Source organism: Salmo trutta, unplaced genomic scaffold, assembly GCF_901001165.1.
Source record: "Salmo trutta unplaced genomic scaffold, fSalTru1.1, whole genome shotgun sequence".
Classification (NCBI taxonomy): Eukaryota; Metazoa; Chordata; class Actinopteri; order Salmoniformes; family Salmonidae; genus Salmo; species Salmo trutta.
In genome coordinates, this window is record NW_021822351.1 from 434,006 (window position 1) to 506,094 (window position 72,089).

Genomic DNA, 72,089 nt, shown 5'->3' on the forward strand with positions numbered 1-72,089 from the left:
GGAAAGAAATTCCACAAATTAACTTTTAACAAGGCACACCTGTTAATTGAAATGTATTCCAGGTGACTACCTCATGAAGCTTGTTGAGAGAATGCCAAGCGTGTGTAACGCTGTCATCAAGGCGAAGGGTGGCTACTTTGAAGAATCTCAAACATAAAATATATTTTGATTTGTTTAACACTTTTTTGGTTACTACAATTTGTGTTATTTCATAGTTTTGATGTCTTCACTATTATTCTACAATGTATAAAAAATTTAAAATAAAGAAAAACCCTGGAATGAGTAGGTGTGTCCAACTTGTTGACTGGTACTGTATATAAATATAGACTGAAGGAGCCAAGATGTGTGGGGATTATCACTTTGATGGAGACGGTGTAGCAGAAGAGTGTCATGAAGTGGCCCTTTTTGGGTATAGGTAGTGGCTTCCCCCTCTCTCTCTCTTTCTCTCTCTCCTACACCCAGGTTCTGTTATCTCAGGTCGTAAATTCCTGAAGGAGACGCTCTTCCCCTGGCCATGCAGAAAAAGACACATAGAGAGAACAAAGAATTTCATATGGCTAACCCCTAAATCCCCAAAATAGGGATTTGATACAAAATGTCCACTTGTGGGAATGGTCCGTTGGACACTTAAGGGACGGGTATGACGAGTGTGTTTCATTTGGTGACCTCAGAGAGGACAGGAAACACACATGACTATATCTCTGAATGTGTACATTTCTCAATTACACGGTTTGCATCTAATTGTTGTATAAAATGAATAAGTAAAGATGAAACTATTTGTGAAATGATGTAAGGTGATGTTAAACTTTTAATGAAAGAGAATTGTATTCCCTTTAAAGTTTAACCAAGTCATTGGCCCGCCCCCATGAACACAGACTGGAACAGCCCTTTTCTACTGTTACGAATAAAAACCCCTCCTGAGGAAATCATCTTCAGACCATGCCTACCTCGGTCAGCTAAGGGGGTAAAGATTTGAGTTTAGACCACAAAAACCTCAGTATAACTTAAGGTTGTAACGGTTGTTGAATTCCTAACCATACCACGTGGAGCATTGGCTACACGGTGTAACGGTCGTCGTACGTAGTGGACCAAGGCACAGCGGGTTGAGTGCTCATAGTGAATTTTATTGAACACAAAGAAAACAAAACGATCGAATGAACAGGATTGCAGGCTAAACACACAACTACGCAACCACAACTTCCCACAAAGGGACAGGTGAAAACAGGCTACCTAAGTATGACTCTCAATCAGCAACAACGATGTACAGCTGTTCCTGATTGAGAGCCATACCAGGCCAACAAAGAAATACACAACATAGACAGAACATAGAAATAAAAAATAAAGAACATAACCCAAAAACCCCAGAATACTCTAACCAAACACCCCTCTACATAAACACATATACTAACAAACCCCGAACCACATAAAACAAATACCCCCCTGCCACGTCCTGACCAAACTACAATAACAAATAACCCCTTTACTGGTCAGAATGTGACACACGGGTGGAAATGGTTCAACTCTGAGACTATTGATCCCAACAGAATAAGAGCAAATCTTAGATACTAATTACTAGTCTGTAGCTAGAAATTATGTCAACGTGGGATGTGAAGACCGACAACCGCCGAAACAGCTATTCTATGAAAAAATTTCTGAATGGTACTCTGAAAAATCCATTCTAACCATGGAAGACATGATCTTCAGGGAGGCAGAGAGACGATGATGAACTGACTCTCCAACAGAAGGACTGACGATTCCAACAGAGATCACGACGACACATGGGCGTAAATATATATTGATTGCAATTATTCCCGAATGAGTGAGTGTTCATGTGCAAAGGATTAGCATTTCAATTAATATAATTATAGTAGTGTGTAGCGACTCCCTTTTCTCTTTCCCGCTCTCTCTCAGTCCACACCCACTTCCCTTTGTCCACCAAGCCGTCATATCGGCTTAGCCCACTAGGGAATCTTCCCTATCATTTGTTAGTAACAGATCTACTGTTTGTGTCTTTATGCATTTCTGTGATTATTTAGTTAGTTAGTAAATAAATTATTAAGACAATTGGTGTATGGATGATTTATAGTAAAGGCTGGGTTCGTGCAGATAACCAACAATTTACGACGTTTGAAATGAGACTAATGTGAGGTAAAGAATAATTCATGATTTAGAAGAATAATTGATGAGATATTAAAATATCTGAAGAGTTATATTAGGAAAATTATAACTTTGTAATCTGAAGATTTTCCTTGGTGCCCCAACTTCCTAGTTAATTACATTTACATGATTAGTTTAATCACGTAATAATAATTACAGAGAATTGTTTTGATAAAATAACAGTCTTTAATGATGCCAAAGACATGACAAAAGAATTGCAAAGGAATAGAGTGTTGAAACTGTGGATGAGAACACGACGCAACATCCTTGGAAGGCCCAAATAGGGTGAAAGAGATGGAGGTCAAAATCAGAGCAGTCTGTATGTGGAGGAAGTAAAAAGGGTAGAAAGAGTGGAAGTCCCGATGGTGAATAAGAGGGGATCTATACAGCAACATGAGGCCTGAGGGTCTCCAGCAAGACCCAGACATGCTTCAAGTCCCTAGTGAATAAGAGGAGAGATATACAGCAACATGAGGCCTGAGGGTCTCCAGCAGAACGTAGACTTTGTGTCTGTTATAGCAATGGTGTTAAATGACAAATTGAAAAAAAGTCAAGAAAGATTGACATCATTGAGTACGGATACATACACACAATAATGTTATTATTGTGGATAATCAGATTCATATAATAGCTTGATTAAAACGTTAACATTGCTTTGCAAGAAGAACAATTGCCCTAATAACACTTTTTACATGGACACATCTGAAATCAGGCTACCTGATGGCACTCTGATATCCTGTTTCCATGGACACATCTGAAATCAGGCCACCTGATGGCACTCTGATGTCCTGTTTCCATGGACAAGTCTGAAATCAGGCTACCTGATGGCACTCTGATAAATGTAGAAAATCACCAATCAAAATAAACATTCTACCAAAGGGACCATGTTATTTTTGGAAGAATATTTTAATCTGATTTCGGACATATAAAGTTTGTATGTGAAAACTACCTCTAAGACGGATACATTGTTCTTCTGAACTCACTCGGGCTAAAGAGGGAGGCTCGCTCGGCTGGTGATAGCACATGAGCAGATCAAATACACAGCTGGAACGCACATGAACAGATCAAATACACAGCTGGAACGCACATGAGCAGATCAAACACACAGCTGGAACACACATGAACAGATCAAATACACAGCTGGAACGCACACGAACAGATCAAACACACAGCTGGAACACACATGAGCAGATCAAATACACAGCTGGAACGCACATGAACAGATCAAATACACAGCTGGAACGCACATGAACAGATCAAATACACAGCTGGAACACACATGAACAGATCAAATACACAGCTGGAACGCACACGAACAGATCAAACACACAGCTGGAACACACATGAGCAGATCAAATACACAGCTGGAACGCACATGAACAGATCAAATACACAGCTGGAACGCACATGAACAGATCAAATACACAGCTGGAACGCACACGAACAGATCAAATACACAGCTGGAACACACATGAACAGATCAAATACACAGCTGGAACGCACATGAACAGATCAAATACACAGCTGGAACGCACATGAACAGATCAAATACACAGCTGGAACGCACATGAACAGATCAAATACACAGCTGGAATGCAAATGAAGGTGTTTACATGTCTTAATACTTCAAAAATTAATATTTTTTTTACCCACTTTTTTCCCCCCAATTTCAATCTTATCTCATCACTGCAACTCCCCAACGGGCTCAGGAGAGGTGAAGGTGGTGTCATGCGTCCTCTGAAACATGACTCACCTCACTCCTTAACACCCGCCAGCTTAACCCGGAAGCCAGCCGCACCAATGTGTCAGAGGAAACACCATTCAACTGGCAACCGTGATCAGCCTGCAGGCACCTGGCACCCCACAAGGAGTCACAAGAGCGCGATGAGCCAAGTAATATATATATATATATATATATATATATATATATATATATATATATATATACGTTTTTATTATTATTTTATTTTTGTTCACTCACCTTTTGAGTTCGCCAAAAAACCCAAAGAAGAAGAAGTCAGCAACCTATCGGAGGTGTTCGGTGAGAGAAAGTTAGGTTGAGGTTGCCAGGGTTACAGCAGGACAGAAAGTGTTGTATGCCGAAGCAGTGAAGAGAGTGGTAGAGGAAGATCGGTGAGGGATCCTGAGAGGATTCCTGTGAATAGGCAGAGACCAAGGGAGAGTGCAGAACAGTTGCAGGTGGTGTTGAGTGGTAGTGTTCTGTCCTCCCAGACTGTTGGCCTGGAGTAGGATTAAATAGGGTTGAATAATGGAATGGGTTAATAGTTGCCAGGGAAACGGCACTTTTCCACAATTTGTATTACCAAATCAAAAATTTAATGTAGGTAGGCTGTGAATGGCCTCACACACCAGTACAGCAGGTGGCGGTATATGCACCTTAAACCCGGATGAGCTCCGCCAACCAAATCCTAAAGAAGAAGAAGTCGGCCACCTCGGTAGCTTGCTTGGCAACATAGCTGAAACATTGGCGCTCTTCAGACGCTTTCGGTGATTATTAGCCACTGTGTTTTAAACTAATTTCTGTCGTCTAGCTAGTTACTACACCTTTTGTTTAATTTTTCTGTTGTTAGTCATCTAGCTAGCTGGTTAAGTTAGTAGTAGTATTATACTAGTTGCTAATGCTAACTAGCTAGCAAGCTAACATCCCCGACCATGAGCTCACTAAACTACTCCACCCAAGAGGAGGTCTGCTGGACGGAGAAAGAAACTCTCGTGAAAGAGGAGAAGGAAGAAGAGGATGTCACAATAAAAAAAGAAGTAGAGAGTGAGGCTGTTACAGTGAAAGAAGAAGAGAAAGACGTTTCAGTGAAAATAGAGGCGTGCAGAGTGAAAGAGGAGGAGGATGTTACTGAAGAGCTGGAGAATGCCGTTTTTGGAATGAAGGAGGATGAGGGGGAGATGACTGTTACTGTGAAGGAAGAGGAGGAAGACTATGCCGTTTTTGGAATGAAGGAGGAGGAGGGGGAGGTGACTGTTGCAGCAAAAGAAGAGGAAGAAGCTTTCAGAGTGAAAGAGGAGGAGGATGTTACTCTGAAGGAAGCTTTCAGTGTGAAAGAGGAGGAGGATGTTACTCTGAAGGAAGAGGAGGAAGCTTTCAGTGTGAAAGAGGAGGCGGATGTTACTCTGAAGGAAGAGGAGGAAGCTTTCAGAGTGAAAGAGGAGGATGTTACTCTGAAGGAAGAGAAAGAGGAGAATGCCGTTTTTGGAATGAAAGAGGAGGGGGAGGTGACTGTCTCATTGGAGGAGGAAGAAGACGAAGAAGAGACAACAGGAGATCTGATTAACAGTAAGTACTGTCTTAAAAACAGGCAAATACTCGGCAGTTGTTGAACTATATGTGTGGTTAGGAATTGTTAAAGCTACAGATTGTCATCAACCAACAAAATGTTAATGGATAAAATGCTTCCCGTTTAAAAAATAAAACAAAAAATAAAAATCCCAACATTTTTAATCATCACTGAATATCTCTTTCTGTAGTGCTTTGCTCATTCTCTATACTCGGCATCCCATGAGAGCAAGGTTATTATTTTGTATTTATTATAGTTATTATCAATGGTAGTATTATTAGGTCCTTGGTTGTTTAGTTATAAGATAAAAGGCAGATCTGATCTGATTTGCAAAAAATTATTTTACCTTTATTTAACTAGGCAAGTCAGTTAAGAACAAATTCTTATTTACAATGACGGCCTACCCCGGCCAAACCCTAACCCAGACGACGCTGGGCCAATTATGCGCAGCCCTATGGGACTCCCAATCACGGCCGGTTGTGATACAGCCTGGAATCAAACCAGGGTCTGTAGTGACACCTCTAGCACTGAGATGCAGTGCCTTAGACTGCTTCGCCACTCTGGAGCCAGAATGAGTACATTAATGAGTACATTCGTTTTATTTCATCCTTCTATGACTGGTGTTGATTTATTATCTGATAAAGAAACCAACATACGCCCAGCCAACATGTCTCCTCCCCCAACCTACCATCCTGATCCCCCAACCCCACCCAGCCAACATGTCTCCTCCCCCAACCTACCATCCTGTTCCCCCAACCCCACCCAGCCAACATGTCTCCTCCCCCAACCTACCATCCTGATCCCCCAACCCCACCCAGCCAACATGTCTCCTCCCCCAACCTACCATCCTGATCCCCCAACCCCACCCAGCCAACATGTCTCCTCCCCCAACCTACCATCCTGTTCCCCCAACCCCACCCAGCCAACATGTCTCCTCCCCCAACCTACCATCCTGTTCCCCCAACCCCACCCAGCCAACATGTCTCCTCCCCCAACCTACCATCCCCCCAACCCCACCCAGCCAACATGTCTCCTCCCCCAACCTACCATCCTGTTCCCCCAACCCCACCCAGCCAACATGTCTCCTCCCCCAACCTACCATCCTGATCCCCCAACCCCACCCAGCCAACATGTCTCCTCCCCCAACCTACCATCCTGTTCCCCCAACCCCACCCAGCCAACATGTCTCCTCCCCCAACCTACCATCCCCCCAACCCCACCCAGCCAACATGTCTCCTCCCCCAACCTACCATCCTGTTCCCCCAACCCCACCCAGCCAACATGTCTCCTCCCCCAACCTACCATCCTGTTCCCCCAACCCCACCCAGCCAACATGTCTCCTCCCCCAACCTACCATCCTGTTCCCCCAACCCCACCCAGCCAACATGTCTCCTCCCCCAACCTACCATCCCGTCCCCCAACCCCACCCAGCCAACATGTCTCCTCCCCAACCTACCATCCCGTCCCCCAACCCCACCCAGCCAACATGTCTCCTCCCCAACCCACCGTCCCGTCCCCCCAACCCCACCCAGCCAACATGTCTCCTCCCCAACCCACCGTCCCGTCCCCCCAACCCCACCCAGCCAACATGTCTCCTCCCCAACCCACCGTCCTGTTCCCCCAACCCCACCCAGCCAACATGTCTCCTCCCCAACCTACCATCCTGTTCCCCCAACCCCACCCAGCCAACATGTCTCCTCCCCCAACCTACCATCCTGTTCCCCCAACCCCACCCAGCCAACATGTCTCCTCCCCAACCTACCGTCCTGTTCCCCCAACCCCACCCAGCCAACATGTCTCCTCCCCAACCCACCATCCCCCAACCCCACCCAGCCAACATGTCTCCTCCCCCAACCTACCATCCCGTCCCCCAACCCCACCCAGCCAACATGTCTCCTCCCCCAACCTACCATCCCGTCCCCCAACCCCACCCAGCCAACATGTCTCCTCCCCCAACCTACCATCCCGTCCCCCCAACCCCACCCAGCCAACATGTCTCCTCCCCAACCCACCGTCCTGTTCCCCCAACCCCACCCAGCCAACATGTCTCCTCCCCAACCTACCATCCTGTTCCCCCAACCCCACCCAGCCAACATGTCTCCTCCCCCAACCTACCATCCTGTTCCCCCAACCCCACCCAGCCAACATGTCTCCTCCCCAACCTACCGTCCTGTTCCCCCAACCCCACCCAGCCAACATGTCTCCTCCCCAACCCACCATCCCCCAACCCCACCCAGCCAACATGTCTCCTCCCCCAACCTACCATCCCGTCCCCCAACCCCACCCAGCCAACATGTCTCCTCCCCCAACCTACCATCCCGTCCCCCAACCCCACCCAGCCAACATGTCTCCTCCCCCAACCTACCATCCTGTTCCCCCAACCCCACCCAGCCAACATGTCTCCTCCCCCAACCTACCATCCCCCCAACCCCACCCAGCCAACATGTCTCCTCCCCAACCTACCGTCCCGTTCCCCCAACCCCACCCAGCCAACATGTCTCCTCCCCAACCCAACCCACCGTCCCCCCAACCCCACCCAGCCAACATGTCTCCTCCCCCAACCTACCATCCTGTTCCCCCAACCCCACCCAGCCAACATGTCTCCTCCACCAACCTACCATCCTGTTCCCCCAACCCCACCCAGCCAACATGTCTCCTCCCCCAACCTACCATCCTGATCCCCCAACCCCACCCAGCCAACATGTCTCCTCCCCAACCTACCATCCTGATCCCCCAACCCCACCCAGCCAACATGTCTCCTCCCCCACCCTACCATCCTGTTCCCCCAACCCCACCCAGCCAACATGTCTCCTCCCCAACCTACCATCCCCCCAACCCCACCCAGCCAACATGTCTCCTCCCCCAACCTACCATCCCGTCCCCCCATTGTGTTCCAACAATGAGGACAGGCTGATCACATTCTAAATGGACTGGTTGACTGAAGTAGTGTTGTATGTGTTCCAACAATGAGGACAGGTTGATCACATTCTAAATGGACTGGTTGACTGAAGGAGTGTTGTATGTGTTCCAACAATGAGGACAGGTTGATCACATTCTAAATGGACTGGTTGACTGAAGTAGTGTTGTATGTGTTCCAACAATGATCTGCAGTTGGGCAATAATTGCATTCTTTTCAGTTTATAGGCTACTTTGCGGTTTTCACTAGTTACCACAGCCACAAAGTAAAAATAGGCTTTTTGGTCTTAATTTAAGGTTAGGCATAAGGTTAACAGTGCGGTTAAGGATTGGGTTTAAAGTCATATTTTAAGAAGCGAAATTGTAGAAACTGGCACGGTTTTTGACTTTGTGACTGTGGTAACTAACGTTAGTGACGACCCTACTTTGCGTACTGCTAGAGGCATTTAGAATTGGTTAGCTTAGGCTATAACCCCCCCCCTAAATATAGACAGGTTCCACTCTGAACGTATGTAAAAAAAACAAAAAAACATTCGTTTGATAAAGACAGAGAGTATTTTCATCAGGATCCTTAAACCTAGACCTAGTCACCAAGCAGATGTCCTGGCCATAATTCATCACCAAGCAGATGTCCTGGCCATAGTTCATCACCAAGCAGATGTCCTGGCCATCGTTCATCACCAAGCAGATGTCCTGGCCATCGTTCATCACCAAGCAGATGTCCTGGCCATAGTTCATCACCAAGCAGATGTCCTGGCCATAGTTCATCACCAAGTAGATGTCCTGGCCATAGTTCATCACCAAGCAGATGTCCTGGCCATAGTTCATCACCAAGCAGATGTCCTGGCCATAGTTCATCACCAAGCAGATGTCCTGGCCATAGTTCATCACCAAGCAGATGTCCTGGCCATAGGCTTCTACAGGCAAGTGCCACACTGCTGAGGTTAGTACCTTTCTGAAGAGTGTGTTCTACGATATAATATTAACCAGCTGATATTACAGTTAAAATAAATGAATGTTAAATGGCATTTTACAGAATATGAGGCGATTTAACAGTTAGGATTTGTTATCTGTAATGGTTATGATAAATTAGGCATCGTTGCTCACTGTTGGCATATACTGAACAAAAAATATGAAAAAAAAAATGCACCAATTTCAAAGATTTTACTGAGTCACTGTTCATATGAGGAAATCAGTCAATTGAAATAAATTCATTAGGCCCTAATCTATGGATTTCACATGACTGGGCAGGGGCGCAGCCATGGGTGGGCCTGGGAGGGCATAGGACCACCCACTGGGGAGCCAGGAACTGCCAAACATAATGAGTTTTTCCCCTACAAAAGGGCTTACTCATCAGTTTCATCAGCTGTCTGGGTGGCTGGTCTCAGACAATCCCGCAGGTGAAGAAGCCGGATGTGAATGCCCTGGGCTGGCGTGGTTACACGTGGTCTGTGGTTGTGAGGCCGGTTGAGTGTATTGCCAAATTCTCTAAGATGACACTGTTACTCCAGCTGCTCTCTCTTCATCTGACTACGTTTCCTCTGAGTCCGAGAGCATCTGGTTGTCGCGGTGATGGAACAGGGCTACTAATTTCTCTGGAGATGTTCTATTTTCTCCCTCTCTCTTCTCTCTCTCTCCCCTGTCCATCTCCTCATTGTAATTGTCCACTCAAGCTTAATATTGTCACCCACCAGGTGCCCTTGGAGAGTTCCTCAATGAGCTTGACACCTTGAAGAGCTCATGTCCTGACGATTGACTCACTGCTCTTCTTACTGAGCGACTTCAACCTCCTGACGTCTGCATTCGATTCATTTCTTTCCAACTCTCTCTTTCCCCTCCTTGACTCTTTTGACCTCACCTCACCCCTTCCCAATCCCCCTCCCACTCACAAGGCAGGCAATATGCTTGACCTCATATTTACTAGAGGCTGTTGGCCTACTAATCTCACTGTGTATCATCTATATACTGGGTGGTGGTGATGGTGTGTAGCATCTATATACTGGGTGGTGGTGGTGGTGTGTAGCATCTATATACTGGGTGGTGGTGGTGGTGTGTAGCATCTATATACTGGGTGGTGGTGGTGGTGGTGTTGTGTAGCATCTATACACTGGGTGGTGGTGGTGGTGGTGTTGTGTAGCATCTATATACTGGGTGGTGGTGGTGTTGTGTAGCATCTATACACTGGGTGGTGGTGGTGGTGGTGTGTAGCATCTATATACTGGGTGGTGGTGGTGTGTAGCATCTATATACTGGGTGGTGGTGGTGGTGTGTAGCATCTATATACTGGGTGGTGGTGGTGGTGTGTAGCATCTATATACTGGGTGGTGGTGGTGGGTGGTGTGTAGCATCTATATACTGGGTGGTGGTGGGTTGTGTATCTATATACTGGGTGGTGGTGGTGGTGTGTAGCATCTATATACTGGGTGGTGGTGGTTGGTGTGTAGCATCTATATACTGGGTGGTGGTGGTGATGGTGTGTAGCATCTATATACTGGGTGGTGGTGGTGGTGTGTAGCATCTATATACTGGGTGGTGGTGGTGGTGTAGCATCTATATACTGGGTGGTGGTGGTGGTGTGTAGCATCTATACACTGGGTGGTGGTGGTGGTGTTGTGTAGCATCTATATACTGGGTGGTGGTGGTGTTGTGTAGCATCTATACACTGGGTGGTGGTGGTGGTGGTGTGTAGCATCTATATACTGGGTGGTGGTGGTGGTGTGTAGCATCTATATACTGGGTGGTGGTGGTGGTGTGTAGCATCTATATACTGGGTGGTGGTGGTGGTGTGTAGCATCTATATACTGGGTGGTGGTGGTGGTGGTGTGTAGCATCTATATACTGGGTGGTGGTGGTGGTGTGTAGCATCTATATACTGGGTGGTGGTGGTGTGGTGTGTAGCATCTATATACTGGGTGTGTGGTGGTGGTGTGTAGCATCTATATACTGGGTGGTGGTGGTGGTGTGTAGCATCTATATACTGGGTGGTGGTGGTGGTGGTGTGTAGCATCTATATACTGGGTGGTGGTGGTGGTGGGTGGTGTGTAGCATCTATATACTGGGTGGTGGTGGTGGTGGTGGTGGTGGTGTGTAGCATCTATATACTGGGTGGTGGTGGTGGTGGTGTGTAGCATCTATATACTGGGTGGTGGTGGTGGTGGTGTGTAGCATCTATATACTGGGTGGTGGTGGTGGTGTGTAGCATCTATATACTGGGTGGTGGTGGTGGTGGTGTGTAGCATCTATATACTGGGTGGTGGTGGTGGTGTGTAGCATCTATATACTGGGTGGTGGTGGTGGTGTGTAGCATCTATATACTGGGTGGTGGTGGTGGTGTGTAGCATCTATACTGGGTGGTGGTGGTGGTGTGTAGCATCTATATACTGGGTGGTGGTGGTGGTGGTGTAGCATCTATATACTGGGTGGTGGTGGTGGTGGTGTGTAGCATCTATATACTGGGTGGTGGTGGTGGTGGTGTGTAGCATCTATATACTGGGTGGTGGTGTTGGTGTGTATCATCTATATACTGGGTGGTGGTGGTGGTGGTGTGTAGCATCTATATACTGGGTGGTGGTGGTGGTGTGTAGCATCTATATACTGGGTGGTGGTGTGTAGCATCTATATACTGGGTGGTGGTGGTGGTGTGTAGCATCTATATACTGGGTGGTGGTGGTGTGTAGCATCTATATACTGGGTGGGTGGTGTGTAGCATCTATATACTGGGTGGTGGTGGTGGTGTGTAGCATCTATATACTGGGTGGTGGTGGTGGTGTGTAGCATCTATATACTGGGTGGTGGTGGTGTGTAGCATCTATATACTGGGTGGTGGTGGTGGTGTGTAGCATCTATATACTGGGTGGTGGTGGTGTGTAGCATCTATATACTGGGTGGTGGTGGTGGTGTGTAGCATCTATATACTGGGTGGTGGTGGTGGTGTGTAGCATCTATATACTGGGTGGTGGTGGTGGTGTGTAGCATCTATATACTGGGTGGTGGTGGTGGTGTGTAGCATCTATATACTGTGGTGGTGGTGGTGGTGTGTAGCATCTATATACTGGGTGGTGGTGGTGGTGTGTAGCATCTATATACTGGGTGGTGGTTGGTGTGTAGCATCTATATACTGGGTGGTGGTGGTGGTGTGTAGCATCTATATACTGGGTGGTGGTGGTGGTGGTGTGTAGCATCTATATACTGGGTGGTGGTGGTGGGTAGCATCTATATACTGGGTGGTGGTGGTGGTGTGAGGCATCTATATACTGGGTGGTGGTGGTGGTGGTGTGTAGCATCTATATACTGGGTGGTGGTGGTGGTGGTGTGTAGCATCTATATACTGGGTGGTGGTGGTGGTGGTGTGGGTGGTGGTGGTGGTGGTGTAGCATCTATATACTGGGTGGTGGTGGTGGTGGTGTGTAGCATCTATATACTGGGTGGTGGTGGTGTGTAGCATCTATATACTGGGTGGTGGTGGTGGTGGTAGCATCTATATACTGGGTGGTGGTGGTGGTGTGTAGCATCTATATACTGGTGGTGGTGGTGGTGTGTAGCATCTATATACTGGGTGGTGGTGGTGTGTAGCATCTATATACTGGGTGGTGGTGGTGGTGTGTAGCATCTATATACTGGGTGGTGGTGGTGGTGGTAGCATCTATATACTGGGTGGTGGTGGTGGTGTGTAGCATCTATATACTGGGTGGTGGTGGTGGTGTGTAGCATCTATATACTGGGTGGTGGTGGTGGTGTGTAGCATCTATATACTGGGTGGTGGTGGTGGTGTGTGTAGCATCTATATACTGGGTGGTGGTGGTGGTGTGTAGCATCTATATACTGGGTGGTGGTGGTGGTGTGTAGCATCTATATACTGGGTGGTGGTGGTGGTGTGTAGCATCTATATACTGGGTGGTGGTGGTGGTGTGTAGCATCTATATACTGGGTGGTGGTGGTGGTGTGTAGCATCTATATACTGGGTGGTGGTGGTGGTGTGTAGCATCTATATACTGGGTGGTGGTGGTGGTGTGTAGCATCTATATACTGGGTGGTGGTGGTGGTGTGTAGCATCTATATACTGGGTGGTGGTGGTGGTGTGTAGCATCTATATACTGGGTGGTGGTGGTGGTGTGTAGCATCTATATACTGGGTGGTGGTGGTGGTGTGTAGCATCTATATACTGGGTGGTGGTGGTGGTGTGTAGCATCTATATACTGGGTGGTGGTGGTGGTGTGTAGCATCTATATACTGGGTGGTGGTGGTGGTGTGTAGCATCTATATACTGGGTGGTGGTGGTGGTGTGTAGCATCTATATACTGGGTGGTGGTGGTGGTGGTAGCATCTATATACTGGGTGGTGGTGGTGTGTAGCATCTATATACTGGGTGGTGGTGGTGGTGTGTAGCATCTATATACTGGGTGGTGGTGGTGGTGTGTAGCATCTATATTCTGGGTGGTGGTGGTGTGTAGCATCTATATACTGGGTGGTGGTGGTGGTGTGTAGCATCTATATACTGGGTGGTGGTGGTATGTAGCATTTTCACTTTATAGCCTTTATTGGTTTTTACTGTCATAAAACAATTGTCAGAGATTTGAGGGCTGTCGGTGTCCACTGTATGATGTTAATAGGAGTCCACGGTATTTTTAATAGGAGTCCACGGTATGACGTTAATAGGAGTCCACGGTATGACGTTAATAGGAGTCCACGGTATGACGTTAATAGGAGTTCACGGTATGACGTTAATAGGACTCCACGGTATGACGTTAATAGGAGTCCACGGTATGACGTTAATAGGAGTCCACGGTATGACGTTAATAGGAGTCCACGGTATGACGTTAATAGGAGTCCACGGTATGACGTGAATAGGAGTCCACGGTATGACGTTAATAGGAGTCCACGGTATGACGTTAATAGGAGTCCACGGTATGATGTTAATAGGGTATGATGTTAACAACCCATCCTGGTCATGTTAACAACCCATCCTGGTCATGTTAACAACCCATCCTGGTCATGTTAACAACCCATCCTGGTCATGTTAAAACCTGTTGAGGATAGACGTTCCGCCATCGGGACCCCTCGCCAACAGCCAATGGAATAGCAGGGTGCGAAATACATTACAGAGGGAAAAAGAAGGAACGGCGCGCCTGCGTGACCGCGCAGTAAAATACTCATTGGCCTTGTTGAGTCCCCTCTTATTCTCTCCCCATTCACAGTAGACGCATGAAACAAGGTTCTAAAGACTGTTGACATCTAGTGGAAGCCTTAGGAAGTGCAAAATTACCCCACAGACACTGTAGTTTGGATAGGCAATCACTTGAAAAATTACAAACCTCAGATTTTCCACTTCCTAGTTGGATTTTTCTCAGGTTTTTGCCTGCCATATGAGTTCTGTTATACTCACAGACATCATTCAAACAGTTTTAGAAACTTCAGAGTGTTTTCTATCCAAATCTACTAATAATATGCAAATATTTGACTCTGGGCCCGAGTAGCAGGCAGTTTACTCTGGGCACGCTTTTCATCCGAACGTGAAAATACTGCCCCCTGTCCCAAATAGGTTCAACCCATCCTGGTCATGTTAGCAACCCATCCTTGTCATGTTAGCAACCCATCCTTGTCATGCGTCCTTCACTCATGCTGCCAAACATACCCTCGTAAAACTGACCATCCTACCGATCCTCGACTTCGGCGATGTCATTTACAAAATAGCCTCCGACACTCTACTCAACAAATTGGATGCAGTCTATCACAGTGCCATCCGTTTTGTCACCAAAGCCCCATACACTACCCACCACTGCGACCTGTATGATCTCGTTGGCTGGCCCTCACTTCATACTCATCACCAAACCCACTGGCTCCAGGTCATCTACAAGTCTCTGCTATGTAAAGCCCCGCCTTATCTCAGCTCACTGGTCACCATAGCAGCACCCACCCGTAGCACGCGCTCCAGCAAGTATATCTCTCTGGTCACCCCCAAAGCCAATTCTTCCTTTGGCCGCCTCTCCTTCCAGTTCTCTGCTGCCAATGACTGGAATGAACTGCAAACATCTCTGAAGCTGGAGACTCTTACCTCCCTCGCTAGCTTTAAGCACCAGCTGTCAGAGCAGCTCACAGATCACTGCACCTGTACATAGCTCATCTGTAAATAGCCCATCCAACTACCTCATCCCCATACTGTATTTATTTATTTATCTTGCTCCTTTGCACCCCAGTTTCTCTACTTGCACGTTCATCTTCTGCCCATCCTACCATCCCAGTGTTTAATTGTTAAATTGTAATTACTTTGCCACCATGGCCTATTTATTGCTTTACCTCTTATCCTCCCTCACTTACACATGCTGTATATAGATTTTTCTACTATATTATTGACTGTATGTTTGTTTATTCCATGTGTAACTCTGTGTTGTTGTATGTGTCGAACTGCTTTGCTTTATTTTGGCCAGGTCGCAGTTGCAAATGAGAACTTGTTCTCAACTAGCCTACCTGGTTAAATAAAGGTGAAATAAATGTAAAAAAATTGTTAGTAACCCATCCTGGTAATGTTAGTAACCCATCCTGGTCATGTTAGTAACCCATCCTGGTCATGTTAGCATCCCAACCTAGTTGTTACTATTAGATTCCCCCTCTTTCTAAGTTTCTAGAGGAGATTTTCATCTTTGTCACATATTGAAATGCTCACAGAAAGTACCACAGTATGAGTCATAATACCCATAAAACCTAGCGGTCAAACAGGGGGAATGATTCCAGTCGTTTTTCCCATAAGGGATTTTAGAAACTTAAAATAAGGGCTGTGTTTATGTAGGCTTATCCTGGCGTGACGTTCTGATAACTGTGTACATTTCTCTTGGACAAGGTAAGGGGTGTGTGTGTGTGTGTGTGCGTGTGTGTGTGTGCGTGTGTGTGTGTGTGTGTGTGTGTGTGTGAGAACTCAACAACAAAAAAGAACCGTCCTCTCACTGTCAACTGTTTTATTTTCAGCAAACTTAACAGGTGTAAATATTTGTATGAACCTAAGATTCAACAACTGAGACATAAACTGAACAAGTTCCACAGACATGTGACTAATAAAAATTGAATAATGTGTCCCTGAACAAAAGGGGGGGGGGTCAAAATCAAAAGTAACAGTCAGTATCTGGTGTGGCCACCAGCTGCATTAAGTCCTGCAGTCCATCTCCTCATGGACTGCACCAGATTTGCCAGTTCTTGCTGTGAGATGTTACCCCACTCTTCCACCAAGGCACCTGCAAGTTCCCAGACATTTCTGGGGGGAATGGCCCTAGCCCTCATCCTCCAATCCAACAACGCCCCAGACCATGACGGACCCTCCAAATCGATCCCGCTCCAGAGTACAGGCCTCGGGGTAACGCTCATTCCTTCGACAATAAACGCGAATCCGACCATCACCCCTGGTGAGACGAAACTGCTCCTCGTCAGTGAAGAGCACTTTTTGCCAGTCCTGTCTGGTCCAGTGACAGTGGGTTTGTGCCTATCGGCGACGTTGTTGCCAGTGATGTCTGGTGAGGTCCTGCCTTACAACAGGCCTACAAGCCCTCAGTCCAGCCTCTCTCAGCCTATTGCGGACAATCTGAGCACTGATGGAGGGATTGTGCATTCCTGGTGTAACTCAGGCAGTTGTTGTTACCATCCTGTACCTGTCCCGCAGGTGTGATGTTCGAATGTACCGATCCTGTGCAGGTGTTGTTACACGTGGCCTGCCACTGCGAAGACAATCAGCTGTCCGTCCTGTCTCCCTGTAGCGCTGTCTTAGGCGTCTCACAGTACGGACATTGCAATTTATTGCCCTGGCCACATCTGCAGTCCTCATGCCTCCTTGCAGCATGCATAAGGCACGCTCACGCAGATGAGCAGGGCCCCTGGGCGTCTTTCTTTTTGTGTTTTTCAGAGTCAGTAGTAAGGCCTCTTTAGTGTCCTAAGTTTTCATAACTGTGGCCTCAATTGCCAACCTTCTGTAAGCTGTTAGTGTCTTAACGACCGTTCCACAGGTGCATGTTCATTAATTGTTTATGGTTCATTGAACAAGCATGGGAAACAGTGTTTAACCTCTCTTGGGCAGCACGGTTCACACTATTCAACAGCCAGTGAAAAATCAGAGCGCCACATTTAAAACCACAAATGTCATAATTCAAAGTTCTCAAACAAAGGACTTTTTACACCATTTTAAAGGTACACGTCTCCTTAATGTAACCACATTGTCCGATTTCAAAAAGGCTTTACGGCGAAAGCATAAAGTTAGATTATGTTAGGACAGTTCCAACACAAGAAAAAGCACCCAGCCATTTTCCTAGAAAGGACAGGCGTCACAAAAACCAGAAAACCAGCTAAAATTATGCACTAACCTTTGACGATCTTCATCAGATGACACTCCTAGGACATCATGTTACACAATACATGCATTTTTTGTTCGATCAAGTTCATATTTATATCCATAAACCCCATTTTTACATTGGCGCGTGATGTTCAGAAAATATTTTACCTCCAATACTGCCGGTGAATCAGCACAACAATTTACAAAAATACTCACCATAAACGTTGATAAAATATTAAACTGTTATTCAAAGAATTATAGATGAACATCTCCTTTATGCAAACGCTGTGACAGATTTCAAAAAAGCTTCACGAGGAAAGCACACTTTGCAATAATCTGAGTATTGCGCTCAGAAAAATACACTAGGCAATACAGATACCCGCCATTTTGGAGTCATCTAAAATCATACATAGCATTAGAAATATTCACTTACCTTTGATGATCTTCATCAGAAGGCACTTCCAGGAATCCCAGGTCCACAATAAATGTTGTTTTGTTCGATAAAGTCCATAATTTATGTCCAAATAGCTCCTTGTTGTTAGCGCGTTCAGTTAGCTACTCCAAGTGTAGGAAGCGCGCGGAAAATGTCACGACGAAAGTTAAAAAAAGTTATATTTACGTTTGTTCAAACATGTCAAACGTTGTATAGCATCAATCTTTAGGGCCTTTATCACTTAGAACTTCAATAATATTCCAACCGGACGATTCCATTGTCTTGAAAAACGTTTTGGAACACAGCTAACTCTTATGTCAATGCGCGCCAATGAACGCCAGTACCTTCCTGAGTCAACAACTTCCAACTTCCTCTGTTCGCTCTCTGTTCATCATAGACACCTCAAACAACTTTCTAACGACTGTTGACATCTAGTGGAAGCCTTAGGAAGTGACAAATGAACCCTAAGTCACTGTGTGTTCGATAGGCAATTACTTGAAAAGACTACAAGCACCAGAATTCTCACTTCCTGGTTAGATTTTTCTCAGGTTTTTGCCTGCCATATGAGTTCTGTTATACTCACAGACATCATTCAAACAGTTTTAGAAACTTCAGAGTGTTTTCTATCCAAATATACTAATAATATGCATATTCTAGTTCCTGGGCCCGAGTAGTAGGCCATTTAATTTGGGTACGTTTTTCATCCTGCCGTGAAAATACTGCCCCCTACCCTAGAGAGGTTAAACCCTTTACAATGAACATTTGTGAAGTTATTTCGATTTTTATGAATTGTCTGTCATAGACAGGTTCCTGAAAAAGGGACGTTTTCTTTTTTTGCTGAGTTTATGTATGTGTATACAGTACCAGTCAAAAGTTTGGACACACCTACTCATTCAACGGTTTTTCTTTATTTTTACTATTTTCTACATTGTAGAATAATAGTGAAGACATCAAAACTATGAAAATAACACATGGAATCATGTAGTAACGAAAAAGTGTTACAGAAAATAATATAAAATAATATTTTAGGTTCTCTGAAGTAGCCACACTTTGCCTTGATGACAGCTTTGCACACTCTTGGCATTCTCTCAACCAGCTTCACCTGGAATGCTCTTCCAACAGTCTTGAAGGAGTTCCTACACATGCTGAGCACTTGTTGGCTGCTTTTCCTTCACTCTGCAGTCCAACTCATCCTAAACCATCTCACTCGGGTTGAGGTCGGGTGATTGCGGAAACCAGGTCATCTGATGCAGCTCTCATCACTCTGTAGTAAAACAAGCCTGTAATGAGTAGGTGTGTCCAAACTTTTGACTGGTCCTGTATATACAAAACCAACTCTTTCCAGGGTTTTTCTTTATTTTGACTATTTTCTACATTGTAGAATAACGTTGAGGACATTGGTGTTTACATGTCCTAATAATTATGTACCGTTCTAGTAACAACCCAACAATTGGCCACTATCTGTCTTTATAGCAAGTAAAGGGAGATTACATTTGAATAAATACATATTTTCATACATTTCTATTGAATAATACATCTCAAGTTCTATACATATTTTCTGTACAAAAAGAATGCAAAGGTTAGATAGAAAGGTTTAGAACAAGCCCCTTCTGTTACAAACCAAATGCTGGACTAGAAGCATGGGGTAATAATGTTGAGTTTTTTCCAGTGGAGATTAGTTTATGAATTGCCTGGCTGGGCTGTGGGACAGTGGAGATTAGTTGATGAATTTCCTGGCTGGGCTGTGGGACAGTGGATGTGTAGGAATGATTCAAATTGACCTGATAACAGCCATTTCCCAGGTAGTATTGTGAATAACTAATGGCTATTAACCTGTTAGGGTATAGGGGGCAGTATTTTCACGGCTGGATAAAAAAATGTACCCGATTTAATCTGGTTACTAATCCTACCCAGTAACTACAATATGCATATACTTATTATATATGGATAGAAAACACCCTAAAGTTTCAAAAACTGTTTGAATGGTGTCTGTGAGTATAACAGAACTCATTTGGCAGGCAAAACCCTGAGACAGATTCTGACAGGAAGTGGATACCTGATGTGTTGAATTGACTTTAAGCCTATACCATTGAAAAACAAAGGGGGTGAGGAATGTTTTGGCACTTCCTATTGCTTCCAGAAGATGTTCCCAGCCTTTACAAAGTGTTTTGAGTCTTCTACAGTGAGATCTGACTGAAGAAGAGCTTTGGAACGGCGATGGCCCATTAGACACCTGGCGTGCGAGTTGATGGTGGGTACTCTCATTCCGAAACATTTTAAAAGAGAACCCAATGGTCCGCCTTGAATTTTATTCATGTTCTGGTTAAAAAAGGCCCTAATGATTTATGCGATACAACGTTTGACATGTTTGAACGAACGGAAATATATTTTTTCCGTTCGTGATGTGAAGTGAAGTCCGGCTGGCTTAGATCATGTGCTACAACACGGAGGTTTTTGGACATAAATGATGAGCTTTTTTGAACAAAACTACATTCGTTATGGACCTGGGATTCTTTGGAAGTGACATCTGATGAAGAGAATCAATGGTAATGGATTATTTACATAGTATTTTCGATTTTAGATCTCTCCAACATGGCGCTTAGTCTGTATCGCAATGCGTATTTTTCTGGCGCAGTGCTCAGATTATTGCAAAGTGTGATTTCCCAATAAGGTAATTCTATTATTAATTAATTATTTTGTTGTCATGACTTGACTGCCGGTATTGGAGGGAAACGATTTCCTGAACATCAACGCCATAGTAAAACGCTGTTTTTAGATATAAATATGAACTTGATAGAACTAAAAATGCATGCATTGTCTAACATAATGTCCTAGGAGTGTCATCTGATGGAGATTGTAAAAGGTTAGTGCATAATTTTAGCTGATGTTATGGTTTTGGTGACGCCTGTCTTTGAATCGACAATACACTACACACAGCTATTGTCAATGTACTCTCCTAACATAACCTAACTTTATGCTTTCCCCGTAAAACCTTTTTGAAATCGGAAAACGTGGTTAGATTAAGGAGATGTTTATCTTTCAAAGGCTGTAAGTTAGTTGTATGTTTGAGAAATTTGAATTTTGACATTTATTTGGTTTCAAATTTGCCGCTCTTGAAATGCACCTGCTGTTGATAGGATGCGCCACGGGTGTCACGCTAACGTCCCACATAGCCCCAAGAAGTTAACCAATCGGCATCCAGGATCCAAATGTACGGTTTTATAATGAGGGATCTAGTCTAGATTAAATCTCATAGGAAGGACGTTTTATCATGTGGAGGTTTCATTCAGGTCTCTCTGTTTAACCGAATGCTCTGTCTTTGGCAGGAGAGAGACCAGACTCTCACTCTGACAGCAGTAAGAGTCCTTCAGAGGAACCAGACCCAGAGACTCCCAAACCAGTGAGACGACTCAACTGCTCTCAGTGTAATAAGAGTTTCAAGTTGTCATGGAACCTAAAAGAGCATGAGAGGGCACACACGGGAGAAAAGCCTTTCCACTGCTCCCAGTGTGGAAAGAGGTTTCCACGATCACAGAACCTAAAAATACATCAGAGGACACACACAGGGGAGAAACCTTTTCTCTGCTCCCAGTGTGGAAAGTGTTTTACCCAATTATGGAGCCTGAACAAACATAATAGAATACACACAGGAGAAAAACCTTACCACTGTTCCCACTGTGGAAAGAATTTTAGGTTGTTGGATAAGCTGAAGGAGCATGAGAGGACACACACAGGGGAGAAACCTTACCATTGCTCTTTGTGTGAAAAGAGTTTTACCCAATTAGCTTACCGAAAAGAGCATGAAAGGAAACACACTGAAGAAAAGACTTACCAATGTTCCCAGTGTGGAAAGAGATTTTCACGATCACAGGAACTAAATTCACATGAGAGGACACACACAGGGGAGAAACTTCACCACTGCTCCCATTGTAAAAAGTGTTTTATGCACTTAGGGAGCCTGAACAAACATAATAGAATACACACAGGAGAAAAGCCTTACCCCTGTGCCCATTGTGGAAAGAGATTTTCTAGGTCACAGGACCAAAAATCACATGAGAGGACACACACAGGGGAGAAACCTTACCATTGCTCCCTATGCGAAAAGGATTTTACCCATTTAGGGAGCCTGAACAAACATAAGAAGAGAATACACTCTGGAGTGAGGCCTTACTCATGTTCCCATTGCCTAATGAATTTCAGGTTGTTAAATAACCTTAAGGAGCATGAGAGGACACACACATCTTACCATGGTCCCAGTGGAAAATATTTGACCAATTTAGGGAAACAATAAGATCATGAGAGGACACACGGGAGAAATCACGCAGTTGTTCCCAGTGTGGAAAGAGTTTTACCCAGTTAGGGAGCCTGAAAAGGCATGAGAACACACACACACACACAGGGGAGGATAAGCTCACAGCTTGGAAAGAGTTCTAGTTAGGGAACCTAATTGTGGGAAGACATTTTCCTAGACGGAGGACCTGAATTCACATGACAGAATAGACAGGCTGTGTTCTGACTTATAATGATTGTTGTTTTATGCCACATTAAATCATATTGTTTATATGAAATATTAATCAAGAATAGGCCTGTTTTAGTATTTTTTTCCTCTGGAGACATGATTATGTCTAAAATCAGATAATTTTAAAATGTATTTTGTTTTGATTCTAGACTTTGATAGATTGGATACATGTAAGAACCCTTAGATGTTCATGACATGATTTGGATATGTTAAAATGTAAATTATTAATTGGATGAATATAGTGTGTATTTCTTGATTCTAACCTTGAAACCTCAGGAAATGTATTTGTTTTGTTTCATTTAGTTCATTTGTGTTCTAGTCTCCAAGCTAAAGATGTATGAAAATGTCTTCAAAAAGAAAGGAGGACCAAGGCACTCTTCATATAATTAATTAAAATGCCTTTATTAATATGGCATGTTCAATAGAAACAATGTTTTTAAAAAACCGACGCTTTTCGGCTGCATGGCCTTCATCAGGGTGTACAAAGAAATAATACAATGTTCTCTGTTTAACAGCTTTTCCAATTAACCCTAATTAGAAGGGGGAGTGGTTAAAATTGATTGGAAAAGCTGTTAAACAGAGCACTCTGTAGGGTAGCACCATGGTGTAGCGTGCTCTCTCGTAGAGGGGGAATTTCATGACTCTCCTGTGAAGATCAAAAGGATTAGGTTACATAGGGTCCTCTACAGCATGCTCTCTCTCGTAGAGGGGGGGAGAGCGAGAAGTCGACTGTTTTATGGTCGGTCATAAAATACACTGCCCCTATGCTCTGTAGTGTTCGAGATTGGAATGTAAACTGTGTAACACGGAGAGACCCTTGGACAATAATTAAACAATATTTATATTTTTGAGAATATGGGAGTGGTCCGTGGACACTTAAGGGTCAGTCATGACGAGTGTGCTTTATTTAGTGATCTCATGAAGGACAGGAAACACTTGCAAATTGTTGAATTTCTAAGACCAGAAAATAAGAAGCGGTAGCTACAAGTTCAAATGGTTGCACTACAACTCTACCAAAGGACAAGACTATACAGCGTGGAGCATTGGCTACACGGCTGGAAATGGTTCAACTCTGAGACTATCGATTCACTACAGAAGTAAGAAGTCCTAGGCTGTCAACCTACCAGTCTGCAGCCAGAAATGTACGAAGCCTAGGACAAGAATACCGACAACCGCCGAAACATCTACAGTATTCTATGCGACAACCATGCCTGACGTATCCATTATGAACACAACCAGAGACTTTGTCGATTGACTCTCCAGCAGATGGACCGGCGACCACAGAGAGAGACAACAAGACAGTCATAAATATGTCAATTTAATTTATTTTCAAATGGGCGGTAGTTCATGTTAACTTATTTTGGCTCAAATCCCGTTAACGGGATCGATTTGACAACAGCCAGTGAAATTGCAGGGCGCCAAATTCAAACAACAGAAATCTCATAGTTAAAATTCCTCAAACATACAAGTATTATACACCATTTTAAAGATAAACTTCTTGTTAATTATATGCAACGCAGGACACGTTAGATAAACAAACTAGTAATATCATCAACCATGTGTAGTTAACTAGTGATTATGTTAAGATTGATAGTTTTTTATAAGATAAGTTTAATGCTAGCTAGCAACTTACCTTGGCTTCTTGCTGTCCTCGCGTAACAGGTAGTCAGCCTGCCATGCAGGCTCCTCGTGGATTGCAATGTAAGGCAGGTGGTTAGAGCGTTGGACTAGTAACCGGAAGGTTGTAAAAACGAATCCCCGAATCCCCCCTTAACAAGGCAGTTAACCCACGTTCCTAGGCCGTCATTGAAAATAAGAATGTGTTCTTAATCTGACTTGCCTAGTTAAATAAAGGTGTAAAAAAAAAAATGTAAAAAATATATATAAATCGGTGGCCAAAAATACCGATTACCGATTGTTATGAAAACTTGAAATCGGCCCTAATTAATCGGCCATTCCGATTAATCGGTCGACCTCTAGTCTACACCCCCTTTCCTTTGACTACCAAGCCGTCATATCAGTTTCGTCCACTAGGGACTTTTTCTTTGTATCATGTAATACCCCATGTATGAACTAATTGTGTGTGTTTTCATGTATTTCTGTGACTTGATTAGTTAGTTAGTAAATAAATAATTTTAACCAATTTGTATATAGCTGATTCATAATTTATGCTAGGGTTCATGCAGATATCCAAGGGTTTGCGACGTTCAGTAATCAGAACTGATGAGGTACAATTCATTAATAAGTGACTCTTTTGATAAGATATGAAAAGAGTTGATTTGGGAAATAGAGACTCTATAAACATTTTCTCGTGGTGCCCCGACTTCCTAGTTAATTAAAGTTTAAATGATTCGTATAATCACGTAATAATAATTACACAGAAAATTGATTTGATAAAATAACAGTCTTCACATTTTTAATGATAGTCACGGAATGACACTACCATGACATTTTGTCTTCTACAGTGGTCCTCCTTTATGGGATAAACCAGTCCTTTATGGTTATGGGTTCAGCTGTATAGGATAAACCAGTCCTTTATGGTTATGGGTTCAGCTGTATAGGATAAACCAGTCCTTTATGGTTATGGGTTCAGCTGTATAGGATAATCCAGTCCTTTATGGTTATGGGTTCAACTGTATAGGATAAACCAGTCCTTTATGGTTATGGGTTCAGCTGTATAGGATAAACCAGTCCTTTATGGTTATGGGTTCAGCTGTATAGGATAAACCAGTCCTTTATGGTTATGGGTTCAGCTGTATAGGATAAACCAGTCCTTTATGGTTATGGGTTCAACTGTATAGGATAAACCAGTCCTTTATGGGTATGGGTTCAGCTGTATAGAATAAACCAGTCCTTTATGGTTATGGGTTCAGCTGTATAGGATAAACCAGTCCTTTATGGGTATGGGTTCAGCTGTATAGGATAAACCAGTCCTTTATGGGTATGGGTTCAGCTGTATAGGATAAACCAGTTCTTTATGGTTATGGATTCAGCTGTATAGGATAATCCAGTCCTTTATGGTTATGGGTTCAGCTGTATAGGATAAACCAGTCCTTTATGGTTATGGGTTCAGCTGTATAGGATAAACCAGTTCTTTATCAAATCAAATCAAATCAAATTTATTTATATAGCCCTTCGTACATCAGCTGAAATCTCAAAGTGCTGTACAGAAACCCAGCCTAAAACCCCAAACAGCAAGCAATGCATGTGAAAGAAGCACGGTGGCTGGGAAAAACTCCCTAGGAAAAACTCCTGAGAAAGGCCAAAAACCTAGGAAGAAACCAAGAGAGGAACCAGGCTATGAGGGGTGGCTAGTCCTCTTCTGGCTGTGCCGGGTGGATATTATAACAGAACATGGTCAAGATGTTAAAATGTTCGTAAATGACCAGCATGGTCAAATAATAATAATCATAGTAATTGTCGAGGTTGCAACAAGCACGTCCGGTGAACAGGTCAGGGTTCCGTAGCCGCAGGCAGAACAGTTGAAACTGGAGCAGCAGCTTGGCCAGGTGGACTGGGGACAGCAAGGAGTCATCATGCCAGGTAGTCCTGAGGCATGGTCCTAGGGCTCAGGTCCTACGAGCGAAAGAAAGAAAGAGAGAAAGAGAGAATTAGAGAGAGCATATTTACATTCACACAGGACACCGGATAAGACAAGAGAATACTCCAGATGTAACAGACTGACCCTAGCCCCCCGACACAAACTACTGCAGCATAAATACTGGAGGCTGAGACAGGAGGGATCAGAAGACACTGTGGCCCCATCCGATGATACCCCCGGACAGGGCCAAACAGGCAGGATATAACCCCACCCACTTTGCCAAAGCACAGCCCCCACACCACTAGAGGGATATCTACAACCACCAACTTACCGTCCGAAGACAAGGCCGAGTATAGCCCACAAAGATCTCCGCCACGGCACAACCCAAGGGGGGGCGCCAACCCAGACAGGAAGACCACGTCAGTGGCTCAACCTACTCAAGTGACGCACCCCTCCCATGGACGGCATGGAAGAACACCAGTAAGTCAGTGACTCAGCCCCTGTAAAAGGGTTAGAGGCAGAGAATCCCAGTGGGAAGAGGGGAACCGACAAGGCAGAGACAGCAAGGGCGGTTCGTTGCTCCAGCCTTTCCGTTCACCTTCACACTCCTGGGCCAGACTATACTTAATCATAGGACCTACTGAAGAGATAAGTCTTCAGTAAAGACTTAAAGGTTGAGACTGAGTCTGCGTCTCTCACATGGGTAGGCAGACCATTCCATAAAAATGGAGCTCTATAGGAGAAAGCCCTACCTCCAGCCGTTTGCTTAGAAATTCTAGGGACAATTAGGAGGCCTGCGTCTTGTGACCGTAGCGTACGTGTAGGTATGTACGGCAGGACCAAATCGGAAAGATAGGTAGGAGCAAGCCCATGTAATGCTTTGTAGGTTAGCAGTAAAACCTTGAAATCAGCCCTTGCCTTAACAGGAAGCCAGTGTAGGGAGGCTAGCACTGGAGTAATATGATCAAATTTTTTGGTTCTAGTCAGGATTCTAGCAGCCGTATTTAGCACTAACTGAAGTTTGTTTAGTGCTTTATCCGGGTAGCCGGAAAGTAGAGCATTGCAGTAGTCGAGCCTAGAAGTAACAAAAGCATGGATTAATTTTTCTGCGTCATTTTTGGACAGAAAGTTTCTGATTTTTGCAATGTTACGTAGATGGAAAAAAGCTGTCCTTGAAGCAGTCTTGATATGTTCTTCAAAATTAGGAGGCCTTTATGGTTATGGATTCAGCTGTATAGGATAATCCAGTCCTTTATGGGTATGGGTTCAGCTGTATAGGATAAACCAGTCCTTTATGGTTATGGATTCAGCTGTATAGGATAATCCAGTCCTTTATGGTTATGGGTTCAGCTGTATAGGATAAATCAGTCCTTTATGGGTATGGGTTCAGCTGTATAGGATAAACCAGTCCTTTATGGTTATGGGTTCAGCTGTATAGGATAAACCAGTTCTTTATGGTTATGGATTCAGCTGTATAGGATAAACCAGTCCTTTATGGTTATGGGTTCAGCTGTATAGGATAAAATAGTCCTTTATGGTTATGGGTTCAGCTGTATAGGATAAACCAGTCCTTTATGGTTATGGGTTCAGCTGTATAGGATAAACCAGTCCTTTATGGGTAAGGGTTCAGCTGTATAGGATAAACCAGTCCTTTATGGTTGTGGGTTCAGCTGTATAGGATAAACCAGTCCTTTATGGGTATGGGTTCAGCTGTATAGGATAAACCAGTCCTTTATGGGTATGGGTTCAGCTGTATAGGATAAACCAGTCCTTTATGGTTATGGGTTCACCTGTATAGGATAAACCAGTCCTTTATGGTTATGGGTTCAGCTGTATAGGATAAACCAGTTCTTTATGGTTATGGATTCAGCTGTATAGGATAAACCAGTCCTTTATGGTTATGGGTTCAGCTGTATAGGATAAAATAGTCCTTTATGGTTATGGGTTCAGCTGTATAGGATAAACCAGTCCTTTATGGTTATGGGTTCAGCTGTATAGGATAAACCAGTCCTTTATGGTTATGGGTTCAGCTGTATAGGATAAAATAGTCCTTTATGGTTATGGGTTCAGCTGTATAGGATAAACCAGTCCTTTATGGGTATGGGTTCAGCTGTATAGGATAAACCAGTCCTTTATGGGTATGGGTTCAGCTGTATAGGATAAACCAGTCCTTTATGGTTATGGGTTCAGCTGTATAGGATAAACCAGTCCTTTATGGTTATGGGTTCAGCTGTATAGGATAAACCAGTCCTTTATGGGTATGGGTTCAGCTGTATAGGATAAACCAGTCCTTTATGGTTGTGGGTTCAGCTGTATAGGATAAACCAATCCTTTATGGGTATGGGTTCAGCTGTATAGGATAAACCAGTCCTTTATGGGTATGGGTTCAGCTGTATAGGATAAACCAGTCCTTTATGGTTATGGGTTCAGCTGTATAGGATAAGCCAGTCCTTTATGGGTATGGGTTCAGTTGTATAGGATAAACCAGTCCTTTATGGTTGTGGGTTCAGCTGTTTAGGATAAACCAGTCCTTTATGGGTATGGGTTCAGCTGTATAGGATAAACCAGTCCTTTATGGTTATGGGTTCAGCTGTATAGGATAAACCAGTCCTTTATGAGTATGGGTTCAGCTGTATAGGATAAACCAGTCCTTTATGGGTATGGGTTCAGCTGTATAGGATAAACCAGTCCTTTATGGTTATGGGTTCAGCTGTATAGGATAATACGTGTTGACTCACCCCGTCGGCATCTCCGAGTTCCATCGGTCACTCACAGAGGCTTCGGTATGAAACCGCTACCCAGCTTACCAGCTTCACTTGCAGTCAGATCACTTCTTCCTGTGGAGAACACAATGTTCAGGACTTCAAACAAATGTCTATAGAGCTCAGCCTCCGGCATCTAGCCAGGAGCCCCCCCCCGTACTGAACTAAAACATCCCCTTAAATTTCCCAGGTGTGTTGCAGCCGAACGAGGCTGAGTGGCCTTAGGTGTGGGCGTTCTATAGTTTCTATAGTCTATAGTTTCTAGCCAATCACACTGGTTGTTCATTCTATATTTTCTAGCTAATCACACTGGTTGTTCATTCTATAGTTTCTAGCCAATCACACTGGTTGTTCATTCTATAGTTTCTAGCCAATCACACTGGTTGTTCATTCTATAGTTTCTAGCCAATCACACTGGTTGTTCATTCTATAGTTTCTAGCTAATCGCACTGGTTGTTCATTCTATAGTTTTTCACCAATCACACTGGTTGTTCATTCAATAGTTTCTAGCCAATCACACTGGTTGTTCATTCTATAGTTTCTAGCCAATCACACTGGTTGTTCATTCTATAGTTTCTAGCCAATCACACTGGTTGTTCATTCTATAGTTTCTAGCTAATCACACTGGTTGTTCATTCTATAGTTTCTAGCTAATCGCACTGGTTGTTCATTCTATAGTTTTTCACCAATCACACTGGTTGTTCATTCAATAGTTTCTAGCCAATCACACTGGTTGTTCATTCTATATTTTCTAGCCAATCACACTGGTTGTTCATTCTATAGTTTTTCACCAATCACACTGGTTGTTCATTCTAAACAGAAATGGTTGCTATGCAGGCTGACGAACATTCTTCTCCCTGCTAGCTAGCCAACTAAAGCTAATAGTCATATCAACCTCTGCAGCTGGAATGAAACTAAACAAACTAGATGTATTATTTTAGACTGTTTTTCTATTGATATTTCTTTGTATAAGATAATAATATATTCCTAATAGTGCTGATGCTTGATTTCACCAGGCTGGTTTAGAAAAGTTTGTCTCATCTGGTCACATTCATTCCCTATGGCAGGGCAGAGATCACATTCGTTCCCTATGGCAGGGCAGAGATCACATTCGTTCCCTATGGCAGGGCAGAGATCACATTCGTTCCCTATGGCAGGGCAGAGATTACATTCGTTCCCTATGGCAGGGCAGAGATTACATTCGTTCCCTATGGCAGGGCAGAGATCACGTTCATTCCCTATGGCAGGGCAGAGATCAAATCAAAATCAAATCAAATTTATTTACATAGCCCTTCGTATATCAGCTGAAATCTCAAAGTGCTGTACAGAAACCCAGCCTAAAACCCCAAACAGCAAGCAATGCATGTGAAAGAGGCACGGTGGCTAGGAAAAACTCCCTAGGAAAAACTCCCTAGAAAGGCGAAAAACCTAGGAAGAAACCTAGAGAGGAACCAGGCTATGAGGGGTGGCCAGTCCTCTTCTGGCTGTGCCGGGTGGATATTATAACAGAACATGGTCAAGATGTTAAAATGTTCATAAATGACCAGCATGGTCAAATAATAATAATCATTGTAGTTGTCGAGGGTGCAACAAGCACGTCCGGTGAACAGGTCAGGGTTCCGTAGCCGCAGGCAGAACAGTTGAAACTGGAGCAGCAGCATGGCCAGGTGGACTGGGGACAGCAAGGAGTCATCATGCCAGGTAGTCCCGAGGCATGGTCCTAGGGCTCAGGTCCTCCGAGAGAAAGAAAGAAAGAGAGAAAGAGAGAATTAGAGAGAGCATATTTAAATTCACACAGGACACCGGATAAGACAAGAGAATACTCCAGATGAAACAGACTGACCCTAGCCCCCCGGCACATAAACTACTGCAGCATAAATACTGGAGGCTGAGACAGGAGGGATAAGAAGACACTGTGGCCCCATCCGATGATACCCCCGGACACGGCCAAACAGGCAGGATATAACCCCACCCACTTTGCCAAAGCACAGCCCCCACACCCTAGAGGGATGTCTACAACCACCAACTTACCGTCCTAAGACAAGGCCGAGTATAGCCCACAAAAATCTCCGCCATGGCACAACCCAAGGGGGGGGCGCCAACCCAGACAGGAAGACCACGTCAGTGACTCAACACACTCAAGTGACGCACCCCTCCCATGGACGGAGATCACATTCGTTCCCTTTGGCAGGGCAGAGATCACGTTTGTTCCCTATGGCAGGGCAGAGATCACGTTCGTTCCCTATGGCAGGGCAGAGATCACGTTTCAAAATGTCAACATTGTTTCTGTAGTGGCTTCAAACAACGTCCCAATATTCTAATTAGCCTCTTCCTTTAGACCTTTACAAGGATGTTTTAGCACGTCTCCATGTGTCCAAGAAAATGTCTAAGATAACAAAATCACATTCATTATACTTAAGGGTTTGTCACAGTTATTTTGTTGTTGAATGGTAAAGAAAACAATTTGTCCAGGTAAACATAGACCGGTCCCAGTTGGTAATGATGGTAAACACAGACCGGTTCCAGTTGATAATGATGGTAAACACAGACCGGTTCCAGTTGATAATGATGGTAAACACAGACCGGTCCCAGTTGATAATGATGGTAAACACAGACCGGTTCCAGTTGATAATGATGGTAAACACAGACCGGTTCCAGTTGATAATGATGGTAAACACAGACCGGTCCCAGTTGATAATGATGGTAAACACAGACCGATCCCAGTTGATAATGATGGTAAACACAGACCGGTTCCAGTTGATAATGATGGTAAACACAGACCAGTTCCAGTTGATAATGATGGTAAACACAGACCGGTCCCAGTTGATAATGATGGTAAACACAGACCGGTTCCAGTTGATAATGATGGTAAACACAGACCGGTCCCAGTTGATAATGATGGTAAACACAGACCGGTTCCAGTTGATAATGATGGTAAACAGAGACCGGTTCCAGTTGATAATGATGGTAAACACAGACCGGTTCCAGTTGATAATGATGGTAAACACAGACCGGTTCCAGTTGATAATGATGGTAAACACAGACCGGTTCCAGTTGATAATGATGGTAAACACAGACCGGTCCCAGTTGATAATGATGGTAAACACAGACCGGTCCCAGATGATAAAACAGGTCGTAATTGATATTGATGGTAAAACAGGTTGTAATTGATGTTGATGGTAAAACAGGTTGTAATTGATGGTAAAACAGGTTGTAATTGATTTTGATGGTAGAACAGGTTCTAACTGATAATGATGGTAAAACAGGTCCCAGTTGATATTGTTGGTAACCCCTTATTTACCAATCTAGCCTCATCTTAACTTAACCCGTTATGCACCATTCTAACCCCATCTTAACCCGTTATGCACCATTCTAACCCCATCTTAACCCCTTATGTACCATTCATCCCCCATCTTAACTTAACTCTTTATGTACCATTCTAGTAGCAAACCAACAATTAGCCACTAAGTGTCATTATAGTAATTAAAGAGATTACACATAAATATATAAACATGTTCCATACATTGCTGTTTAATAATGAGCCACCAAAATAAGTTATATACATATTTTCTTTTACATACAAAATGTGTAACAATTGCTGAGGTTGGAGAGGCAAATAGCACGATTTTTACAAATCCCCTTTTTTGTAAACCAAATGCTAGTCTGTAAGCATGGGGTAATAATGGCTAAATGAGTCTTTGTAGTGGACATTAGTTAATGAATTGCCTGGCAGGGTTGTGGGACAGTGGAGATTAGTTTATAAATGGCCTGGCAGGGCTGTGGGACAGTGGAGATTAGTTGATGAATTGCCTGGCAGGGCTGTGGGACAGTGGATGTGTAGGAATAATTCAAATGGAACTGCTAACAGCCATTACCCGGGATTAACATGAATAACTAACAGCTATCAACCAATCAGCATCAAGGATCCACATTTTGTGTTTCATAATAAGGGATCTAGTCTGGATTAAACCTCATAGGAAAACAGTTTTATAATGGAGGTTTCATTCAGGTCTCTGTGTTTAACTAAATACTCTGTTTAACAAAATAATCTGTTTGTTTTTGGCAGGAGAGAGTCTAGACTCTCAATCTGACAGCAGAAAGAGTCCTTCAGGGGAAAACGACCCTGAGACGCCCAATCCAGCGATGCAACACCACTGCTCCCAGTGTAATATGAGTTTTAAGTGGTTATGGAAGTTGAAAGAGCATGAAAGGAAACACACAGGAGAAAAGCCTTTCCAATGCTCCCAGTGTGGAAATAGATTCTCACGATCACATGACCTAAAATCACACGAGAGGACACACACAGGGGAAAAACCACACAATTGCTCACAGTGTGGAAAGCTTTTTTCCCATTTAGGGAACCTGAACAAACATAAGAGAATACACTCTGGAGAGAAGCCTTACCCCTGTTCTCATTGTGGAAAGAATTTTAGGTTGTCAGGTAACCTGAAAACGCATGAGAGGACACACACAGGGGAGAAACCTTACCATTGCTCCCTGTGTGGAAAGGATTTTACCAAGTTAGGAAACCTGAAAGATCATGAGAAGAAACACACAGGAGAAAAGCCTTACCACTGCTCCAATTGTGGAAAGAGATTTTCAACATCATCGGACTTAAAAAAGCATGAGATGACGCACACAGGGGAAAAATCTTACCATTGCTCTCAGTGTGGAAATAGTTTTTTACGATCACATGACCTAAAATCACATGAGCGGACACACACAGGGGAAAAACCACACAGTTGCCCCCAGTGTGGAAAGTGTTTTTTGCATTTAGGGAACCTGAACAAACATAAGAAAATACACTCTGGAGAGAAGCCTTATCCCTGTTCCCATTGTGGAAAGTTTTTTAGGTCGTTAGATAACATGAAGGAGCATGAAAAGACACACAGAGGTAAGAAGCTTTACCATTGCGCCTTGTGCGGAAAGAGATATTCACGATCACATGACCTAAAATCACATAAAAGGAAACACACAGGGGAAGAAAACACACAATTACACACACAGGGGAAAAATCACACAATTGGTCCCAGTGTGGAAAGAATTTAACGCAGTTAGAGAACCGTTCCCATTGTGTAACTATATTTTCCTGATCACATTACCTAATTTCACCTCAAATCAAACCAAGCTATATTTATACAGCACATTTCAGACATGGAATGCAACACAATGGGCTTCACAGGAAAAAATAATTGAAAAAAAAACCTGAAATATTTACGGCACAACAAACATAAGAGGATAAAAAAAGAAGATTTGCAATAAAAACATTTGTGCCCAACTGTGGATAAAAACACTGTTGGGCTAGCACTGCTAGCATTTGTCTGCTCCGTTTTCATGATGGCTAGCAGCTAATTGCTACTTAACAGGAATCCAGGTCACAAACTTGCGGTGCCAGCCGTAAAGGCTGACTGCATTGCGGAACCAGTAGCAATTGCTACTGGTTCCCACAGGACCCACAGGAGCAACCAGGGTCAAGCATCCCGCCCATAGGGATGTCAACAGATCTCCCACCAAGTCAAATCGAGGACTCAAACCATTTATATATTTTGTGAAATTAATACCAAGTATGTCTACTTCACCATCAGCCCATTTTATAGGTAAACTACAGGGTCATGTATAAGCTGTATTTTTTAAAGATCCAATTCGTAATATTGTACACTTATCATAATTAGGAGTCCAGAAAAGTTATCTAGATCTTCAATAAGATATTGCAGGGATCTAGCTTGCAGGCTTAATATAAAACGCGAGTCATTGGCATACATGGACACCTTGTTGTTTTTAAGCCTTGGATTTCTAATCGTCTAATGTTGTTGTTAGAGCCAATTTGGACATATTAGTATAAAAGACAGAACATACAGAGCTCCATGTATGTTTGTGTAAATATATTATATATTTATGTATATGATGAAATATCAGGTACCTTTATGATTTATATTGACCTGATTGAGATATATTCCTTTATTAGTGGAACTTCATTAGTGGAACAAGTTTTTGTTCCCCCTCTTGCCCATTCATTGTACTGTGGTAAGTGTGTTAGTGATAGGATAAAGGCAGGAAGTTGGGACTTCGGGGGAGGAGAGTCCTAGCTAGACACGGGTGCGGTATAGTCTTTTGACCATACAAACAGGCCATTTTATGTATTTTTCACATCAAGTAATCTATGCTTTAAGTTGATTGGAGAATAATTTTTTGTTAGATATAAAAAGAATAAACCTTTTTGTTGCACCATATCCTGGATCTCATTGAATGTTTTTGCCATTTGGGAACTTTGAATGTGGACTGTATGCGTCCGAAACAACCCCGCTTCAGGCTTGGGCTGTGGCTGTGGTGAATTGGTAAGGAAGCCACTACAGTTGTTATCTGATTTTTAAAGCAAGCATTTCGATGGCCATAACGAATAGATATGTTGACAGCGGACACCCTTGTTTAACTCCTCTTGACAATTCAAAACTCTCTGAGAAGAAGCCGCTGTTTACTATTTTACACCTGGCGTTGTTATACATAACTTTTACCTATTGAATAAGAGACTCAACAAAAGAAATTAAATCCAGGCATGTATATATAAAATCCAGTCTTGCTTTATCAAAGGCCTTTTCAAAATCTGCTATAAATACCAGGCCTGACTTCTTAGATGTTTCATGGTGTCCTATTATTTCAAGTAGTATATTATATCCCAATGTATCGTCCATGTAAAAAACCTGTCTGATCAGGATGGACAATACCTGGTAAAACCTTTTTAATTCTGAGTGCTTTTCATTTTGCTAGTATTTTTGCATCAACATTGATGTGTAAGGGGCCTCCAGTTTTTTTAAATAGACTGGGTCTTTATATTTGCCATCTGGGTCTTGTTTTAATAATAGAGAAATCATACCTTCCTGCTGAGTACCTGCCCTGGGGTTTTTCCAGACAGAAAGGATTTAATAGCCTCAAAAAGTTATTCCTCTGTAATTTGGCCCTCGCAATGGTCTTTCTGTGCATTTGTTAATTTTCCATTTTATTTTTTAATATCTGCTTAAAATATTTAGCTTCCTCTTTTAAAATATCATTCAGAGAATCATAGATGACTTTGTCTTTAATAAGTTTCTTCCAATTATTTTGGTAGCGTTTCTGTGTTGGAGATTCAGAAAGAATTTGGTGCATTTTTCTCCATATTCCATCGTTTGCTTTTTTTGTAATAGATTACATTAGATCGTTCTTGAATAAGTTCCTCCAGTTCTTCTTGTTTTTCCTCTAACTTATTTTGTATCTCTGTAGTATCATTTCTATTGCTATCTACCTGAACTATAGGTTCATGTATTTCCATTGTTACTCTTGTCTCTTTAGACAGAAACTATTTTTTTATTATTGATGAATATTGAATTGAATGATCTCTGAAGGTACATTTAAAGGTATCCCAAACAATAAGGGGATTTGCTGAACCTATATTGTACTGGAAAAAATCTGTTATAAATTATTTAGTCTTAGTTACGAGTAAATTGTCCTGCAGTAGACTTTGATAAAATGTCAATATCCCCGTCCACATGAAAATTCTGTAAGAGTTAAGTGAAGGCCAATTAGATGATGGTCTGATCACATTCTGTCTCCTATCAGTAGTTGTTTAACCTTTGATGCGAGAGAGAAAGAGACAAGAAAGTAGTCAAGACGACTAGCTTAATTATGTCTCCTCCAAGTATATCGCAATAGGTCAGGGGTTGTTAGTCTCTAAATATCCACTATTTCTAATGAGTCCATAATATTTGTGATCTCCGTAAGGGCACGGTGATGAGTGATTAGCTTTACGGTCCATTGAGGTACTTAAAACTGTGTTATAGTCTACTAGCATAATAATATGATAATTTGTTGCCTGTAAGTTCAATAAATTGCTATAAATGTTTTCTATTAAGTATGGATCATCCTGATTTGGACCATATAGATTAATACCATATAGATTAATGAGCCAAATCTGTTTTTCCATCCACTTTCATATTCAAAAGGAGCCACCTTCCTTGCGAATCATTCTTGACTGTTTACACATTCGGATCGACATTTTTGATAATTAATATCATCACACCTTTTGAGTTCCTTTGTCCATGACAGAACATTTTTTCACCACCCCGTTTCTTTTGCCACGCAACTTCATCTCAGGATGTAGATTGAGTTTCCTGTAAATAGTATATGTTATATTCCTTTTCTTTCAGCCGCATAAAGACTGATCTTTTCCTATAATCTCTTAAGTCGTTACAATTATAACTGGCTATACTTATTGTAGCCCTTACTGTAACTATATACTATTCTCAGTCTAAATGGACCATAATTAGTGCTTGTAAAGTTACCGCCGTAAGAGGTATTATGACGATCAAAAATAGAGATTTCAAATGTCTGATGTTTAGAATTCAAGAAACAGGTTCTAGCAACATTTGTTTGGATCTGTTTGCCTGTGAGCCAATGCCACAGATGTTAGAAAATTGAGTCAAGATATTACGTGTGTAGTAGATCTGTGTAGGTTGATGTGTATGATACTGGATGTGATTTAGTGAGAGTGTACGATGTCTGGATTAGAGTAAGACTATAATGTGTGATGTCTAAATAAAGAATAACCCAGCCAGTTTGCATGGTTGAGTGTCTGTGTGTGTTTTTAATTATTTATTTTTTTAACTATTATTTTTACCAGGTAAGTTGACTGAGAACACATTCTCATTTACAGAAACAACCTGGGGAATAATTACAGGGGAGAGGAGGGGGATGAATGAGCCAATTGTAAGCTGGGGATGATTAGGTGTAACATGGAGTGTAGCCTTAATATTCATGATGATGATTGTAATCCGTATCGTATAATCGTCATAGTTACATTAAACTTCATTGTCATAGAAAAACACATCCCAGCATTTCGATAGTAATTGACGTTTCACATGATTATGAAAGAGACCTTGCATTACTATAGAGACGGCCTCACTACAGTACAAATGTATCCTGTACAATATGTTATTATTCCCCAACGTGTCTGTTCTGATATCTTCCCCTTGCTTGTTGTAAACATAAATAAACATGTAGACAAAGACACAAAAGATAGACAAACAAAAATCATATTTAATTACAGAAAAGTTCTCGACAATAGAGAGAGACAGAGTGAGAGAAGAAAAGAGAGGGGAGAGGAGAGAGAGAAGCTACTGGGGAATCCTCCACAAGCTACTGGGGAATCCTCCACAAGCTACTGGGGAATCATCCACAAGCTACTGGGGAATCCTCCACAAGCTACTGGGGAATCCTCCACAAGCTACTGGGGAATCCTCCACAAGCTACTGGGGAATCCTCCACAAGCTACTGGGGAATCCTTCACAAGCTACTGGGGAATCATCCACAAGCTACTGGGGAATCATCCACAAGCTACTGGGGAATCCTCCACAAGCTACTGGGGAATCATCCACAAGCTACTGGGGAATCATCCACAAGCTACTGGGGAATCCTCCACAAGCTACTGGGGAATCATCCACAAGCTACTGGGGAATCCTCCACAAGCTACTGGGGAATCCTCCACAAGCTACTGGGGAATCCTCCACAAGCTACTGGGGAATCATCCACAAGCTACTGGGGAATCCTCCACAAGCCAAGAGTGTGCAAAGCTGTCATCAAGGCAAAGGGTGGCTACTTTGAAGAATCTCAAATATAAAATAGATTTTGATTTGTTTAGCACTTTTTTGGTTACTACATGATTCCATATGTGTTATTTCATAGTGTTGATGTCTTCACTATTAAAGAAATAAAGAAATACCCTGGAATGAGTAGGTGAAACGTTTGACTGGTTCTGTGTGTTGGGTTGGTAACATGTGGAAAGACCCAACATATCGGTTAGTACTCACAGTAGTAGACATCTGTTGGGTTGGTAACATGTGGAAAGACCCAACATATCGGTTAGTACTCACAGTAGTAGACATCTGTTGGGTTGGTAACATGTGGAAAGACCCAACATATCAGTTAGTACTCACAGTAGTAGACATCTGTTGGGTTGGTAACATGTGGAAAGACCCAACATATCAGTTAGTACTCACAGTAGTAGACATCTGTTGGGTTGGTAACATGTGGAAAGACCCAACATATCAGTTAGTACTCACAGTAGTAGACATCTGTTGGGTTGGTAACATGTGGAAAGACCCAACATATCAGTTAGTACTCACAGTAGTAGACATCTGTTGGGTTGGTAGGATGTGGAAAGACCCAACATATCAGTTAGTACTCACAGTAGTAGACATCTGTTGGGTTGGTAACATGTGGAAAGACCCAACATATCGGTTCGTACTCACAGTAGTAGACATCTGTTGGGTTGGTAACATGTGGAAAGACCCAACATATCAGTTAGTACTCACAGTAGTAGACATCTGTTGGGTTGGTAACATGTGGAAAGACCCAACATATCAGTTAGTACTCACAGTAGTAGACATCTGTTGGGTTGGTAGGATGTGGAAAGACCCACCACAGTCCACACACCACAATGGTTAGTTTTCTCCGGGTAATGAGTAATGCAGTTTAAGGGCAGTGGTGCATTTTGAAGCCACAACCCAGTCCCTCCCTGTTTTTCAACTAGACGCTCCGTACAGGACTGTTGACGTTTAATTGAATGTTCTACTACTTTTTTGTACTCAACACAGCTCAGTACTGTTACACCATGTAGGAACAGTTTGGACCTACTCAGTACTGTTACACCGTGTAGGAGCAGTTTGGACCCACTCAGTACTGTTACACCGTGTAGGAGCAGTTTGGACCTACTCAGTACTGTTACACCGTGTAGGAGCAGTTTGGACCTACTCAGTACTGTTACACCATGTAGGGGCAGTTTGGACCTACTCAGTACTGTTACACCGTGTAGGAGCAGTTTGGACCTACTCAGTACTGTTACACCATGTAGGAGCAGTTTGGATCTACTCAGTACTGTTACACCATGTAGGGGCAGTTTGGACCTACTCAGTACTGTTACACCGTGTAGGAACAGTTTGGACCTACTCAGTACTGTTATACCATTTGGACCTAGCTACCTTATTGGGATATTATCTGTTTGTTTGATTTCCTAAATGCAGATGTGCAGTAGTAAATTGTTTTAAATTCTCACTCATTAAAGATATTCACTAATCAACATATGCTTTTCTTTGTACGTCTCACTATAATAGTACTATATAATTAAATATAGGAAAAATCTAATTACGTGTTTCAAAATAAAATGAGAATTTCCCTTGACTGTGTTACCCTCCCACCCAGCAGATGGCGATGTGCCTGTTTCAGGCAATGCTGCCGGTGTGACGTATAATCTAATGGACGGGACGCTTCTTCAACAACAAAAGCGAGTTATTCACCTCGGTAGCTTCTAGCCAACATAGCCGAAAACATTTCAGCTCTTTAAATGCGTTCGTTGTATATTAGCCACTGTGTTTTAAACACACTTGTCGTATCTACTAGCTAGTTACACCATTTAATTTGATATTTACGTTGTTGTTAGTCAGCTAGCTAGCTGGGTAAATTAGCAGTAGTACTAGTCTAGTCACTAATGCTAACTAGCTATCTAGCTAACATCCCAACCATGAGCTCACTAAACGACTCCCCTTCTGAAGAGGGGATCTGCTGGACGGAGAAAGAAGCTCTGGGGCTGAACATTGTCGTGAAAGAGGAGAAGGAAGAAGAGGATGTCACAGTAAAAAAAGAAGCAGAGATTGAGGCTGTTACAGTGAAAGAAGTTAAATTGGCAGAAGATGAAGACGCGTTGAGAGTGAAAGAGGAGGAGGATGTTACAGTAAAAGAAGAGGAGAAAGAGGAGGATGCAGTATTTGGATTGGGGGAGATGACTGTCACAGTGAAAGAAGAGGAAGACATTTTTGGAATGAAGGAAGTGGGGGAGATCACTGTCACATTGGAAGAAGAAGAGGAGGAGACAGGAGATCTGATTAACAACAGTGAGTAATATCTTAAACAGGGGTACAAACTCTGCAGTTGTTGAACGATGTGTGGTTTTAAAGGGGCATTCTACTGAAGTTCTACACTTTAATAGTTCTGTACTGTAGGAATTGTGAAAGATACAAATAGTGTGTGTGTGTGGGGGGGGGCAACAAAACGTTAATGGATCAAATGCTTCCCGTTATATTTTTTCACAACATTTGTAAACATCTGAATATCTCTTTCTGTAGTGCTTTGCTCAGTGTCTATGCTTGACATCACATTAATGCAAAAATCAACTCATGTCTGACTTCAAGTGATGAAGAGGACAGAATCAAGACAAGGAAGCGTAATTTTGATCAGGATGAAATGTATAAAATGAAATGTATAAAAACAAAGATGACCCCAGGTTATTTAAAATCCTTAATAGTATTTTGACGCGTCCTTGCATCAATCTAAGTAACATAATAAAAAGAAGGAAAAAAATGATTTAATTAATATTTTAATAATAAAATAATCCACATGAGAATCCGTCAGTTTAAACTAGAGATATTGAGATGCGAGTCTTAATCCACCGCTTCCCCAATATAAGCATATATTTAAAAAAATGTATACTTTTGTTTGTCAAATGATATGTTTACAAATATGTTTTTGTATGTTTTGAAAAGTTATTTTGATAAATTTCATCCATTCCATGTTATTCATTCACAGTTTTGAGTTTCTGTGATACTCAGGCAGCTGAGCTAATCTGAGGACCTAAAATACCTTGATTAGATGAGGGCACTTCCACCGTAACGGAATTGTGCTGAGACTCACTTAAAATGTATGCCTAACAGAAACCATTGATTTCAGAGTTTAACAAACCATACAACTCTTTACACAAGGACTACTTTTAGTGCCCTACAAACCACTCGCACCCCTAGGGGGGCATGCCCCACAGTTTGGGAACCACTGCTGTAGCTTGCTGACAACGTTACTAGCGTGATTCATAAATCAGGGAGAGAAATGTTTAATTAGAGAAGAATGTATTCACTTTTTCAATGATGGTTAAGGATACTACAGTTAAACGTTTCACATTGGATTTATTAACTACAAAAAGGTAAGATGTGTTTTTAATTCTGGTGCTGCTCTGCACACACGATCTGGTTAGCTAGTAGCTCGGGCCCAACGGGAGGCCACCAGACATTCAAAGCTGTTCCTCCTAGGTATAATTCTGTGGGCCTCATTCAGATAATGTCATAACAAGATGCCCAGCTCTTCAAGACAAGTTTCCTCCATCCTCTCGTGCTCACTCCCCACCTGCAACATTTCAGTCACATCTCATCTCTTCCTACGCTGGTCTGTCCATAGTGGCTGGCAACTCACTGGTCTGTCCATAGTGACTGGCAGCTCACTGGTCTGTCCATAGTGGCTGGCAGCTCACTCACTGGTCTGTCCATAGTGACTGGCAACTCACTCACAGGTCTGTCCATAGTGGCTGGCAACTCACTGGTCTGTCCATAGTGGCTGGCAGCTCACTCACAGGTCTGTCCATAGTGGCTGGCAACTCACTGGTCTGTCCATAGTGGCTGGCAGCTCACTCACAGGTCTGTCCATAGTGACTGGCAGCTCACTCACTGGTCTGTCCATAGTGACTGGCAGCTCACTCACAGGTCTGTCCATAGTGACTGGCAGCTCACTCACTGGTCTGTCCATAGTGACTGGCAGCTCACTCACAGGTCTGTCCATAGTGACTGGCAGCTCACTGGTCTGTCCATAGTGGCTGGCAACTCACTGGTCTGTCCATAGTGACTGGCAGCTCACTCACTGGTCTGTCCATAGTGACTGGCAGCTCACTGGTCTGTCCATAGTGACTGGCAGCTCACTGGTCTGTCCATAGTGGCTGGCTGCTCACTCACTGGTCTGTCCATAGTGGCTGGCAGCTCACTCACTGGTCTGTCCATAGTGGCTGGCAGCTCACTCACTGGTCTGTCCATAGTGGCTGGCAACTCACTGGTCTGTCCATAGTGACTGGCAGCTCACTGGTCTGTCCATAGTGGCTGGCAGCTCACTCACTGGTCTGTCCATAGTGGCTGGCAGCTCACTCACTGGTCTGTCCATAGTGGCTGGCAGCTCACTCACTGGTCTGTCCATAGTGGCTGGCAACTCACTGGTCTGTCCATAGTGACTGGCAGCTCACTCACTGGTCTGTCCATAGGGACTGGCAGCTCACTCACTGGTCTGTCCATAGTGACTGGCAGCTCACTCACTGGTCTGTCCATAGTGACTGGCAGCTCACTCACTGGTCTGTCCATAGTGGCTGGCAGCTCACTCACTGGTCTGTCCATAGTGGCTGGCAGCTCACTCACTGGTCTGTCCATAGTGGCTGGCAGCTCACTCACTGGTCTGTCCATAGTGACTGGCAGCTCACTCACTGGTCTGTCCCTAGTGACTGGCAGCTCACTCACTGGTCTGTCCATAGTGACTGGCAGCTCACTCACTGGTCTGTCCATAGTGGCTGGCAGCTCACTCACTGGTCTGTCCATAGTGGCTGGCAGCTCACTCACTGGTCTGTCCATAGTGACTGGCAGCTCACTCACTGGTCTGTCTATAGTGACTGGCAGCTCACTCACTGGTCTGTCCCTAGTGACTGGCAGCTCACTCACTGGTCTGTCCATAGTGACTGGCAGCTCACTCACTGGTCTGTCCATAGTGGCTGGCAGCTCACTCACTGGTCTGTCCATAGTGGCTGGCAGAGCTCACTGGTCTGTCCATAGTGACTGGCAGAGCTCACTGGTCTGTCCATAGTGACTGGCAGAGCTCACTGGTCTGTCCATAGTGGCTGGCAGAGCTCACTGGTCTGTCCATAGTGACTGGCAGCTCACTCACTGGTCTGTCCATAGTGACTGGCAGAGCTCACTGGTCTGTCCATAGTGACTGGCAGCTCAGTGTTTGTTTGTCTTTCATTATGATAACACCATGCTGTTACAGAAAAATACAGTTAGCTCTTAACGACGTTCCTATACAGATTTAATAGCTTACCAGCTCCATAGAAAGCTGCTCTATCTGATTGGTGAAAAACTGTAATGTCAAGCTAAATGTTAAAAATAAAATAAAACATGTAGATTTCAGAGGTTTGAAAAGTAACAGAAAGGAACAATATGAGCTGTTACTTTTTATGGGGATTCGAACCGGTTCAGAACTTTATTTTGCTAGTCAGTTCAGTGGAACGGAGCGGGAAAAAAATCTGAATGGAACTACGACAAAATCGGTTGTATTTTATTATTTGCCTGATGATGTTTTGTGCCTTCTCAAATTCAGTTTTCTCAGTTTATCCAGGTTTCAGTTTTTCCCAGTATATTTTCAGGTTTTTTCTCTCAAAATTACCCTTTTTCTTTTAATAACAAAATAAGACTTTATGATTTAAGTACACAACGATGCTTAAACCACATCAGGAGACCACTTTTGAGGTCTGGGAAAATTTTTCGAAATTACAATTTTTGGCTGTAGGTACCCTTTTAATTAATGTGTGCACCTAACAAGAGGCTATTTATTTAGCTGTGTCTTTGTAGCGCAATTGATGGTAGAGTTAGTGAAACAAATACCCACTGGATTGATGACAATAATCATGATACCATTCTGCCGCGTAAGCAGAGGCTACTTTTGAACTAAACATTTAATTAAGAAGGTTTTTGGGAAAGCCTTTCCATCTACCAGAAGACGTTAGCATCATCGCTAACGGCTATACAAAGTGGTAGACGTGCGGACCACACACACAGACAGACATTCTACCAGAAGACTGTTTTCATTAACGTTAGCATCATCGCTAACGGCTATACAAAGTGGTAGACGTGCGGACCACACACACACGTTGCCTCTTCAGAAAGTTACAGGAAATACGAATCACTGATGCATTCTGTTCATGTCTTGTGATCAACTTGGGCAAATTAATACATTTTATATACATTTAGTTGATTCCCTACTGGATTTCAAATCATCATTACCACTTCTATGACATGGGACGTTGAAGCTCTCTCCCTCCTCTGTCTACAGAGCACACAGATTGTACCGGGAGGGGATACAGACTACGATTCCCTGTCAACATTCACTTTGTGAGGTGCCTCTCCTCTCAATAGATGGCTAGAATATGCATATTGTTCATTCTAGCAGGAGAGGGCTCGACAGACTAGCCAGTTAAAACTGTTAGATGAAAAGTATACCTAGTAATATGAAGTGGGTAAAATAGTGGGCTGAAAATGAGTGGTAACTGGCTGATTAGCCGACGGCCAGCGATGATGGAAAACAGAGTTTAGTACAATAGAGCTCAGTACAGTACAATAACACACATTATAGTGTGTTCAACTCTAGTGTGTATTCAACTCTACTCAACGCTACTATACTCCACTTTTCTGTACTGTACTCTACTGTACAGAAAAGATTTGTAAATCTTAATACTCTGAACAAAAATATAAACGCAACATGTAAAGTGTTGGTCCCATGTTTCATGAGCTGAAATAAAAGATCCCAGAAATGTTCCATATGCACAAAAAGCTTCTCAAATTTAGTGCACAAATTTGTTTACATCCCTGTTAGTGAGCTTTTCTCCTTTGCCAAGATAATCTATCCACCGGACAGGTGTTGCATATCAAGAAGGTGGTTAAACAGCATGATCATTACACAGATGCACATTGTGCTGGGGACAATAAAAGGCCACTCCACAGATGTCTAAAGTTTTGAGGGAGTGTGCAATTGGCATGCTGACTACAGGAAAGTCCACCAGGGTGTTTGCCAAAAATGTTATGTTAATTTCTCTGCCATAAGCCGCCTCCAACATCGTTTTAGAGAATTTGGCAGTATGCAAATTCCGCAGACAACCGTAACCACGCCAGCCCAGGACCTCCACATCCAGCGATCGTCTGAGACCAGCCACCGGACAGCTGATGAACTGTGGGATTGCACAACCAAAGAATTTCTGCACAAACTGTCAGAAACCGTCTCAGGGGAGCTCATCTGCGTGCTCGTCGTCCTCAACTGGCTCTTGACCTGATTGCAGTTTGGCGTCGTAACCTACTTCAGTGGAAAAATGCTCACCTTCATTGGCCACTGGCACGCTGGAGAAGTGTGGTCTTCATGGATAAATTCCGGTTTCAACTGTACCAGGTAGATGGTAAACCCCAGGTATGGCGTCGTGTGGACGAGCGGTTTGCTGATGTCAACTAATTGCATTTTATCAATGGCAATTTTAATGCACAGAGATACCGTGACAAGATCCTGAGGCCCATTGTCGTGCCATTCATCCGCCGCCATCAACTCATGTTTCAGCATGATAATGCATGGCCCCATGTCTCAAGGATCTGTACACAATTACTTTAAGCTGAAAATGTCCCAGTTCTTCCATGGCCTGCAGAATCACCAGACATGTCACCCATTGAATATGTTTAGGATGCTCTGGATCGACATGTTCGACAGTGTCTTTCAGTTCCCACCCATTTCCAGCAACTCTTGCAAAGCCATTGAGGAGGAGTGGGACAACCTTCCACAGGCCAAAATCAACAGCCTGATCAACTCTATGTGAAGGAGATGTGTAGCGCTGCATGAGGCAAATGGTGGTCACACCAGATACTGACTGGTTCTCTGATCCACGCCTCTACCCTTTTTTTTTAGGTATCTGTGAACAACAGATGCATATCTGTATTCCCAGTCATGTGAAATCCATAGATTAGGGCCTAATGCATTTATTTCAATTGGCTGATTTCCTTCTATGAACTGTAACTCAGTAAAATCTTTGAAATTGTTGCATGTTGCGTTTATATTTTTGTTCAGTCTATTCAAATTCTACAGCACAACGGCAGAGTCATGTCTTAAGTGGAAACTAACAGCATAAGGTGTTTACATGTCCTGATAACGAACTTAACCCCTTATGTACCATTCTAACCCCATCTTAACCCCTAATGTACCACTCTAACCCCATCTTAACCCCTTATCTACCACTCTAACCCCATCTTAACCCCTAATGTACCACTCTAGCCCCATCTTAACCCCTTATGTACCATTCTAGTAACAACCCAACAATTAGACACTAGCTGTCATTATAGCAGGTAAAGGGAGATTACATATGAATAGATACATATTTTCCATACATTTCTATTAAATAATAAATCACCAGAGTAAGTTCTATACATATTTTCTGTACATACAAAATGCAAAGGTCAGATAGAAAGGTTTAGAACAAGTCCCTTCTGTTACAAACCAAATGCTGGACTAGAAGCATGGGGTAATAATGTTGAGTTTCTTTTTTCCGAGTGGTTAGTTGATGAATTACCTGGCAGGGTTGTGGGACAGTGGAGATTAGTTGATGAATTGCCTGGCTGGGCTGTGGGACAGTGGAGATTAGTTGATGAATTGCCTGGCTGGGCTGTGGGACAGTGGATAATAGTTGATGAATTGCCTGGCTGGGCTGTGGGACAGTGGAGATTAGTTGATGAATTGCCTGGCTGGGCTGTGGGACAGTGGATAATAGTTGATGAATTGCCTGGCTGGGCTGTGGGACAGTGGTGATTAGTTGATGAATTTCCTGGCTGGGCTGTGGGACAGTGGAGATTAGTTGATGAATTTCCTGGCTGGGCTGTGGGACAGTGGAAGTGTAGGAATGATTCAAATGGAACTGTTAACAGCATTACCCAGGTAGTATTATGAATAACTAATGGCTATTAACCAATCGGCATCCAGGATCCAAATGTACGGTTTTATAATGAGGGATCTAGTCTAGATTAAATCTCATAGGAAGAGAGTTTTATCATGTGGAGGTTTCATTCAGATCTCTCTGTTTAACCAAATGCTCTGTCTTTGGCAGGAGAGAGACCAGACTCTCACTCTGACAGCAGTAAGAGTCCTTCAGAGGAACCAGACCCAGAGACTCCCAAACCAGTGACACGACTCGACTGCTCCAAGTGTAATAAGAGTTTTAATTTGTCATGGAACCTAAAAGAGCATGAGAGAAAACACACAGGTGGGAAGCCTTTCCACTGCTCCCAGTGTGGAAAGAGATTTTCACGATCACAGAACCTAAAAAAACATAGTAGAATACACACAGGAGAAAAGCCGTACCACTGTTCCCATTGTGGAAAGAATTTTAGGTTGTTGGATAAGCTGAAGGAGCATGAGAGGACACACACCGGGGAGAAACCTTACCATTGCTCCTTGTGTGCAAAAAGTTTTACTCAGTTAGCTAACCAAAAAGAGCATGAAAGGAAACACACCGAAGAAAAGCCTTTCCAATGTTCCCAGTGTGGAAAGAGATTTTCCCGATCACAGAACCTAAAAATACATCAGAGGACACACACAAGGGAGAAAACGTATCTCTGCTCCCATTGTGGAAAGTGTTTTACCCAGTTATGGAGCCTGAACAAACATAATAGAATACACACAGGAGAAAAACCTTTCCACTGTTCCCATTGTGGAAAGAGTTTTAGGTTGTTAGGTAACCTAAAAGAGCATGAAAGGAAACACACAGGAGAAAAGCCTTTCCAATGTTCCCATTGTGGAAAGAGATTTACACGATCACAGCAACTAAAATCACACGAGAGGACACACACAGGGGAGAAACCATACCACTGCTCCCAGTGTGAAAAAAGTTTTGCACAGTTAGCGAGCCTGAACAATCATAAGAGAATACACACAGGAGAAACGCCTTACCCCTGTGCCCATTGTGAAAAGAGATTTTCACGACCACAGGAACTAAAATCACATGAGAGGACACACACAGGAGAGAAACCATACCATTGCTCCCAGTGTAAAAAGAGTTTTTCGCTGTTAGGGAGCCTGAACAAACATAATAGAATACACACAGGAGAAAAGCCTTACCACTGTGCCCATTGTGAAAAGACTTTTTCCCGATCACAGGACCTAAAATCACATGAGAGGACACACACAGGAGAAAAGCCTTACCCCTGTGCCCATTGTGGAAAGAGATTTCCACGATCGCAGGAACTAAAATCACATGAGAGGACACACACCGGGGAGAAACCTTACCATTGCTCCCTGTGTGGAAAGGATTTTTCCCATTTAGGGAGCCTGAACAAACATAAGAAGAGAATGCACTCTTGAGTGAAGTCCATGTTCCCATTCCCAGGCTGTGTTCTGACTTATGTTTGACTGTTGTTTTATGCCACATTAAATCATATTGTTTATATTAAATCTTAATCAACAATAGGCCTGTTTTATTTTTTTCTTCTGGAGACATGATTATGTCTAAAATCTGATTATAATTTTAAAATGTATTTTGTTTTGATTCTAAACTTTGATAGATTGGATACATGTTACAACTCTTAGATGTTCATGACATGATTTGGATATTTTAAAATGTAAATTGTTAATTGGATGAATATTGTGTGTATGTAGTTGTTTGGTTTAATTTAGTTCATTTGTGTTCTAGTCTCCAAGCTAAAGATGTATGAAAATGTGGTGATGTTCTGATAACGTTAACATGAAAAACATTCACCACATCTTGACTGTTCCCATCAGTATTATTCCACTATGTTAGAGAATACACAGCTGCTGATTGTAAAACACATTTGATTAATGCAACATTTTTATCTGAATAGAAGTATAATGAATATTTTTAACTGTGTTAGCCACTAGTGGACATTCATTATATACATGTACAATTGAAGTCAGAAGTTTACATGCACTTAGGTTGGAGTCATTAAAACTTTTCAACCACTCCACAAATTTCTTGTTAACAAACTATAGTTTTGGCAAGTCAGTTAGGACATCTACTTTGTGCATGACACTTGTAATTCTTCCAACAATTGTTTACAGACAGATTATTTCATTTAAAATTCACTGTATCACAATTCCAGTGGGTCAGAAGTTCACATACAATAAGTTGACTGTGCCCTTAAACAGCTTGATGAATTCCAGAAAATTATGTCATGGCTTTAGAAGCTTCTGATAGGCTAAATGACAACATTTGAGTCAATTGGAGGTGTACCTGTGGATGTATTTCAAAGCCTACCTTCAAACTCAGTGCCTCTTTGCTTGACATAATGGGAAAATCAAAAGAAATCAGCCAAGACCTCAGAAAAAAATGTAGACCTCCACAAGTCTGGTTCATCCCTGGGAGCAATTTCCAAACACCTGAAGGTACCACGTTCATCTGTACAAACAATAGTATGCAAGTATAAACACCATGGGACCACACAGCTGTCATACTTCTCAGGAAGGAGACGCTTTCTGTCTCCTAGAGACTAACGTACTTTGGTGCGAAAAGTGCAAGTCAATCCCAGAACAACAGCAAAGGACCTTGTGAAGATGCTGTAGGAAACAGGTACAAAAGTATCTATATCCACAGTAAAACGAGTCCTATATCGACATAACCTGAAAGGCTGCTCAGCAAGGAAGAAGCCACTGCTCCAAAACTGCCATAAAAAAGCCAGACTACGGTTTGCAACTGCACATGTGGATAAAGATCGTACTTTTTGGAGAAATGTCCTCTGGTCTGATGAAACAAAAAAGAACTGGTTGGCCATAATGACCATTGTTATGTTTGGAGGGAAAAGGGAGGGGAGGGGGCTTGCAAGCCGAAGAACACCATCCCAGTCGTGAAGCACGGGGGTGACAGCATCATGTTGTGGGGGTGCTTTGCTGCAGGAGGGTCTGGTGCACTTCACAAAATAGATGACATGATGAGGAGGAAAATGATGTGGATATATTGAAGCAACCTCTGAAGACATCAGTCAGGAAGTTAAAGCTTGGTTGCAAATTTGTCTTCCAAATGGACAATGACCCCAAGCATACTTCCAAAGTTGTAGCGAAATGGCTTAAGGACACCAAAGTCAAGGTATTGGAGTGGCCATCACAAAGCCTTGAACTCAATCCTATAGAACATTTGTGGGCAGAACTGAAAAAGCGTAGGAGAGCAAGGAGGCCTACAAACCTGACTCAGTTACACCAGCTCTGTCAGGAGGAATGGGCCAAAATTCACCCAATTTATTGTGGAAAGCTTGTGGAAGGCTACCCTAAATGTTTGACCCAAGTTAAACAATTTAATGGCATTGCTACCAAATACTAATTGAGTGTATGTAAACTTCTGACCCACTGGGAATGTGATGAAAGATATAAAATCTGAAATAAATCATTCTCTCTACTATTATTATGACATTTCACATTCTTAAAATAAAGTGGTCATCCTAACTGACGTAAGACAGGGAATTTTTACTAGGATTAAATGTCAGGAATTGTGAAAAACAGAGTTTAAATGTATTTGGCTAAGGTGTATGTTAACTTCCGACTTCAACTGTACATCTAGGGACTTCCAGAAATGAGCTCTTGTGAGTGGAAGGTGGAAAACACAACATGTCAGTCAGAACATCAGGAGGGTTTTGACAGCCTTTGACCTTGTATTTAAATGACTTTGCTTCTTTAGTTTGTTCCCAGTTTAGAACAGAAAACAGGTAAATAATAAGTTGGCCTCCGTACACCACATTGGTTAGTATTCTTTGTAGTAGACACATCTGTTGGGCTGGTACTGTTACACCGTGTAGGAGCAGTTTGGACCTACTCAGTACTGTTACACCGTGTAGGAGCAGTTTGGACCTACTCAGTACTGTTACACCATGTAGGAGCAGTTTGGACCTACTCAGTACTGTTACACCATGTAGGAGCAGTTTGGACCTACTCAGCACTGTTACACCGTGTAGGAGCAGTTTGGACCTACTCAGTACTGTTACACCGTGTAGGAGCAGTTTGGACCTACTCAGTACTGTTACACCGTGTAGGAGCAGTTTGGACCTACTCAGTACTGTTACACCGTGTAGGAGCAGTTTGGACCTACTCAGTACTGTTACACCGTGTAGGAGCAGTTTGGACCTACTCAGTACTGTTACACCGTGTAGGAGCAGTTTGGACCTACTCAGTACTGTTACACCGTGTAGGAGCAGTTTGGACCTACTCAGTACTGTTACACCGTGTAGGAGCAGTTTGAACCTACTCAGTCCTGTTATACCATTTGGACCTAGCTACCTTATTGGGATATTATCTGTTTGTTTGTTTGATTTCCTAAATGCAGATGTACAGTAGTATGGTAGGGTGTTTTAAATTCTCACTAATTAAAGATATTCAATAATCAACACATAATAAAATAAATAAAAAATCTACCCTTTTGTTTCAAAATAAAATAAAAATTTCCCTCGACTGTGTTACCCTCCCACCCAGCAGATGGCGATGTGCCTGTTTCAGGCAATGCTGCCGGTGTGACGTATAATCTAATGGACGGGACGCTTCTTCAACAACAAAAGCGAGTTATTCACCTCGGTAGCTTCTAGCCAACATAGCCGAAAACATTGCAGCTCTTTAAATGCGTTCGTTGTATATTAGCCACAGTGTTTTAAACACACTTGTCGTATCTACTAGCTAGTTACACCATTTAATTTGATATTTACGTTGTTGTTAGTCAGCTAGCTAGCTGGGTAAATTAGCAGTAGTGCTAGTCTAGTCACTAATGCTAACTAGCTATCAAGCTAACATCCCAACCATGAGCTCACTAAACGACTCCCCTTCTGAAGAGGGGATCTGCTGGACGGAGAAAGAAGCTCTGGGGCTGAACATTGTCGTGAAAGAGGAGAAGGAAGAGGAGGATGTCACAGTAAAACAAGAAGCAGAGATTGAGGCTGTTACAGTGAAAGAAGAAGAGAAAGACGTTTCATTGAAAGAAGAAGATGCGTTCAGAGTGAAAGAGGAGGAGGATGTTACAGTAAAAGAAGAGGAGGAAGAGGAGGATGCAGTATTTGGATTGGGGGAGATGACTGTCACAGTGAAAGAAGAGGCAGATATTTTTGGAATGAAGGAAGTGGGGGAGATTACTGTCACATTGGAAGAAGAAGAGGAGGAGACAGGAGATCTGATTAACAACAGTGAGTAATATCTTAAAAACAGGGGTACAAACTCTGCAGTTGTTGAACCGATGTGTTGTTTTAAAGGGGCATTCTACTGAAGTTCTACACTAATAGTCCTGTACTGTAGGAATTGTGAAAGATACAAATAGTGTGGGGGGCGGCCAACAAAACGTTTATGGATCAAATGCTTCCCATTATATTTTTTAGAACTTTTGTAAACATCTGAATATCTCTTTCTGTAGTGCTTTGCTTGACATCACATTAAAACAAAAATCAACTCATGTCTGACTTCAAATGACAAAGAGGACAGAATCAAGACAAGGAAGGATAGTTTTGATCAGAATGAAATGTATACAATAATAATTTCCACAGGTTTTTTAAAAGCTGATGGAGTTAGTTTTGTGCCAACAGAAATAAAGAGTTAAATGTGTGTCATAGGGCGGCACACAATTGGCCCAGCGTCTTCCGGGTTAGGGGAGGGTTTGCTTGGGGTAGGCTGTCATTGTAAAATAAAAATGTGTTCTTAACTGGCTTGCATAGTTAAACATTTCTTTTTGCAAATTGCTAAATGATCAACGGCATAACCATCTTAAAACAATTCCATATGTTAGCTCAGTCTAAAAGCAACAACATTCCCAATGTTGGAAATTATGGAAAAATGACAATTTCTGTCAAACAGTAACACTGTTTCTTTTATTAACCTTTTGTAACACAAGTTGATGTTTTAAATTCCCCAAAAAGAGCATATATTAAAACATTTGTACACATTTTTTGTCAAATTTTGTGTTTACAAATATGTTTTTCATGTTTTAAACAGTTATTATGATATATTTCATCCATTCCATGTTATTCATTCAAGAGTTTCTGTGATAGGCTGAGAAATTGGCAATTGAGCTAATCTGATGACCTAAAATAGCCACTGATAAGGAACGCTATGTACTCTGGAACTCAACTCCGTTATGTCATGTCCTAAGTGTAAAACGAACAGTGACTCCATGATTCAGGCCTTCTGGGAGTGCTATAAAGGCCAAAAATTCTGGGCGAGAGTTAGAAAGTTGTCTGTCAGAAGTTTTACAATATGTACAACTTTTAATCCGTCTATCTTCATATTTCAAGACATGGCAAATGGGGGTGCGGTGAGATACCCAATGGGCTGAGTTGTACTTTTCTCCTCAATCATTTTGAAAAAATGTTTAAAAACTGGAAATCAAATTACCCTCCATCGTTAAGACAGTGGATAAATTAATTTAAAAAAAAACTGAGATCGACCCGAAAAGGCCTGTGAGAAACAGAGCCAAACAGACCCGTGCTGGTTCTGATCCGAGAGACCCGTTCAGATCTGAGTAGAGAGAGAGAAATAAACCTCCCACTGGGTGATGCCAGGGCAATGAATATAGACCTATAGGCTTAGGAGTCCACTGTGTGGTATTAATAGGAGTCCACTGTGTGGTATTAATAGGGTTAGGAGTCCACTGTGTGATATCAATAGGGTTAGGACTCCACTGTGTGGTATTAATAGGACTCCACTGTGTGGTATTAATAGGAGTCCACTGTGTGGTATTAATAGGAGTCCACTGTGTGGTATTAATAGGAGTCCACTGTGTGGTATTAATAGGAGTCCACTGTGTGGTATTAATAGGAGTCCACTGTGTGGTATTAATAGGGTTAGGAGTCCACTGTGTGATATCAATAGGGTTAGGACTCCACTGTGTGGTATTAATAGGAGTCCACTGTGTGGTATTAATAGGAGTCCACTGTGTGGTATTAATAGGAGTCCACTGTGTGGTATTAATAGGAGTCCACTGCGTGGTATTAATAGGAGTCCACTGCGTGGTATTAATAGGAGTCCACTGCGTGGTATTAATAGGAGTCCACTGCGTGGTATTAATAGGAGTCCACTGCGTGGTATTAATAGGAGTCCACTGCGTGGTATTAATAGGAGTCCACTGCGTGGTATTAATAGGAGTCCACTGCGTGGTATTAATAGGAGTCCACTGCGTGGTATTAATAGGAGTCCACTGTGTGGTATTAATAGGGTTAGGAGTCCACTCTATGATATTAACAGATATAGGTGTACAGATAGGCTACTACTTTTAGGTTACTAGTGTTATAGATATAGGTGTCCAGAAGGAGTTAAATAAATAAATACAATTGTATTAAATTTGCTGCTATATAAGTCTGTTCCAAACTTTTGTGAAGGTTTAAACCAGCTTTAAATACACTGCAACAAGTGTTTTGTTTAATTCTGTTGAGACATTTTCTGTTGTGTTTGAACGGTACATAAGGGGTTAAGATGCGGCTAGAATGGTACATTAGGGGTTAAGATGCGGCTAGAATGGTACATGAGGGGTTAAGATGCGGCTAGAATGGTACATTAGGGGTTAAGATGGGGCTAGAATGGTACATTAGGGGTTAAGATGGGGCTAGAGTGGTACATAAGGGGTTAAGATGGGGTTAGAATGGTACATTAGGGGTTAAGATGGGGTTAGAATGGTACATTAGGGGTTAAGATGGGGTTAGAGTGGTACATGAGGGGTTAAGATGGGGCTAGAGTGGTACATTAGGGGTTAAGATGGGGTTAGAGTGGTACATAAGGGGTTAAGTTCGTTATCAGGACATGTAAACACCTTATGCTGTTAGTTTCCACTTAACACATGACCCTGCCGTTGTGCTGTAGAATTTGAATAGACTGAACAAAAATATAAACGCAACATGCAACAATTTCAAAGATTTTACTGAGTTACAGTTCATAGAAGGAAATCCGCCAATTGAAATAAATTCATTAGGCCCTAATCTATGGACTTCACATGACTGGGAATACAGATATGCATCTGTTGTTCACAGATACCTAAAATAAAAGGTAGGGTTGTGGATCAGAAAACCAGTCAGTATCTGGTGTGACCACCATTTGCCTCATGCAGCGAGACATCTCCTTCCCATAGAGTTGATCAGACTGTTGATTGTGGCTTGTGGAATATTGTCCCACTCCTCTCCAATGGCTTTGCAAGAGTTGCTGGAAATGGGTGGGAACTGAAAGACGCTGTCGTACACGTCGATCCAGAGCATTCCAAGCATACTCAATGGGTGACATGTCTGGTGATTCTGCAGGCCATGGAAGAACTGGGACATTTTCAGCTTAGAGTAATTGAGTACAGATCCTTGAGACATGGGGCCGTGCATTATCACGCTGAAACATGAGGTGATGGCGGCGGATGAATGGCACGACAATGGGCCTCAGGATCTTGTCACGGTATCTCTGTCCATTCAAATTGCCATCAATAAAATGCGATTAGTTGACATCAGCAAACCGCTCGTCCACACGACGCCATACCTGGGGTTTACCATCTACCTGGTACAGTTGAAACCGGAATTTATCCGTGAAGACCACACTTCTCCAGCGTGCCAGTGGCCAATGAAGGTGAGCATTTTTCCACTGAAGTAGGTTACGACGCCAAACTGCAATCAGGTCAAGACCCTGTTGAGGATGACGAGCACGCAGATGAGCTTCCCTGAGACGGTTTCTGACAGTTTGTGCATAAATTCTTTGGTTGTGCAATCCCACAGTTCATCAGCTGTCCGGTGGCTGGTCTCAGACGATCGCTGGATGTGGAGGTCCTGGGCTGGCGTGGTTACGGTTGTCTGCGGAATTTGCATACTGCCAAATTCTCTAAAACGACGTTGGAGGCGGCTTATGGCAGAGAAATTAACATAACATTTTTGGCAAACACCCTGGTGGACTTTCCTGTAGTCAGCATGCCAATTGCACACTCCCTCAAAACTTTAGACATCTGTAGAGTGGCCTTTTATTGTCCCCAGCACAAGGTGCATCTGTGTAATGATCATGCTGTTTAACCAGCTTCTTGATATGCAACACCTGTCAGGTGGATGGATTATCTTGGCAAAGGAGAAATGCTCACTAACAGGGATGTAAACAAATTTGTGCACTAAATTTGAGAAGCTTTTTGTGCGTATGGAACATTTCTGGGATCTTTTATTTCAGCTCATGAAACATGGGACCAACACTTTACATGTTGCGTTTATATTTTTGTTCAGAGTATTAAGATTTACAAATATTTTCTGTACAGTAGAGTACAGTACAGAAAAGTGGAGTATAGTAGAGTTGAGTAGAGTTCATTACACACTAGAGTTGAACACACTATAATGTGTGTTATTGTACCGTACTGAGCTCTATTGTACTAAACTCTGTTTTCCATCATCGCTGGCCGTCGGCTAATCAGCCAGTTACCACTCATTTTCAGCCCACTATTTTACCCACTTCATATTACTAGGTATACTTTTCATCTAACAGTTTTAACTGGCTAGTCTGTCGAGCCCTCTCCTGCTAGAATGAACAATATGCATATTCTAGCCATCTATTGAGTGGAGAGGCACCTCACAAAGTGAATGGTGACAGGGAATCGTAGTCTGTACCCCTCCCGGTACAATCCGTGTGCTCTGTAGACAGAGGAGGGAGAGAATTTGAACGTCCCATGTCATAGAAGTGGTAATGATGATTTGAAATCCAGTAGGGAATCAACTAAATGTATATAAAATGAATTAAAACAAAACATTTGTTGCATACCATTCTAGCCCCATCTTAACCCCTTATCTACCATTCTAGCCCCATCTTAACCCCTAATGTACCACTCTAACCCCATCTTAACCCCTTATGTACCATTCTAGCCCCATCTTAACCCCTAATGTACCATTCTAGCCCCATCTTAACCCCTTATCTACCTTTCTAGCCCCATCTTAACCCCTAATGTACCACTCTAGCCCCATCTTAACCCCTTATGTACCATTCTAGCCCCATCTTAACCCCTTATGTACCATTCTAGCCCCACCTTAACCCCTTATCTACCATTCTAGCCCCATCTTAACACCTTATGTACCATTCTAGCCCCATCTTAACCCCTTATCTACCATTCTAGCCCCATCTTAACCCCTTATGTACCATTCTAGCCCCATCTTAACCCCTTATGTACCATTCTAGCCCCATCTTAACCCCTTATCTACCATTCTAGCCCCATCTTAACCCCTAATGTACCATTCTAGTAGCAAACCAACAATTGGCCACTAGGTGTAATTATAGCAAGTAAAGGGAGATAAAACATTTATATTCAATAATAAATCCCCCAAATAAGTTCTATACATATTTTATTTTACATACAAAATGGCTCAGTTGCAGAGGTCGGAGAGACAGATAGCAAGGATTAAACAAGATGCTTTTTTCCAGTGGAGATTAGTTTATGAATTGCTTGGCTGGGCTGTGGGACAGCGGAGATGAGTTGATGAATTGCTTGGCTGGGCTGTGGAACAGTGGAGATTAGTTTATGAATTTCCTGGGAGGGCTGTAGGATTGATTCAAATGGAACTGTTAACAGCCAACATTACCCGGGTAGTATTGTGAATAACTAATGGCTATTAACCAATTGATATCCAGGATCCAAATGTAAAGTTTAATAATGAGGGATCTAGTAATCAAATCAGATTTTATTTGTCACATGCACTGAATACAACAGGAATACCAAGCAGTTTTAAGAAAAATAAGAGTTAAGTAACAAATAGATAAATAAAAATAACTAATAATTAAAGAGCAGCAGTAGACGGTGGCAGAAACATTATGTACAAACTAAGTTACAAATAACGTGAAAAAACACACACAATAGCACAATTGGTTAAGAGCCTGTAAAACGGCAGCCATCTCCTCCGGCGCCACTATATATTACAACAGGGTAAGGGGTTAAACCTCATAGGAAGAGCAGGAGATTTCATTCAGGTCTCTCTGTTTAACTAAATAATCTGTCTTTGGCAGGAGAGAGACCAGACTCTCACTCTGACAGATGGAAGAAGAGTCCTTCAGGAGAACCAGACCCAGAGACGCCCAAACCAGTGAGACGACACCACTGCTCCCAGTGTAATTTGAGTTTTAAGTGGTTATGGAAGCTGAAACAGCATGAGAGGACACACATAGGGGAGAAGCCACACCACTGCTCCCAGTGTGGAAAGAGTTTTACCCTGTTAGGGAACCTGAAAAAGCATAAAGGAATACACACAGGAGAAAAGCCTTTCCAATGTTCCCAGTGTGGAAAGAGATTTTCACGATCACAGGAAAGAAAATCACATGAGATGAAACACACAGGTGATAAACCACACCACTGCTCCCATTGTGGAAAGAGTTTTACCCAGTTAGGGAGCCTGAACAAACATAAGAGAATACACACAGGAGAAAAGCCTTACCACTGCTCCCAGTGTGGAAAGAGTTTTATACAGTTAGGGAACCTGAACAACCATAATATAATACACACAGAAGAAAAGCCTTTCCAGTGTTTCTACTGTGGAAAGAGATTTTCAAGATCACAGGACCTAAAATCACATGAGATGATACACACAGGGGAGAAACCACACCACTGCTCCCATTGTGCAAAGAGTTTTACCCAGTTAGGAAGTCTGAACAAACATAAGAAGAGAATACACTCTGGAGAGAAATCTTAACATACTTTCCTGGACAGAGGACCTGAAATCACATGACAGAATAGAGAGGCTGTGTTCTGACTTATGTTTTGAGGTTGTTTTTAAATAAATGTTGATATGAAAAATATGATTTGGATATTTTAAAATTACAATTATTAAATAGATTAGTAGAATGTGCATTTCTTGATTTTTAACCTAGAAATGTTATGAATTTAGATGTGTTTCATTGAGTTAAATTGTGTAGTAGTCTTCACGCTAAAGGTGTATGAACATTTGATGACGTTGTTCTGATAACGTTGACAATTTTTTGACATGAAGAACACTCACTTCCTCATCAATGTTCCCACCAGTATTATTCCACCATGTCAGAGAAAACACAGGTGCTGATTTGATTAATGGAACATATTGTTGTCTGAATATAAATATAATGTGGAACGGCACTAGTGGACATTCATTATATACATCTGTGTATTGTTACATGTAGGACCATTATAGACCTAGGTGCTTTTTTGTTGATATACATGTTTGTTTGACTGAATTAATCAGAAATTGCCTAATGTGCATATGTGTAGTAGATGTTAAGTTTGTTTTCAACTCAACTAACTCATTAAAAATATTCACTAATCAATCAACACGTTTCTCTTTATACATCTCACTGCTTCTTGACACACTGCTCACTTAATCCGGAAGTCAGCCACACCAATGTGTCTTTGGAAACACAGTACATAGCAACTAAAATCACATGAGAGGACACAGCCGGGGAGAAACCTTACCATTGCTCCCTGTGTGGAAAGGATTTTTCATATTTAGGGAGCCTGAACAAACATAAGAAGAGAATACACTCTGCAGTGAAGCCTTACTCATGTTCCCATTGCCTAATGAATTTTAGGTTGTTAAATCACCTTAAGGAGCATGAGAGGACACACACATCTTACCATGGTCCCAGTGGAAAATATTTGACCAATTTAGGGAAACAATAAGATCATGAGAGGACACACGGGAGAAATCACGCAGTTGTTCCCAGTGTGGAAAGAGTTTTACCCAGTTAGGGAGCCTGAAAAGGCATGAGAACATACACACACAGGGGAGGATAAGCTCACAGCTTGGAAAGAGTTCTAGTGAGGGAACCTAATTGTGGAAAGACATTTTCCTAGACGGAGGACCTGAATTCACATGACAGAATGGTCAGGCTGTGTTCTGACTTATAATGATTGTTGTTTTATGCCACATTAAATCTTATTGTTTATATGAAATATTCATGAAGAATAGGCCTGTTTTATTTTTTTCCTCTGGAGACATGATTATGTCTAAAATCAGATAATTTTAAAATGTATTTTGTTTTGATTCTACACTTTGATAGATTGGATACATGTAAGAACCCTTAGATGTTCATGATATGATTTAGATATTTTAAAATGTAAATTAGTAATTGGATGAATATAGTGTGTATTTCTTGATTCTAACCTTGAATCCTCAAGAAATGTAGTTGTTTTGGTTTCATTTAGTTAATTAGTGTTCTAGTCTTCAAGCTAAAGATGTATGAAAATGTGTTGATTTTCTGATAACATTGATAAGTTGTTGTCATGAAGAACATTCACGACCTCTTCAATGTTCCCATCAGTATTATTCCCCCATGTTAGAGAAAACACAGGTCCTTATCAAATCAAGTCAAATAAATGTTTATTTGTCACATGTGCCGAATACAACAGGTGTAGGTAGACCTTACAGTGAAATGCTTACTTACAAGCCCTTAACCAACAATGCAGTTTTAAGAAAAATACAAAAAGAACAAAGTAACAAATAATTAAAGAGCAGTAGTAAAATAACAATAGCGAGGCTTTATACAGGGGATACTGGTACAGAGTCAATGTGGAGACTATATACAGGGGGTACCGGGAGAGAGCCTTTGTGCAGGGGCACCGGTTAGTCGAGGTAATTGAGGTAATATGTACATGTACAGTGAGGGGGGAAAGTATTTGATCCCCTGCTGATTTTGTATGTTTGCCCACTGACAAAGAAATGATCAGTCTATAATTTTAATGGTTGGTTTGTTTATTTGAACAGTGAGAGACAGAATAACAACAAAAAATCCAGAAAAACGCATGTTACAAATGTTATAAATTGATTTGCATTTTAATGAGGGAAATAAGTATTTGACCCCCTCTCAATCAGAAAGATTTCTGGCTCCCAGGTGTCTTTTATACAGGTAACGAGCTGAGATTAGGAGCACACTCTTAAAGGGAGTGCTCCTAATCTGTTTGTTACCTGTATAAAAGACACCTGTCCACAGAAGCAATCAATCAATCAGATTCCAAACTCTCCACCATGGCCAAGACCAAGGAGCTCTCCAAGGATGTCAGGGACAAGATTGTAGACCTACACCAGGCTGGAATGGGCTACAAGACCATCGCCAAGCAGCTTGGTGAGAAGGTGACAACAGTTGGTGCGATTATTCGCAAATGGAAGAAACACAAAAGAACTGTCAATCAACCTCGGCCTGGAGCTCCATGCAAGATCTCACCTTGTGGAGTTGCAATGATCATGAGAACGGTGAGGAATCAGCCCAGAACTACACGGGAGGATCTTGTCAATGATCTCAAGGCAGCTGGGACCATAGTCACCAAGAAAACAATTGGTAACACACTACGCCGTGAAGGACTGAAATCCTGCAGCGCCCGCAAGGTCCCCCTGCTCAAGAAAGCACATATACATGCCCATCTGAAGTTTGCCAATGAACATCTGAATGATTCAGAGGACAACTGGGTGAAAGTATTGTGGTCAGATGTGACCAAAATGGAGCTCTTTGGCATCAACTCAACTCGCCGTGTTTGGAGGAGGAGGAATGCTGCCTATGACCCCAGGAACACCATCTCCACCGTCAAACATGGAGGTGGAAACATTATGCTTTGGGGGTGTTTTGCTGCTAAGGGGACAGGACAACTTCACCGCATCAAAGGGACGATGGACAGGGCCATGTACCGTCAAATCTTGGGTGAGAACCTCCTTCCCTCAGCCAGGGCATTGAAAATGGGTCGTGGATGGGTATTCCAGCATGCCAATGACCCAAAAGACACGGCCAAGGCAACAAAGGAGTGGCTCAAGAAGAAGCACATTAATATCCTGGAGTGGCCTAACCAGTCTCCAGACCTTAATCCCATAGAAAATCTGTGGAGGGAGCTGAAGGTTCGAGTTGCCAAACGTCAGCCTCGAAACCTTAATGATTTGGAGAAGATCTGCAAAGAGGAGTGGGACAAAATCCGTCCTGAGATGTGTGCAAACCTAGTGGCCAACTACAAGAAACGTCTGACCTCTGTGATTACCAACAAGGGTTTTGCCACCAAGTACTAAGTTATGTTTTGTGAGGGGTCAAATACTTTTTTCCCTCATTAATATGCAAATAATTTTATAACATTTTTGACATGCGTTTTTCTGGATTTTTTTGTTGTTATTCTGTCTCTCACTGTTCAAGTAAACCTACCATTAAAATTATAGACTGATAATTTCTTTGTCAGTTGGCAAACGTACATAATCAGCAGGGGATCAAATACTTTTTTCCCTCGCTGTAGGTAGAGTTATTAAAGTGACTATGCATCGATAAGAACAGAGTTGCAGCAGTGTAAAAGGGGGGCAATGCAAATAGTCTGGGTAGCCATTTGATTAGATGGTCAGGAGTCTTATGGCTTGGGGGTAGAAACTGTTTAAAAGCCTCTTGGACCTAGACTTGGCGCTCCAGTACTGCTTGCCGTGCGGTAGCAGAGAGAATCATCTATGACTAGGGTGGCTGGAGTCTTTGACAATTTCTAGGACCTTCCCCTGACACCGCCTGGTATATAAGTCCTGGATGGCAGGAAGCTTGGCCCCAGTGATGTACTGCACCGTACGCACTACCCTCTGTAGTGCCTTGTGGTCGGAGGCCAAGCAGTTGCCATACCAGGCAGTGATGCAACCCGTAAGGATGCTCTCAATGGTACAGTTGTAGAACCTTTTGAGGATCCATGCCAAATATTTTCAGTCTCCTGAGGGGGAATAGGTTTTGTTGTGCCCTCTTCACGACTGTCTTGGTGTGCTTGGACCATGTTAGTTTGTTTGTGATGTGGACGCCAAGGAACTTGAAGCTCTCAACCTGCTCCACTAAAGTCCCGTCAATGAGAATGGGGGCGTGCTCAGTCCTCTTTTTCCTGTAGTCCACAATCATCCCCTTCGTCTTGATCACGTTGAGGGAGAGGTTGTTGTCCTTGCACCACACGGTCAGGTCTCTGACCTCCTCCCTATAGGCTGTCTCGTCGTTGTTGATGATCAGGCCTACCACTGTTGTGTCATTGGCAAACTTAATGATGGTGTTGGAGTCGTGCCTGGCCGTGCAGTCATGAGTGAACAGGTAGTACAGGAGGAGACTGAGCACGCACCCCTGATGGGCCCCCATGTTGTGGATCAGCGTGGAGGATGTGTTGTTACCTACCCTTACCACCTGGGGGCGGCCCGTCAGGAAGTCCAGGATCCAGTTGCAGAGGGATGTGTTTAGTCCCAGGGTCCTTTGCTTATTGATGAGCTTTGAGGTCACTATGGTTTTGAATGCTGAGCTGTAGTCAATGAACAGCATTCTCACATAGGTGTTCCTTTTGTCCAGGTATGAAAGGGCAGTGTGGGGTGCAATAGAGATTGCGTCATCTATGGATCTGCTGGGGCGGTATACAAATTGGAGTGGGTCTAGGGTTTCTTGAATAATAGTGTTGATGTGAGCCATGACCAGCCTTTCAAAGCACTTCATGGCTGCAGACCGTGAGTGCTACGGGTCGGTAGTCATTTAGGCAGGTTACCTTAGTGTTCTTGGGCATAGGGACTATGGTGGTCTGCTTGAAACATGTTGGTATTACAGACTCAGTCAGGGACTGGTTGAAAATGTCAGTGAAGACACTTGCCAGTTGGTCAGCGCATGCTTAGTGTACACGTCCTGGTAACCCGTCTAGCCCTGCGGCCTTGTGAATGTTGACCTGTTCAAAGGTCTTACTCACATCGGCTACGGAGAGCGTATTCACACAGTCGTCCGGAACAGCTGATGCTGTCATGCATGTTTCAGTGTTACTTGCCTCGAAGCGATCATAGAAGTTATTTAGCTCATCTGGTAGTCTCGTGTCACTGGGCAGCTCTCGGCTGTGCTTCCCTTTGTAGCCTGTAATAGTTTGCAAGCCCTGCCACATCCGACAAGCGTCAGAGCAGGTGTAGTAAGATTCGACCTTAGTCCTGTATCGATGCTTTGCCTGTTTGATGGTTTGTCGGAGAGCATTACGGGATTTTTTTATAAGCTTCCGGGTTAGAGTCCCGCTCCTTGAAAGCGGCAGCTCAGTGCGAATGTTGCCTGTAATTCATGGCTTCTAGTTGGGGTATGTATGTACAGTCACTGTGGGGACGACGTCATCAATACACTTATTGATGAAGCCAGTGACTGATGTGGTGTACTCCTCAATGCCATCGGAAGAATCCCGGAATATATTCCAGTCTGTTCTAGGAAAACAGTCCTGTAGCTTAGCATCTGCTTCATCTGACCACTTTCTTATTGACTGAGTCACTGGTGCTTCCTGCTTTAGTTTTTGCTTGTAAGCAGGTATCAGGAGGATATAATTATGGTCAGATTTGCCAAATGGAGGGTGAGGGAGAGCATTGTACGCGTCGCTATATTTGGAGTAAAGGTGGACTAGAGTTTTTTTCCCCCTCTGGTTCCACATTTAACATGCTGGCAGAAATGAGGTAAAACGTATTTGAGTTTCCCTGCATTAAAGTCCCCGGCCACTTGGAGCGCCACCTCTGGATGATCATTTTTCTGTTTGCTTATGACCTTATACAGCTCATTGAGTGCGGTCTTAGTGCCAACATCGGTTTGCGGTGGTAAATAGTTAGCTACAAAGAATATAGATGAAAACTATCTAGGTAGATAGTGTAGTCTACAGCTTATCATGAGATACTCTACCTCAGGCGAGCAAACCTTGAGACTTCCTTAGATATCGTGCACCCAGCTGTTGTTTACAAATATACATAGATCGCCACCCCTTGTCTTACCAGAGGCTGCTGTTCTATCCTGCCGATACAGTGTATCCCGCCAGCTGTATGTTATTCATGTCGTCGTTCAGTCACGACTCGGTGAAACATAAGATATTACAGTTTTTAATGTCCTGTGGTAGGATATACGTGCTTGTAGTTCGTCCACTTTATTACCCAGTGATTGTACGTTGGCCAATAGTACCGATGGCAAAGGCAGATTAGCCACTCGTCGCCGGATCCTCACAAGGCACCCCGATCTGCTTCCGCGAAACCTCCGTCGAGTAACAATTAAACAATTAGTAACAATTAAACATAGTTAGTTTGATAAAATAAGTAACAGTCATCAGATTAATGATAGTCACATCACAACAATTTTTATCTGAATAAGAAGAAAATGAATATTTTTAACTGTGTTAGCCAGTAGTGGACATTGATTATGTACATGTACATCTATGTACTTACAGAAATGAGCTCTTCTGAGCGGGTGATTGGATGGCTGGAAGGTAGACAACACAACACAACGTGTCAGTCAGAACATCACTAGAGGTCTTCTGAGTGGGTGAATGGATGGCTGGAAGGTAGATAACACAACATGTCAGTCAAAACATCACTAGAGGTCTTCTGAGTGGGTGAATGGATGGCTGGAAGGTAGACAACACAACATGTCAGTCAGAACATCACTAGAGGTCTCTTCTGAGTGTGTGAATGGATGGCCAGAAGGTGGACAACACAACATGTCAGTCAGAACATCACTAGAGGTCTCTTCTGAGTGGGTGAATGGATGGCTGGAAGGTAGACAACACAACATGTCAGTCAGAACATCAGGAGTATTTTTCCAGGTTAGGACAGATGTTTCTACTACAGTGAATATTAACCAATGAGGTGGGTCTTTCCACATTCTACCAACCCAACAGATGTTTTTACTACAGTGAATATTAACCAATGAGGTGGGTCTTTCTACATTCTACCAACCCAACAGATGTTTCTACTACAGTGAATATTAACCAATGAGGTGGGTCTTTCCACATCCTACCAACCCAACAGATGTTTTTACTACAGTGAATATTAACCAATGAGGTGGGTCTTTCTACATTCTACCAACCCAACAGATGCTTCTACTACAGTGAATATTAACCAATGAGGTGGGTCTTTCCACATTATACCAACCCGACAAATGTTTCTACAACTGGGATTACTAACCAATGAGGTGGGTCGTTCCACATCCTACCAACCCAACAGATGTCTACTACAGTAAGTATTAACCAAAATTGAAACTTCCCTCGACTGTGTTACCCTTCCAGCCAGCAGATGGCAATGTGCCTGTTTCAGGCAATGCTGCCAGTGTGACGTATAATCTAATGGACGGGACGCTTCTTCAACAACAACAGCGAGTTATCCATCTCTGTATCTTTCTAGCCAACATAGCCGAAAACATTCAAGCTCTTTATAAGCTTTCGGTGTATATTAGACACAGTGTTATAAACACACTTGTCGTATCTACTAGCTAGTTACCCAATTTAATTGAATATTTACGTTGTTGTTAGTCAGCTAGCTAGCTGGGTAAATTAGCAGTAGTACTAGTCTAGTCACTAATGCTAACTAGCTATCTAGCTAACATCCCGACCATGAGCTCACTAAACGACTCCCCTTCTGAAGAGGGGATCTGCTGGACGGAGAAAGAAGCTCTGGGGCTGAACATTGTCGTGAAAGAGGAGAAGGAAGAAGAGGATGTCACAGTAAAAAAAGAAGCAGAGATTGAGGCTGTTACAGTGAAAGAAGTTAAATTGGCAGAAGATGAAGACGCGTTCAGAGTGAATGAGGTGGAGTATGTTACAGTAAAAGAAGAGGAGGAAGAGGAGGATGCAGTATTTGGATTGGGGGAGGTGACTGTCACAGTGAAAGAAGAGGAAGACATTTTTGGAATGAAGGAAGTGGGGGAGATCACTGTCACATTGGAAGAAGAAGAAGAGGAGGAGGAGACAGGAGATCTGATTAACAACAGTGAGTAATATCTTAAAAACAGGGGTACAAACTCTGCAGTTGTTGAACCGATGTGTGGTTTTAAAGGGGCATTCTACTGAAGTTCTACACTTTAATAGTTCTGTACTGTAGGAATTGTGAAAGCTACAAATAGTGGGGGGCGGCCAACAAAACGTTTATGGATCAAATGCTTCCCATTATATTTTTTCACAACATTTGTAAACATGTGAATATCTCTTTCTGTAGTGCTTTGCTCAGTGTCTATGCTTGACATCACATTAATGCAAAAATCAACTCATGTCTGACTTCAAATGATGAAGAGGACAGAATCAAGACAAGGAAGGATCATTTTGATCAGGATGAAATGTAAAAAAGAAATGACCACAGGTTATTTAAAAGCCGATGGAGTTAGTTTTGTGCCAACAGAAATAAGGAGTTAAATGTGTGTCCAAAAAAACAAAAAATATTTCCTTATCTTTTTTTATATCTGCTAGATCAAGGACAGACTTCAAAACCTTAGTCAAAATGTTGATTAATAAGGAATGTCTTTTTTGCCATTTATGAATGTGTTATTAAAATGCGTTTCTATGGGCTATAGTAGTAAAGGACAAATAAAATATTTTATCAAATGTTTAAATATTTTTGTGGGGATACCTAAAGGGATCCTACAATTCTTAATCTAATAGCTAAATGATCAATAGCATAACCATCTTAAAACAATTCCATATGTTATCTTAGTCTAAAAGCACCAACATTCCCAATGTTGGAAATTATGGAAAAATGACCATTTCTGTCAAACAGTTACACTGTTTCTTTTATTAACCTTTTGTAACACAAGTTGATGATTTAAAATCCCCAAAAAGAGCATATATTAAAACATTTGTACACATTTATTGTAAAATGTTGTGTTTACAAATATGTTTTTCATGTTTTGAACAGTTATTTTGATACATTCCATTCCATGTTATTCATTCAAAAGTTGTGAGTTTCTGTGATAGTCAGGCTGAGAAATTGGCAATTGAGCTAATCTGACGACCTAAAATGGTCACCGATATGGCCGTTATAGGCAATGGAACACTATGGACTCTGGAACTCAACTCCATTATAGGCAATGGAACGCTATGGACTCTGGAACTCAACTCCTTTATAGGCAATGGAACACTATGGACTATCAACTCTGGAAGCTTAATTGGAATTTACATATTTGCGTTCTTTTTTATGTTATAGTGGCTGTTACTCTCCCCAGGGGCCAAATGTGGGGTGTCTCCACATCTGTATTTGTTCATACAGTACCAATAGAAAGCCTTCACCCCTCTTGGATTTATTTTCTTCAGTTTATTACAATTCTACAGCACAACGGCAGAGTCATGTCCTAAGTGTAAAACAAACAGTGACTCCATGATTCAGGCCTTCTGGGAGTGCTATAAAGTCCAACAATTATATTGTTAGATTGAAGGAGTAACTCTGTTAGACTTAAAACATTTTTCCCCACCTCAAGTTCAACTGTCAGAGTCAGTTGGAACACATAGCTAAGCCCAATAATATCCACACCAAACCATAGCTAAGCCCAATAATATCCACACCAAACCATAGCTAAACCCAATAATATCCACACCAAACCATAGCTAAACCCAATTATATCCACACCAAACCATAGCTAAACCCTATAATATCCACACCAAACCATAGCCAAACCCTGTAATATCCACACCAAACCATAGCTAAACCCAATAATATCCACACAGCTAAACCAAATAATATCCAAACACATAATACCCAAACACATAGCTAAGCCCTGTAATATCCACACCAAACCATAGCTAAGCCCTGTAATATCCACACCAAACCATAGCTAAGCCCAGTAATATCCACACCAAACCACAGCTAAACCCAATAATATCCACACCAAACCATAGCTAAACCCAATAATATCCACACCAAACCATAGCTAAGCCCTGTAATATCCACACCAAACCATAGCTAAGCCCAGTAATATCCACACCAAACCACAGCTAAACCCAATAATATCCACACCAAACCATAGCTAAACCCAATAATATCCACACCAAACCATAGCTAAACCCAATAATATCCACACCAAACCATAGCTAAGCCCAATAATATCCACACCAAACCATAGCTAAACCCAATAATATCCACACCAAACCATAGCTAAACCCAATAATATCCACACCAAACCATAGCTAAGCCCAATAATATCCACACCAAACCATAGCTAAACCCAATAATATCCACACCAAACCATAGCTAAACCCTATAATAACCACACCAAACCATAGCTAAGCCCAATAATATCCACACCAAACCATAGCTAAACCCAATAATATCCACACCAAACCATAGCTAAACCCAATAATATCCACACCAAACCATAGCTAAACCCAATAATATCCACATCAAACCATAGCTAAACCCAATAATATCCACACCAAACCATAGCTAAACCCAATAATATCCACACCAAACCATAGCTAAACCCAATAATATCCACACCAAACCACATCTAAACCCTATAATATCCACACCAAACCATAGCTAAGCCCTATAATATCCACACCAAACCATAGCTAAGCCCTGTAATATCCACACCAAACCATAGCTAAGCCCTATAATATCCACACCAAACCATAGCTAAGCCCAATAATATCCACATCAAACCATAGCTAAACCCAATAATATCCACACCAAACCATAGCTAAACCCAATGATATCCACACCAAACCATAGCTAAACCCAATAATATCCACACCAAACCATAGCTAAACCCTATAATATCCACACCAAACCATAGCTAAGCCCAATAATATCCACATCAAACCATAGCTAAACCCAATAATATCCACACCAAACCATAGCTAAACCCAATAATATCCACACCAAACCATAGCTAAGCCCAATAATATCCACACCAAACCATAGCTAAACCCAATAATATCCACACCAAACCATAGCTAAACCCAATAATATCCACACAGCTAAACCAAATAATATCCAAACACATAATACCCAAACACATAGCTAAACCCAATAATATCCACACCAAACCATAGCTAAGCCCTGTAATATCCACACCAAACCATAGCTAAGCCCAGTAATATCCACACCAAACCACAGCTAAACCCAATAATATCCACACCAAACCATAGCTAAACCCAATAATATCCACACCAAACCATAGCTAAACCCAATAATATCCACACCAAACCATAGCTAAACCCTATAATATCCACACCAAACCATAGCTAAACCCAATAATATCCACACCAAACCATAGCTAAACCCTATAATATCCACACCAAACCATAGCTAAACCCAATAATATCCACACCAAACCATAGCTAAACCCAATAAAATCCACACCAAACCATAGCTAAACCCTATAATATCCACACCAAACCATAGCTAAACCCAATAATATCCACACCAAACCATAGCTAAACCCAATAATATCCACACCAAACCATAGCTAAACCCAATAATATCCACACCAAACCATAGCTAAACCCAATAATATCCACACCAAACCTAAACAAAAGTTTCTAAACTTTATTAGGGTAATATCAAACGTAGGCCTGAGTCAAGTCATTGTTTATGGGGAAAATGTGAACAGGTTTTTATATTGCAGCATTAAATTACGTTTATAATCTGTCATTAAATTACGTTTATCATCTGTCATTAAATTACGTTTATCATCTGTCATTAAATTAAGTTTAGCATCTCACACTTTTTCCGTTTCATGGTTTGAGTGAGTAGCCCTATAGGCCTACTGGTAATTACATTATGTTGCAGAAAACACAACAGTAACTTAATTTTTAAAACAGAATTAAACAAAACACTTGTTGCATACCATTCTAGCCCCATCTTAACCCCTTATGTACCATTCTAGCCCCATCTTAACCCCTAATGTACCACTCTAGCCCCATCTTAACCCCTTATGTACCATTCTAGCCCCATCTTAACCCCTAATGTACCACTCTAACCCCATCTTAACCCCTTATGTACCATTCTAGCCCCATCTTAACCCCTAATGTACATATTTTATTTTACATACAAAATGGCTCGGTTGCAGAGGTCGGAGAGACAGATAGCAAGGATTATAGAAGATGCTTTTTTCCAGTGGAGATTAGTTTATGAATTGCCTGGCTGGGCTGTGGGACAGTGGAGATTAGTTGATGAATTACCTGGCAGGGTTGTGGGACAGTGGAGATTAGTTGATGAATTTCCTGGCTGGGCAGTGGAACAGTGGAGATTAGTTGATGAATTTCCTGGCTGGGCAGTGGAACAGTGGAGATTAGTTGATGAATTTCCTGGCTGGGCAGTGGAACAGTGGAGATTAGTTGATGAATTACCTGGCTGGGCTGTGGGACAGTGTATGCATAGGATTGATTCAAATGGAACTGTTAACATTACCCAGGTAGTATTGTGAATAACTTATGGCTATTAACCAATCGGCATCCAGGATCCAAATGCAAGTTGAATAATGAGTGATCTCGTAATCAAATAAATAAAAAATACAACTGGAATACAGCAGGAATACAACAAGCCCTTAACCAACAATGAAGTTTTAACACTTATTTTTCTTAAGTAACAAATAGATAAATAAAAACAAATAAAGAGCAGCAGTAGACTGTGGCAGAAACTTTATGTACAAACTAAGTTACAAATAATGCGAGAAAACACACACAATAGCACAATTGGTTAAGAGCCTGTAAAACGGCAGCCATCTCCTCCAGCGCCACTATATATTACAACAGGGTAATGGATTAAACCTCATAGGAAGAGCAGGAGATTTCATTCAGATCTCTCTGTTTAACTAAATACTCTGTCTTTGGCAGGAGAGAGACCAGACTCTCACTCTGACAGATGG

General features: G+C 42.4%; 3 protein-coding genes and 1 long non-coding RNA gene across 4 annotated transcripts in view; all 4 read left to right on the top strand.

Annotated features, from left to right (window-relative positions):
* The first annotated feature begins 5,124 nt into the window (after positions 1–5,124).
* On the top strand, positions 5,125–34,174 carry LOC115181926 (zinc finger protein 625-like). The gene is made up of 2 exons (XM_029743619.1): positions 5,125–5,464; positions 33,010–34,174. The coding sequence occupies exons 1-2, from the start codon at positions 5,125–5,127 to the stop codon at positions 33,990–33,992; spliced, it is 1,323 nt and encodes a 440-aa protein (XP_029599479.1). The 3' UTR covers positions 33,993–34,174.
* A 5,983-nt stretch (positions 34,175–40,157) lies between these two features.
* Positions 40,158–49,441, top strand: LOC115181917 (zinc finger protein 883-like). Its single transcript, XM_029743611.1, has 2 exons — positions 40,158–40,858; positions 47,671–49,441. The coding sequence occupies exons 1-2, from the start codon at positions 40,456–40,458 to the stop codon at positions 48,921–48,923; spliced, it is 1,656 nt and encodes a 551-aa protein (XP_029599471.1). The 5' UTR covers positions 40,158–40,455; the 3' UTR covers positions 48,924–49,441.
* Positions 49,442–52,692: 3,251 nt separating this feature from the next.
* LOC115181918 (uncharacterized) lies at positions 52,693–59,817 on the top strand. Its single transcript, XR_003873558.1, has 2 exons — positions 52,693–52,729; positions 58,527–59,817. It is a non-coding gene; the product is annotated as an uncharacterized LOC115181918 (long non-coding RNA).
* A 7,194-nt stretch (positions 59,818–67,011) lies between these two features.
* The window catches only part of LOC115181934 (zinc finger protein 239-like), a 6,445-nt gene continuing 1,367 nt past the window's right edge, over positions 67,012–72,089 (top strand). Inside the window, exons 1-2 of the mRNA XM_029743628.1 lie at positions 67,012–67,222; positions 72,058–72,089. The exon at positions 72,058–72,089 is cut by the window's right edge and continues 1,367 nt beyond it. Coding sequence (XP_029599488.1) covers positions 67,144–67,222; positions 72,058–72,089 — 111 coding nt within the window. The 5' untranslated portion in view covers positions 67,012–67,143. The remainder of the gene's footprint in view (positions 67,223–72,057) is intronic.

What these genes read in the sequence shown, in the direction of transcription:
- LOC115181926 (XM_029743619.1), top strand. Translation starts at nt 5,125, where the DNA reads ATGAAGGAGGAGGAGGGGGAGGTGACTGTTGCAGCAAAAGAAGAGGAA. An exon ending in AACAGGAGATCTGATTAACA is followed by an intron (nt 5,465 to 33,009) that starts GTAAGTACTGTC and finishes TGTTTTTGGCAG; the next exon opens with GAGAGAGTCTAGACTCTCAA.
- LOC115181917 (XM_029743611.1), top strand. Translation starts at nt 40,456, where the DNA reads ATGCTAACTAGCTATCTAGCTAACATCCCAACCATGAGCTCACTAAAC. An exon ending in AGGAGATCTGATTAACAACA is followed by an intron (nt 40,859 to 47,670) that starts GTGAGTAATATC and finishes TGTCTTTGGCAG; the next exon opens with GAGAGAGACCAGACTCTCAC.